The following is a 71816-nucleotide window of genomic DNA, read 5'->3' on the forward strand; positions in this document are numbered from 1 at the left end:
ATCTTCGTGATGTTCTCCAGTCCTATGCTCAGTTAGCTATGCATTTAGTCTCCAAAAGAATTTGGGAATTGTGACATTGACATTTATGATGGTTCAAAAACCAAAGGTTTATCTGCAAGGGCAGTCATCCTCCTTTTCTGTAGTATTTTCCTTTTGTCGAAGGTACATAGTAACCTTTTTCGACTTTGTTATCCCTAGCTTTTTTTTCTGGACTGTTTGTTTTAAAATTACAGTCAGCGGGATGCCCCAATTTTGCCTAAGTCTCCTTAATAGGTTTTGACTTAGCAGGCTCTTGCATTGCTTTCTTTTTCTTTGAGGACATTGACTGCCGGACTTAATGATGATGGGGAACCATCGGTGATTATGTTCAAAGGAACAACTTGGAATAATTAAGTTAACTGAGCAACTACCCTACCCCAGGTTATATTTTGAGGGTTCTTATTTTGTACATGAAGGAAAACTCCTACTTCTTAGGCTCAAAAGGGGTTGACAAGGGATTAACATCCTTATATCTCCACTGTTTGGGAATTGAAACAATGCCTGTACATCGTCAACACGGTCTGTTCGAACGCATGATGTATGAAATTATGGTATCGTTTTCGTCATTCTCCCTCAAAAGGTGTAAAACTTTCCACAAGAGTTGAATATCACAGATAAGAAAACCGAGTAGAAACACAGTTTTAAATATAGTGAGAACACCAGAAATGAATCAAGACAAACGTAAGCAATGCATTAATGATTTTTGAAAAGTACATAGCATATGTCATTAGGCTAATGTTTAAACAAACGGAAGGAAATTGCGAATGGAAACAAAACTAATGATCTAAGAAATCCTCCTTCTAGCCACCTTGATTTGTTCACTGCCCTTGGAGTCTTCCCCAGAGTTAGGGATTAGACTGTTGCGTCTGAGGTGCTTGGTTTGTATCGTCCACCTCTTGTACTCCGTATTGTAGGTCCAGGTAATCTTCGTCCTTAGGGACATTGTCAGCAGGAATGCGAACTGTGCGGGTTGTCCCTTTCGTTTGTAGAGTGGGGACAAATCCTTCTTGGGAGGTCTCTCCTTTCTTTTGGAACTGAATAGCTCTCCTGACAGATCGGGCCTGAGATTTATCCTTAGCTGGGCCAAAGCCTGAAACAAATCCTAGCAGCGGGTTTTCGTCGTTAGGGATCTCATCCTGAACTAGGGTATCCCCAGACTGAACCTCTTTTGCTTTTTCTTGTTTATCCAGGAGGGCCTTCATGAATTCTAGCATCTGAGCCATACCTCCTTTAACCTCCCCCATACTAACCTTAAGTTGATCCACGTCTCCACGAGGGGCGGCTTGATTCTGTTCCAGCTGATCCATTGATCTCTTTTGCTGAAACCTTGTTTGATAAGACGGTCGGGATGTTAGGTTATCCTTCCCAATGGTCCCTTGTTTTGGAGATAGAAGAGAAATCTTCTCTTAATGTCATGAAAATGATGTGTATGCCATGCATGACATGCATGATATTCTTTTTTCTTTTTTTTCCTCTTTTTTTTTTGAATAAAATATGATGCAAGAATGCCCATGATGTATGATGAATGGAAAAAGAAATAATAAAAAAAGATCAACACATATATATACATATAGCACATAATCACATAGGTTCATAGGTTCGACGTAGCGGCTCTTGGGAGCCAACCTTTTAATAGGGGGTGTTCTAGAAGGTCTCATGGGGTCGTTCGTAGCCTCCGAGACTTTTTGTCTCTTCGGATTTTGGAACAACTCATTTTATCCATGAGGTTCGAATTTTTGGGGTAGGTTCCCGGAGAGATCAGCTAAGTACCCAGTCCAGTCCTCCACAAAGTCAAGCTTCGTTTCGGACCTTTCCAAATACCTAACCCACTCCGAGTGGAGTTATCGATGAGACTCGTAGGCGATTCATACTCCCCTATTGATCTCAAAGTTAACTCCCACACTTAGGGTTTTAACACTACATAATATATCCAGCAGTATACAAAAATGTAATAGTTAATAAAAATATAAATATATTCACATAGACAGTTAAATATAAACATATTATAAATAATTAAATATTTTTAGACAAAAATAAATAAATAAACAATTTTTTTTAAAAAAAAAATAAGAAAATAAAAAAAAATAATTATAAACCCTGAAAAAGGCGCGTTAGCCAAACCCTAAAAAGCTGCCAAACCTAAACCCTGCCAAAACCTAAAACCTATAGGAGCATAGTAATTCACCGAAATAGTTATCCCCAGCAGAGTCGCCAGCTGTAGCAACCTGCCTAAAAATTTATAATTTAGAGAGTCGCCACCTATTCTACCAAGGCGAATAGGAAACCTTACGTAGTTGAGAGATCGGGGTAAGATACTATATTCAGGTCGAGGGAAGGTGTTAGGCACCCTCAACCCTTTCCTAAAGGCTAACATCTCAAAGATAAAGGTTTATGGCAAAACATAAAGAAAGGTAACAAACAGTTAATAGGGTTAAAGACAGGATTAAGATTTGGAGGAAGGGGACTCGCCTTGTTGCCAAGTGCCTACGTATCTCCTTATGGAGAATCAGAGTCAACGTAGTTCGGGGAAGGGTTGTACGCCCTTAAGGTTTGAAATTTGATTTGAAGGTTTTGAAGGCTTTGAATAGCCTATCGTAGTTTAAATGAGGATAAAAATCCGTGTTTTGAAATTGAAGTTTGAAAGATGTTTGAAAAGTGTTTTTTGAGGTTTGGGCGTACAACCCTGATTTGATTTAGCACTATTAACCGCAACGATCAATAGATTCAATCGCCATAGTTAACAGATTAATGATTTGCACCATTACCAATTCAAATCGATTGATTCGATTATCACTAATAATGAATTAATGTATTTTATTATTTTTGTGAATTTTATTTTGTATTGTTACCCCTCATAACCGATTGATTCGGTTACAAATAATAACAAATTAAATTTGAGAAAATAGGAAAGTTAATCATCACAACTAATAAAAACAGTTGCAACCATTTAACCAAATAGAAATTGTTTGTATTTTATTTTAATTAAATAAACATTTTAATTAAAATTATTATTGCCCATAGCGATTAATCGATTTAATCGGCACGAACAATAAATTGACATTTTTTTAATATAAATATCACATATTAATTTATTTATAAAAATAAATTATTATTATTAATAAATATATTAAAAGAATTTAATTAAAACAATTATATTAATTAAAATTAAATTAGTTAAATAGGTTTTGATTCAATGTGGTTACCACTAGGCCTTATGGCATAGGGACCAAATTCTGGACGTTGATCTTAGCTGAGTGGAGATTGGAGAGTTAGATCCTGAAGGACTATGGTAGTCAGTATGGCAGCAGGCGCATGGGATCCATGGTTGTAAAATTCAGAAAAATAAAAGTGTGAGGGGAGGCTCGAACCCACGACCTCTCCCTCACATATGCGCTTCATTACCAACCAACCAAACACACATTTCTGTTTCTGAAACGCCTGTATTAACAAATAAAAAAAAACTGGCAAAAGCAATATAATACGCGCGCCAATTTTCAAACTGGCGAACCAAGGAACGACAGCTCATCATCTTCCCCATAAATTTCACAAAAAACCTGCAACTATTTGCTACGATTTTTGCTATGGTTTCTTTCATAGCAGCCCAAACTTGGAAAATAGCGATTCGTGCATACACGCCCATAAACATGGCGCGACCCTCTCTTTCTCCTCGTCTTCATCACGCGAGTCTAACCATGTTGTTATTTTAGCCTAATTGAACCTCTAATAAAAACCCCTAATTCAAACCCTAGAACTAAAAAACGGCCTCTAATGGCGCAACGCGATTAAAGCACTCAAACTCCACACAATCGGTCCAGAAACAATCAACACATCAAAACAAACCAGAATATACAATCAAAGCATTATGAAAGTGTCTATAACATGCTAATCGATTCAAAGTTTGAAGTGACTTACTTTGACAAAATTGAGATAATTCTGGGGGTGCTGGTGAAGAGTGATTATCCACACAGGTTCAGAATCCTTCAGGGAAGCTTTTGTGATCTTTAGATTGCTTTGAAAACCCCTAATTCCTAGAAACCGATCTTGAGTTTTTTTGGAGAATTTGGAGTTCTTGAATATGGCTTTCTGCACCGAATTTCAAACCCTTATCCCTGTGCCCTGTCTTCAGTACTTATAGAGGGACAAAATTAGGTTATGAAACAGAGCCCAAGGTCCTTAAATCCAATCTTTCCAAGTCTGTGAAAATTGATTTTATTTTTGCATACAAACTTTCCATTTTGGCCAAAATTATGACTTATTCTTTTCTAATCTTGCTAGCACGAATTTCTGTTGAAAATATGCAATAAATACATATTGGAATAGGCCAATATGGATCTTCCCATATAATATTTGATTTTCTTGTAATTAAGTTATTTTTAAATCATTTTAAATGAAATAAAAATCATATAAAATCAAGAAAATAGCTAAAATTCGTGGCACATGATTTGGGTGATACTAGTGACTTGTGGACCAAGATTCCATCAAAATACTATAGGCCCATTTGCAAAATTTTCCAATTTGAACCCTCTTTATTTCACATTTTGCCTCCAAATATTGCTCAATTTTGATCAAGCGTATCTCACTCAATTTTTAAGCTATGAGGGAGTTCTAAGACTTTTTGGAAACCTCAAGAGGTCCTCTATAAGCCACTTTGGAATATATTTTTCGTTTGGAGCTTTTATCTTGATCATATCCTCTCTGACAAAAAATTGCTTTTGAAGGATGCCTGAAAATGACCTGTAATCTTTTGCACTGTATCTCCCAAATGAATCATTTCTAGCCCTGGCTTGTGAGAGACAAAGTTGTAGGGAATCCAATTTCCTTCAAAATAGGCTTTGAGTGTGAAAGTTATGCCCAGTCAAAGTTGGGTTGACTTTCTCCTAAGAAACCCTAATTTGAACCTTTGTGTATTTGTTCATCTCTGAGTTTCTATTAATGGAATCATGATCAATCTTTGATCAAATGATGGTTGTACTTCACATACTAGATGTTGACCAAAATTGGGAAGCTTTGACTATGCTCTGGTGATGGTTGACTTTTTAGGTCAAACCAGTTGACTGTGGATCATCTGGACTTTTGAATGAGTAATCTTTGGGACTGGATCTTGAATTTTGAATCATTGCAGGTGGAATATGTGAGGGCAAATTTTGGGGTATGACATTTACCACGTGATGTACCATAATTACTTGAACCTCTACTTTGATGTCTCCCTTTCAATTCGGTAACCAACACCTCGGAATGTAAAGAAGAGCCCTGTGACTTACACCTCAAGTCCTCGTTCAACATACTACTTTTATCCAAATCCATCGAGAAGATACCATTCAAAGCGGAGTTAGACAATGATGTCTTAAAAGTCTCCGAAGAATTAGGAAAAGTACCAATAAGCCACAAACCTTGAATTTTATCATCAAAAGTAAGATTCATTATCGAAAATTGATCTAGAATCCATTGGAAAGTGTTCTAGTGATTGGTCACTAGTGAACCATCTTTATACCTCAATGAAATCAATTGCTTAATCAAGAACGACTTATTGTTCCCCATCTTTATTGCATACAACTCCTTAAGTTTGTCATCCACCCATTAACAAATGTAACCACAAACTTGTCTATGCAACAAAGCCCATTCTTCATCACTATTTCCATCGGGGTTTTCACTAGAGAAAATTGGCAAGTGAAATCCTTCAACATAAAGCAATTATTCCATCTTCCCTTTCCAAACATTATAGTTGGATCCATTGAAACTCACCATCCTAGATGTGTTCGCCTCCATCGTCCAAACATTATAGTTGGATCCATTGAAACTCACCATCCTAGATGTGTTCATCTCCATCGTTACACAAATTAAACCACAAATCTAGGTACCACTTGTTGAGAAGAAATCCACAACGTAACAGAATAATTCAACAACACAATCTCTCCCAAATACCAAATGCAATGTGTCATACTCCAAAATTTGCCCTCTTATATTCAATCAAAGGTTCCTCTATATGGCTCAAGTTTCAAAGGCTTATTCAGGTCACTCTCTCATATATCAAAGTATCTACAGGTCAATTATCAAACTTCAATCCCAAGGCTTTCCCATTCAAAGGCTCAGATGATCAATAATCGACTATGTTGACCTAAAAGTAAACTATAGTCAAAGTACAGTCAAACTTCAAGATTTTTGGTCAACATCAAGTATGTGAGGTTATATCCATCATTTGATCAAAGTTTGATCATGATCTATCAATAGAAACTCATAAATGAACGAATGCAAAAAGGTTCAAATTAGGGTTTCTTTAGGAGAAAGTCAACTCAACTTTGACTGGCCATAACTTTCACATGGAACATCAAAAATTCCCCACTCAAAGCCCATTTGGAAGGAAATTGGATTCTCTACAACTTTGTCCCTCACAAGCCAAGGCCAGAAATGCTTCATTCAAGAGATATGGTGCAATACATTATAGGTCCTCCAAAAAGTCAATAAAATATAACTTTTGGGTCAAAGCTCATAACTTGAGCATAGAAGCTCCGATTGAGGTGAAACCAAAAGGAGGTTTTAAAGGACTCATCAAGCTTTCCAAAAAGGCCTAGAATGCATCCATATTATTAAAATTGAGAGAGATACAAAGCTTAGAAGTTGGTCGATTTTGGAGAAATACATAAAACCCTAACTAAATGATTTTTGTTTTCTTGACCAATGGGCCTTACTTTTGGATTCTTAACATGACTTTGGGTTTCATATGGACTCCTAGACTAATTATTTAATTTTTATAATATTTATATTATTTATTTGAATATTTATTCATTTAAATACTTATAAAATATATAAAATATGGAATAATTTTATTCTAGTCAAGAATCTATTTTTAATCAAGTTTAAGTCATTCAAGTATCAAATATATTGTTGGAAAATAGGATTGATGAGAAGAGATTAGATTTAAGCTTTTTTTAGAAAGAATTAAAATCAAATTCTCAATCAAATATTTCTCAAGCCAATCTTGGATTTTTCTTCACACTTGCAACCCTAAATTACCTCATATATATATATATATATATATATATATATATATATATATATATATATATTTACCTCATATATATATATATATATATATATATATATATATATATAGAAGATTGGCAGACGAAAAATGGGCTTGGTTGGTGCAGTCAAGAGCTAGGGTTTAAGGAGAGAAAATTCAAAAGAAAAGAGAAAAAATTGTATTCTCCATTGCAGCCAATTTCAAGGGTTCCAACGCATCTCATTCTCCTCATAAGGTACTAAGGAGTAAGTATTAATTTTGAGAAGTGGTTAAAACCGTTCCAAACACATTCCTTTCGTTCTCCATGTGCATATATCTTTAATGTTCGTTTTTGATAATTAATCCTGTTTTGAGCCAAGCTAACGATTCCTTTGAGTTCCTGGCAAGCAATAAGACAGGTTTGAACAATTATTAAAGGGCCTGGACGTGAACATCTCAAAACACCATTGTTGAGGTGCAAGCATGGAGAGGGTTCGGATTCTTTGCTCCAAGCCGTTTCAGACTGAAATCTCGATACCATTAGACTCACCATGCTAAGATTAGAAGGTCTGGGTGATCTCTTTGTTATAATAACCGTGTTTTGTTTTAGTTTAATTATGTGTTTATGTTATTGGAACATATTGAAACCGTGACTTTAAGGTTGATTTTATGCTTGATATAAATTTCTATTTGCTTCAAATTTATGATGGTTGTGTTCATGGCATTTAGCTCTACGATTTTGGTTTAAACTTCGTTTGATTTCATGGAGAATTGAGAGAGTTATGGACATGTGAAGATAAGGGGTGAAGCCGCGATTCATGGCTGGGAGAGTGTAATTCGCGAACAGCCATGCAATGCCATGAAGAAGACAACTGCGTGTCATTCCGAGATTGGCTGTTCAGAATCCTTTCCTCTCTCCTCACGCGTGGAAGGATCTCGTTGGAGAGTCAAAGGTCCAAAGACTCTCTCTCCATTCCGATTGGTCACGCATGACAGGACTTGGGCCCCACGTTGGAATTCGTTTGACTACTCATTTAATTTATTTGTTTCTTTTACATTTTGTTCAAAACGCTACCTTGACAACTTGCATGCATAGCCTGATTGGTGAAAGAGATGTTCGTTGTCACTCTACAAAGACCTGGGTTCGAATCCTGGGTCTCTAATATTAATTTTGGCTATTAGTTCTTCCATGTTCCAGCGCACGCACGAAAGGGGGGAGCGCATCGTACACCTCCACCCAGCAACCATAGGATTATATCAGCATTCTGATCAAACGTCCCAGGATTGCACCTCCACCATAGGCCAGCAACAGGCGCACCACACTGAAAAGCACCCAGGTTTCTTTTATATAATTTTTATAATATTTATATGATTGTTATTTATTTATAAAAATTGCAATTTGTTTTAATTAATATATAAATTAGGATTTACAATGCAATTAGGATTTACAATGTGATCAGGATTAGGACTATAATGATTCCCGACTATTTGTTGTTTTCCTCGATTTTTCAAGTTAATTTATTTAATCAATTTCAATTATTAAAAATCACATAAACCCTAGAAAGGTTTATCCGTCCATTAGGGTTTGTCCAATCCCATTAGTTTTTTATAGCAAAATAATAAGATTCAATTTATTATTCGCTTCGATTAAATCAATTGATCGTGGTGGGTAATAATCAAATAATTACTTAATTCTTAAATACAAATTAAAATAACAATTTATTCTGCTAAATGGTTCTAACCAAAGCTATTGGTTACGATGATTAGCATTTTCCCTTTATCAAAATTCGTTATTATTTGTAATCGAATCTATCGATTATGAGGAGTAACGATAATTAAAATACGCACATTTGCTATTCGTAATAATCGAATCTATCGATTATAGTGGTTAGCAATCCTCCATTTAATCCGTTAGCCATGGTAATCAAACCTATTGATTATCGCAACTAATGGTAACAAATTAAAACCCGGGTTGTACGCCCAAATCCTAAAACACCTCCCAAACCTTTTCAAACTACTAATACCAAACTACGGATTTTCATCCTTTCCAATCAGGCAACGCAAAATGCCTTTCAAAGCACAAAACAACTTCAAACACCTCTATATCAAATTCTAATCCTAAGGGCGTACAACCCTTCCCCGAACTACGTAGACTCTGATCCTCCATAAGGAGGTACGTAGGCACTTGGCAACAAGGCGAGTCCCCTCCCCCATAAATCTCATTTTGTCCCGATTTTATTTCCTTAATCATAAATCTTTGACTTTGATAATTTTGCCATTTACCCTATAACTTTCTGTCACCTTTCTTTATATTAACCCTATAATGCAAGCCTTAGGAAAGGGTTGAGGGTGCCTAACACCTTCCCTCGACCTGAATATAGTATCTTACCCTGATCTCTTAGCTGCGCGAGGTTTCCTATTCGCCTTCAGAATAGGTGGCGACTCTAAAACCTTTAATTTTAGGGCAGGTTGCTACACAATGACAATCAACAAAATACACCAAATAACAACACAATTTTAGCATGTAAAAACCTTCATTAACAAGGAGTAAAAAACCACAGGACTCGTAGGCCACTTAATATCTCCATTATAATTGACAATGCTTACAATCAAGGTTCTCTCTAACGCTAATTAGAGGCATGCATAAACATCATCAAAACATACAATCAATCTTGGAATACAACAAGAAACAAGAGATACAATCAACCAAAACAACCATAAAAATAACACCTTTGTAAACCCACTCGACAAGCAGGTCTAGAAAACTCAAAATCAAATTTCCATCATTCAAACTGCACCTCTATGAGTGATGAACACTGTCACCAAAAATCAAGACGCTCTGATGGTTGGATTATGAGAAAACTCTGATCTCGTGGGATTGGTTTGTGTTGAATTGGGGCTGCGGGAATTTCAATCTTCTCACTTCTTTTCTTTGTTGTTGCTCACACAAATAATTAATGACCTAATTATCTTTGTTGGATTATAACAAAGGCTTACACATACATGGGCTACTAACTCACATTCATTTGGGCCACTCCAAATAGAAGGGATAACCCAACAGTTCGGGGGGCGTAAAAAGTGTTAATAAGCTAAATGTTCAGGATCCAAGAGAATTTGACACCATATTTCCCCCCAAATCCCTAAGGCAACATGGGTATCGGTTGGTTATGTCTCTTATATATCCACCAGTTCCTCCATTTCTAGTTGATGTGAGACTTAACCACTCACACTTGAATCCCAACAATCTCCTCACAACTGTGAGTCGCCTACATCACTAGCCTTGATCCATACTAGGATTCCACTTCCACTCCCCAATGAGTTTATCATGCCTCTAATACCACTTGTTGGGGAGTTCGAGGAGCATCAAAAGTGTTAATTGGCCAAACCTTTAGTATTTTTACCAGGTAACTTTTGTTGTGTTGCTTCTCCAATTCTATTCCTTAATATCTCGCCTTTTCTTGCCACAAAACCATATAAACCAATATACAAATTTTAAAACATAAATTTTATCTCCATATTTCAAAAAATGTAAGGCAATAGAGGTACGAGTCACCTCTCTTATATATCAAACACTTCCTCTATTTCTAGTTGATGTGAAACTTAACCACTCACATTTTCCCTATGCATATGAGTTTTATTATTTTAAAGTCTTTATGTTTAGTTATTCCTTTCTTTGTAGGAAACCTAAAAGCTCATGATAAGATCACCTAAATGGATGATCAAAATAGTTGGATCCTTAAGTGGGATCCTTGTTGCCCATAGAGGCGATCATTTTGTTGGATCCTCAAGTAGGACCCCTGTCGTCCATAAAAGCGATCATTTCTTCGGATCCTCAAGATAGGTTCTTACCATATTTGGAGGCAACCATAATGTCATATTTTAAAAACAACTCTCTTCACGAGCTATCAAATTAGGGAAAATGGACGAGGACGACAAACGCTCTTAAGCATATGTTGCAGAGTTAAAACTACACAGATAATTACAAAATGAGCTAACAATTGGAGCAGATAACATAAAAGGCACCCTTAAAGGGTGCCATTATTCATTACAATTACAAAATCCCCATTGAGGGGAATAATAATACAATAAAAAATTCAAAACCTTGGACTAAGGTCACCTTCTCAAAATGATGGACGAAGGTGCTTCGAGGTCTCTTGAGCGACTAGTTTAGACGCTCCATCTATTCAAAACCTTGAGTTGTGAGACGTTTTCCTCCAGAATATCCAAGGTGCTTTGAGCCCTCTTGAGTGACTGGTTTATACGCTCCACCTATTCAAACTAAGTGAAAGCCTCAGTGGCTGTTTCCTGGGTAAGGGCCTTCAAAGTGTCCCATTTCTCTCTCAACAACTTTATTATTGTCCCACATTCGCGAATACTCTTATTCACGTGGATAACCTTGGAGTGTAGCCCTTTAAGGGTGCATGATCACTCTTCCCTTTATGCCTTCCCCATTAAGAGACACCTTAAAATTTTAGTCTTTGGAAAATTGGATTGTTGGGCGGAAGAAATGTCAAGGAGTGACTAGTAATCACCAAAAAAATCTCATGGAAGTAGAAGTAGCAATCGGAAAACTCCACCATATTTAAAGGATGGTTATTCCATAAAGAGGGCTCAAGATGGACAACTTCACCTCCTTCCTTCTCCTCGCCTGGTCCCGCCTCGTGGCTTTTCGATGACTCAGAAGGACCCATTTCCTTCGAAGAACCTTGGGAGGGTGGGACTCAGTAACTCATGAAGTCTTACATTGCCTCACCTCCCGGTCGCCAACCATGTCTTGGGTAAGGCAAAGAAGAAGCCTCGCCCGCTGTTGAGCAATATGCATTTTCACCAGGCATTCCATCCTCTTGTCAAGAGGGATTGCCACCATCTTCGATACAGATAAAAATATCGTTAAAATGCAGCAATAAACAATATTGAGTCACAAAGTGTTCTTTCATACCTAAATACGCCTCCACTCCATCGTTGTCTTCATGATCCCGATCAATAAGGGTATTGGATTATAGATAGCGGAAACATCTCAAATCTAAATCACTTCACGATCAAGAGGGAGAAAGAACACTCGAGTCCATAATTCGTGGATACGAAGACCAAGATAACGGGAAAATGGGTTCAACCATCGCCCCCGCAATGATTGGAGAAGTACTATCTTGTCCTCGTACTCGCACGAACGTGTCTTTCCAATCTACGTAAGTGTTTGCAAAGGATTTTAACAAACATCCACCAGGAAAAGAGCATAATATATCCCAACCATTAGTGGGGAGGATTTTTGTCCTAGATTAATAAAGAAACACTCTGACAATAAGAGTATGCAAGGACTACAATAGATTATCTGAAAATCCCTGAGTATGACCCATACGTTTGGGGTAATTTGAGAAGGGGCAACGTTAATGGTAGTAAAAAAATTCGTTTTAAAATAAGTGAATAAAATTAAAACTCTCAACTCATGAATAATAGGAAGGAGGACGTAAAAACATGGAGGGGATGACTCGCCAGAAGTATCCACATTAGCCATCTTCTCCTTTGAGTGTCTATGGATGAGAGCTTTGATGAGAAATTTGGCGGGGAGACCAGTTGCTAGGCGTACAAAACCGGCTACCTGTCTCTCGGATATGCTTCTAACTGATCAGATAATTCCATAATTAATTGGCTAGGCTTTAAAATATTTTAGGTGATTTTATAAAATCAAAAGAGACTTTTCAAGAGGTTTATGTGTGTGTATAACTTGTCATAGTATACTTAAGAGTTAGTCTTATACCTTTAAAAACACCAATCACTTGACACAAACTGGCGAACTTTCAGACTTTCTCTCTTTCACAACTCTAAAGCTTCTGGTTTCTTGCCACAATATCTTTAACTTTAGCACTTAACTAGAATATTAAATCTTCTTTTGATAAGGCTTGGGATAACTCTTCATGATAACATCCATTATTAAATAAACCGCTTAATTAGAGATTTTTCAGTGACGTCACCGAACATTGCTTGACATAACGTGTTGTTTCCAAAGATATGCACAAATAACTTGATCTTTAAGCATAACAATCTTGATCCCCACAACTTTATATTCAACCGCATCCATTTGATCACTGCAACAAATGATCTCAAGACTTCATCTTGATTAACATATGTTGATGAACATATTTTGATCTTCTAGCACAATCACTTGGTAAACATATCAAGCACCACCACTTAATAAACACATCAAGCACTACCACTTGATCAACACACTAAGCACCATCACTTGATCAATATATCAAACACCATCACTTGATCAACACATCAAGCACTATCATTTGATCAATATATCAAGCACAATCACTCGATAAATATATATCATGCATCGTCACCTAATTAATACATACCAAACACCATCACTTGATCAATATATATCTAGCACCATCACTTGATCAACATATCAAATGATATCATCTCGAACAATAGGACAAATAAAGATTTCTCCTAAGCGTTGTCAACATCAAAATCAAATTAACATGTTTATATGTAATCACATAAATCCACATATAATACTTCGTAATAGACCTGATAGTAAAAGATATACATGCAAACACTCTCTGACAATCAAATCAATAATAAACATAAGTGTGAGATTTATGATATTGTAATAATATATAGTTGAATACAATAATATATTTTTAAATTTTATAGCCAAATTCTAGAGTTTAGAGACTTTTAATTTATTATTTTTAAAACAACAGTCTCAAAGAATAAATATCAATAAATACTGTAGGCTATCGCATAGTACCTATAAATCATATTTATATACTAATCACCAGTGTTTTAAAAATCGGACCGGACTGGCCGGTCGGACCGGTCGAACCGGGAACCGGCCAGGTAACCGGTCTGATTCAATAGTCGGATCGGGTATGTCATCAAATCGGTGGGAACCGGTGAAAACCGAGAAAACCGGGAAAACCGGAAAACCGACGGTTTAATTGTTTTTTTTTTTTAACATTTCTTTTAAACTTTTTTTAAAATATATTTAGTAGTGTATTACTTAAATAGCATTCTCACATAGTTTTTTTCGTTAGTGACAAATTAAAAACTTTATTGTCTATTTGTTATCTTTGCTAATAAATTTTCTTAAATAGCATAAACATATTTAATTTTATTTGATTTTCTTTTTAGGAGGATCCTATTTTGAATTAAATTTGGTACACATTGGAGTTATTTTGTTATAAATTATTCAATTAGATTATGTTGTAATTAGACTTTGTTTAGATTATGTTGTAATTAGACTTTGTTTGCAATTAGACTTTGTAGTTTTTTACTATTTTGTTATGTGTGATACCTTTGTTTAAAATTTGAATTTAAGTTATGAAATTGTGAATTTATGATATGATATTTTTAAAAAATTTAAAAGCTAGTTATATTTTTTTAGAGACTGAATCATCCGGTTCGACCGGTTTTATACCTATATAATGACAGGTCTATTCAACCGAATTATCCGGTTTAATCCGGTTTGGTCGTGCGATTCGACCAGTGACCCAGTGGTTCGACCGATAAACCAGTAACCCAGTACCCTCACCGGTTTGATGAGCGGTCCGGTCTTTAAAACACTGCTAATCACCTTGTTATAAAATGAGTTAGTGAAGATTGACCTTATCCCTTGTATGAGATTGCATCCCATAGTATAATAGATCATTTTGAAATACTTATAACCTATTTGACTAAATTTATAGCCTTAATCAAATATCCTTTTCAAAATGACGCGCGAACCCGTCACGTGACCCGGCCCCACTACAACAAAAAACAGAGCGAAAAACATATACTGTTGTACTATGTCCCACCAATGGAAGTAACACCACGCGTACAAAACAAGCGTGAACATGCTTTCAAAATCCAACAAAGGAAAAAAAACCAAAAAACCGACGGTTGAAAAACGGTTCGACCGGATAAAAACCACAATAATAATACAACTAATCTCAATGAATCATCCTAATAATGCAAGAGAGAGATAAACACAACACAACACCATTATCCAAATACATTCCCACACTTCTTCTTACGCTTTCTCTTTATTATCAATAATCAATAATTAATAATTTAGATTAACCTAACCCTCATTCTTTTTTACCTATTAATTTCATTTCATCCTTATCCTTAGATCTCGCACCAATTTCTTTTCACATTCTTTTCTTTTTCAGTTACCAAGTATAACATTTAATATTTCAATTTTCAATTTTTCATTTTTCAATTAAGCGTTATTATCGTTACTGGTTAGATTAGGGTTTCAGATTTTTTGTTTACCCTAATTTTCAATGGAACCTCGCGTTGGGAATAAGTTTCGTCTTGGTAGGAAGATCGGTAGCGGCTCCTTTGGAGAGATCTACTTAGGTTATTTGATTAATTCTTCTTATACTGATTTTTTTGTTCAGATATTTCATAATTTGGTTGTGTTTTTGATTAATTTGTTTGTTTTGTAGGTACTAATATTCAAACTAATGAAGAAGTTGCAATTAAGCTTGTAAGTTTTGTTTATCTATTGTTTTTGTACTTGGAAAATTTTCGGCTTTGGTTGCGTGATAGTGTTAGTTAATCTTAATCTGAAATGAGTTTAAGGAGAGATGATTGTGTGTGAAATTAGTTCCTGCTGTTAATTTTATGCTAGGGTTTATGATATGAATTTTGGTTTCAGGTTTTTGATGTAGGATTATTAACATTGGTGTGATAATTTTGGTACCGTTAAGTCAGCTCAGCTGTTAGTTGTGCAGGGATATCAGGGGCGCGGATTCGAAACCGTGACATCCCACTTGTTTATATTTTAAAGGCTGAATTCCGGCAACTAGGCTACTTGACCCAAAAAAAAGATGTCAATTATCTTTACTGAGCTTATTTCTGCTTCCTATTTCTTTAGAGCGTGCTAGGATGATTTTTTAAGATGATAAACATTTTGATTGTTTAGAAACCATACTTTGTGATCGAAAGCTTCGTAAGTAGGAAGAAATTTTTTAGATGCAATGACAGAATAGGGTTGTGTTAGAGGGAATTGTTGACTAGTTCTAAATTGTCATTCTGTACCTTACCGCCAATGCAGTTAACTGGGCAAAGGATAGGTTGTTACTATAGTGTGTATGGATGGACCAAGTGCAATGATAAAAAGTTGAGCTGCTACGCTGTCTCATGGATATAGACCTAAGATAAGCTGGGGTTCTTATATTTTCTTGGTAAAGAAGTTTGCGTGAAAGATTAGTGGAGGGGATAAGCGTGAAACCTACCTTGTTTATTCAATTGAGTCCATTCAACTCACTCCTTAGAAAAACATTGGCATGTAACAATTCAAGATTGTGACAGATATCTTTGGTTGGGAGTTTAACTCGAAAAAATGAAATACTATTATGACTTAACATTATGAGTATTGGTTTTTTTTATCTCTTTAAGGTCCGTGGAGCTTATTTTTCATTTTTTCTGTTCCTTGCTGTGCTTTTTAAATAGGAAAATGTCAAGACTAAGCATCCTCAATTGCTGTATGAGTCCAAGTTGTACAGAATTCTCCAGGGAGGAAGTAATGACGATCTTCATATTCATTGTTTTATCTTTCTTTTTTCTTTTGTGCTTTGTGCGAGCAGCGTAGGGACATCCCTTCCCAAATATCATTTATAATTTTGTCAGTTATAACTCAAGTTTGATTTTGACAGCTGGAATTCCAAATGTTAGATGGTTTGGAGTGGAGGGAGATTACAATGTCTTAGTGATGGATCTGCTTGGACCTAGTCTTGAAGATCTTTTTAACTTTTGTAATAGAAAGTTATCATTAAAAACAGTTCTCATGCTTGCTGATCAAATGGTAGGCACTGGTTGACTTTGCAAACTATCTATTTTTCTGCTGCCATTTCTTTTAGTAATTTTTAAGAACTTCCCTATTTTTTCTCCAGATTAACCGGGTTGAGTTTATTCATACTAAATCATTTCTACACCGAGATATCAAACCGGATAATTTTCTAATGGGGTTAGGAAGGCGTGCGAACCAGGTGGTTAATCTTGTAAAAATGCGTATTTTGGATGTATTGTATGGTATTTTTAGTTTTCTACATTTGAGAGTTTAATGCCTATCGATGTGCATTTTAGGTTTATGCTATTGATTTTGGTCTGGCTAAGAAATACAGAGATAGTTCCACCCATCAACACATTCCTTACAGGTACAACAATTCCATTGGTGTGCTTTAAATGCGGTATTTATCTTTGTTGTTCCTATTGTGAAGTCTTGATAGCATAGCTAAAGCATCCCAGTCTAGTAGGCACCACATTTATCCAATGGCAGTTGTAACTCATGTATCGCATAGCTGTTAAATCATTTTGCATATATTATCTTTGGTATTCATTTTACACTGATACCGTTGTTTTTATAAGATATAATTTATTAGCTGATGGATTGGCGCCTTGATGGGGGGAAGTGTAATATATGCAATATATGCATACTGTTTTAACACTTCCTCTTACTTTAGTTTCTGATTTCAAGATTCTACTAGGGTCAGGCTATGAATCTTGTCGGCAATATTATCAATATTTCAGTCATTTATTCTGAGAGTGTAGACCTGGCTGCTACTATTTGAAAATAATTTTTTGGGTTGATTTGTCTAATCTGTTCAATCATCAACACTGCAGGGAAAATAAAAATTTGACTGGAACTGCAAGATATGCTAGCATGAATACTCACCTTGGCATTGGTATGTGTTATGACCCTTCATTCAACTTGTATTCTGAATGATTAAATTTTGCTATCTAATATTGCTTCTATTTCTCTGGTGATTGATGTGTAGAACAAAGTCGAAGAGATGATTTAGAGTCTCTTGGTTTTGTTTTGATGTACTTCCTGAGAGGGAGGTGAGTATTACTTTCTACCTATACTTTGGTGTCTGCCAGCACTTAGTACTTTATCTTATTTATGTTTTCTTTGTTTATAGTCTTCCTTGGCAGGGACTTAAAGCAGGAAACAAGAAGCAAAAGTATGAGAAAATTAGTGAAAAAAAGGTTTCTACATCGATTGAAGTGAGTTAATTAAATTGTTATTCAGTCTTTATTAGTGCTTATATTATCTACTCCTTAATGACCTATACTAAGAATTTACTGCTTATTCCAGGCCTTGTGTCGGGGTTATCCAACAGAATTTGCATCATACTTCCATTACTGTCGCTCATTAAGGTTTGATGATAAGCCAGATTACGCTTATCTCAAAAGGATATTCCGTGACCTGTTTATTCAGGAAGGTTTGAAATTATTATTATATAGAAAGGATAACTTTTTCCTCATTTCTTAAGTTTATAATTTATACTCTCTTAAACATTGCATTTGAGTCTACGTAGAATCTTTGTTTAAGTTTGCCTATATTATTAAATTGACATTTCAACAGGATTCCAGTTTGATTATGTGTTTGACTGGACTATCCTGAAGTATCAGCAATCACAGCTTGCCACACCTCCAGCACGGGCCGTCGTAAGTGTTATTCTTTTCCTACCCCAGTTGTGATTATCATTTCTTCTGAAATAGATGTAACTTGGGCACACTTTTGTTTAGATTCCTGGTACTGGAACCAGTTCTGCAATGCCTCCTGTTACCAATACAGGTACTTTATTTAAGATCTCCCATAAGTGTGACATGCCTTCAATATTTTTATTTTTATAGCACCTATAATAGAAAAGGTGGTGGAAAATAGGCTTAGATAGTTTGGGCATGTTAAGAGAAGACCTCTCGATTCTGTTATAAGGAGAGTAGATCAGATGAAGATTTGTTAAACAATTAGAGGTAGAGGAAGACTTGGAAAAACTTTAAGAGAAACTATCAAGAAAGATTTTGAGATTGAAGGATTGGATATAAAATGTGGTCTTGGATAGAACATTATGGCGTAATTTGATCCACCTCACTTAGTGGGATAAGACTTTGTATTTTTTATTGTTGTTTAGTGAAGTAAATTTTGAATTTTGAAATGGAACCTAATAAGAGTCTGTTTAGGAGTTGGTTTTTGGAGGGTTTTAGAGGGGAAGACTATGAAAGGTTGCGTCTATATCTTGAAATGTGTTTGATATTTTTATAACGTCTAAAAAACAATATACTACATTAGCATATAAAATCATATTGTTTTTTAAACATTTTAAAAATATCAAACATATTTCAAGATATAGACGCAACTCTCCAAAGCCTTCCCTTCTAAAACCCTCCAAAAATCAACTCCCAAACAAACCCTTAGTTGGTCAAGTGTAGTTCTAGCAAAGGCAAGATCTTGTACCTAATAAGTTTGTTTGAGTCTCTTTTGGGGTGAGATAAATGTGAGCCCTGTATGTGCTCTTTGACCCCGGTGGCTTTTCATGCACTGAACTAGGTCCTCATCTCCTTGCCCTAAAATTAAGGCCCAAAAAATTCTGAAAATATGATTTCCTTTATATTTATTCATACATTTTAGCATGCCTTTGTGGCTTACTGTCTGATGCAATCAATCTTTGCTTTCTGATATTGTATTTATTTAGATATTATTCCTTTTTATTTTTTATTCATTCTGCAGAAACTATTGTCTTTATAGCTTTATCCTGTTGTTTTCTTAAATATTTTTCAACTACCCATTGAAGTAGGTTTTGCAATGACATGTCCCTTGAACTTCTTCTTCTTCACAAGTTTATATGATATCTTAGTTTTTTAGCTTAGACATTTTTAATGTTCTCTCTCTTACAGGAGCAGAAGAAGGGCAACCTCCTGGCTTTGTATCAGTGGATTCCTCGAGGCGTAGAATGTCAGGACCCATTTTGAATACTGTAAGTTTCTCATAACAGAAATTCATTCACCGTAATTCTACTGGTATTGAGGATGTTTTGCAGAGCTTTTTAGACTTTATTTGAGAGTAAAGAGGAAAAAGGAGGGAAGAGGATTTTCTCATCGTTGCAAGAAATTTTTTAATGAGGGAGAGAAGAATACTTATGATTAATAATTTTATTTGTTGAGTATTACAAAGAGAGGAAAGTGATCTGGAGAATTTGCCAAAGCTTTCTAAAACCTTCCAACTTTCATTTTTTTAGTTACAGCCCTTTCACTTCCATTGTCCCTTTCCTTTTCTCCAAGCCCTCCCTGCCTCCCTTTTCTGGAAAGCCCCCCTCCCCTCCAAACAAAGCGTTAAGAGTGCATATTCTGTATGCAGTTCCCTTTTCACTCAGTTATTGGTTATGGATCTGTAAGATGATTCTAAATTTAATTCTATGCCATATTTCATGTGCAACAGCATTAGCTTTGTTTTTGCAAATTCAGTAACTGCCTCATATGTGATCATGCAGTTATCGAGTGCCAATGTCTTGGGTCAGTCAAGTGGATCATCCAGGCGAGTTGCTGTTTCTAATAGTCGTGATGCATTTGTTGGTGCTGAATCAGATGTCCGTACACGCACTGCTGAGGCTAGCCCTGGAGCAGCACACAGAATTTTGGCTGGGCAAAGAAGTTCACCAATTGGGTCTTCTGATCCTCAGAGAGTAACACGGGCTGGGAGAAATGCTTCTCAAGCCAATAATTATGAAAGTGCCCTTAGGGGCATGGACGGTTTGCAGTTAGAAAATGAGGAGAGGACTCATTATTAATATCTCACCTTCTCATCTTGTGAGTTGATAGCCACCACAAAAGCAAAAGCTGCTTTATGTTGTGAAGTTGAGCTGTGAAAAAGTTTGGATCTAAACTTGAAAATCCAAGTTTGTGTTGCTAACTCATCTGCTCAATCGAGGGATTGTGCTTTTCTGTAAAGTTCAGATTTAATTGGCACTTCACTTCTGGCCGGAACACCTAAAATTATAACATCTTTTCCTGTGAGTTGTATTGGTATACTAGATGTTTACGGGTCACGTGGACCACAAAGGTCAAAATTATCAAATGTAATTAGCCATTGACATTGTATTCTTGTTGGATAAGATTCCTTGAGTCTCCACTATGCAAGTACCTGGAAATTATTCCGGTATTTGAAACTCGGAATGTTTTACCTTGTCTGGTTTGTATCAAGCTGAAATCATATTATCTCATCAGCTTTCCTGTTGCCATTTTCATAGTAAACCTGTATGTCAAATGATTTTACTCTGCAAAAAGGTTGTCATCAAACTATATTTACAGCTGTGTTAATCTTGAATGGAAACTTATTTCACTAAGTTGGATTCTGAATTCTATTATTGACTGGGTGACAACCAAAATAAGTATTGAAATTGTTAAAAAATTGTACTATATAGTTTACATTTTAGGTGAGAATTTTGTGTTTATTATTATTATTAATTAAAAATCGACGTGCCCTAATTCTCTGCCATAATATGAGAATGAATAGTTAATCCAATGAAAAAATTGTAATATTTGGGAATGAAAAATTAATACTAGTACAAAGAAAAAATTGACCTATAGGACTATAAAACGAAATTTAGATGTTGTCCTAAGATTTGTCTCTAGCATGTCTGTCCTATACCTCGACTGAGTTGTACTAGAATTTAGCCAAAAATGGCTTGTCTCTGAACTTTGGGATTTAATAAAATAAGGCTTATTGTTATTGGTCATCTTGAATGTGATTTTTTGTCAAAAATTTAGATGGAAATAATATTCAATGCAATTGTAATTTTTTTTTATCTTTTATTGTTTTAGGTTATGTTTGGGAGTTTGGAGGGGAGGGGAGGGGAAGGCTTTCAAAAACAAAATTTTAAAAAAAATAGGAAAATATTTGACATTTTCTGAAAAAATGAATTTGTTTAGAATGATAAAAGAGTTATTATCATTACTAAATTTTTGATTTTCAAAATAGGATAACAACCTAAAAGATATTTGAAAAATTTATGTAAGCCCTTCAAAACCCTCCTTCAATACAATTTTTGAGTTCTCCATTTTATGGGGTTTTTGGTGTTATGAATAAACTCAAACTCTCCAAAACCCTCCTACCCAAAATCTTTTTATCCTTTTCACTCAATTCCTTCTATTTTCCAAAGCCCTTCCCTCCCTTCCCCTCCAAACTCCCAAACATAGCCTTACTGGCCAAGAGTAAAACCCTGAGGCGTAAAAAAACATATGGAGATATTGCAATATCCTTTTTTTGAAGTTCCCTTGTCCTTAGCCTTTATCTAGTATTATATTCTTCTAAAGTTAGGTGGCAATGGTGCTTTGGTTGTATGTTGTTTTGCATCTTCTTTTTGGATATGTTCTGTTTTGTTAGGTTTCTGTCATTAGATAACTTGTGTAATTTTCTGGAGAACTAACCGTTTATATATATAGTACAATCAAGAACAACATATTGGTTTATCAAAAAAAAAAAAAAAACAACATATTGGTGGAATAATGTTAATAGCCAAAACAACTTCATTGAATGTGTCCCACTCAAAGGAAAAAACATTATTGATTTGATATAATACACTTGCAAGACAGGTTAGGTTCATATCCAGACAAACATACAGAAAGATGTTGGTTGTTGATTGATTATGAAAAGAAACAAATTTATACAAGAAAAATAACAATATCCAAACATATCCATTTAATTTGAGACCATCATCTACTAAAATACTTTTAACACATAAAAAACAAAAGTGTCGCTAATAATCATGTCAACATCACTAAATCCAGCTAAATCATGCTGTTTACTACAAAATTCCAGACACCATGTCAAAAAATCAATTCTACCGTGAAGAATGACTAAAATGTAAGGTACTTTATATTTACGGGGTGAATGCGCTAAATCGAGTTAAAATTTTGAAGTCTGATTGATTTGTTAAGCTATTTAAAATTTATTCTGTTTAAATATCTGTAAAAAAAAATAATTTAATTAATATTTAAATAGAATTACAAACAAAAAGATCAATGAGATTAAAATTTTATTTCTATTTATTTATCTAAATTTATTTAGTAAAATAAGTTTTTTAAAATTATTTGTTTAAGAGAATTTATGAGAACAACTTACAAAATTGTTTATACGGTATTTTTAACCTATTTTCAAGTCTTTTAAGATGATTATATTTTATTTTATTTATTTTAATTTAAAATATAACGTATAGTAATTTATATTTATTTAAATAGATTGATTTGATTGAATTAAAAAATATATTTTTTAATAATAATAAAATAATTTATATTTATTTAAATAGATTGATATGATTGAATTTAAAAATCTTTTTTTATGCCTTGCGATTTTGTTTTTTAAAATTAAACAAGCATATAAAAAAAGATTAAGACATTTTGTATTTGAAAAAAATTAACGTAGTTGATTGATTTAAAATGTCTTCTTTTTATGCCTTGTGATTTCAATTTTTTAAATGAAACAAGTTTATAAAAAAGACTAGATATTTTTTGTTTAAAAAACACTGACTTGATTGGTCTAACAGATTTCTACTCCGAATTAGATAATGAAAACTTGTATTAGGTTTATGAAATAGATCCATAGTAGTCATAATTTTCCGTAGTTACACGTTCAAAAATATTTTTAATAGTTAGATTAAGATTAAACATTCTAAATTTAAATATATTTTTAATAGTTAGATTAAGATTAAACATTCTAAATTTAAATATAATTTATAATTTTTATTAAATTAAAAAACATTTAACCATTCACACATTCGAAAAAATTTATTCTCAATACCCCACTCTTCATTCTTCTACTCTTCATTCTTCTTGAGTCCCTTCTGTATTCTATACTTGAAAATCAAGCAATGGCCTATCATGTAAGATATTCTTACCAAAATTTTGTTTTCCAAGTTTAATAACAATTATAGTGGCTCATGGAGTGCTTACAAGCAAAATTCTATATCTTTTACAGCTTAATGATCATTCATTCTCTTTTAGTTTATTATTCTTGCAAGTAACATCCTCGATCGATCTTATCATTATCTAATTTGACAACAAAGACGCCAATGGCTAAAAGTGTCATCAAAGAATGTCTACAAAAACATTAATTCAGATAAAAAGGCAACATTAGACAGTGACTCAGTGCATTGAAAAGTTCGAACATCGTTGTCAACAAGATTGTTCCATAAATTATCGTACAAATCTACAGCTAGTCACTAGGTTGCAGAAAGTTTCTTTTGGCTCAAGAAGAAGATGCTGTAACAGAGACATAACAGAGACCTATTGATTTTTCTGTTGTGACTGAAATGTTTTCCTGTCATATGATTTAAGTACAGAATTCAACTAATTTTAATGCTAAAAATTCTTACATCTGAAAGCAGTCTAGAATAAGATTTACACCCACAATTTCATTTAATGAACTAGTTGCTTAATAAATCATGATATCAAATCTCATTAATCACTTGTAGAAAAAGAAATACTCCTTTGCTTAATGTTAAGAAATGTGGTTCATCTCTACAAAACCCTTTTTTTTAGGGCGATGATTGTCCCATTCATATGCAAATATTTATGCCATGTATTGTTCGAGTCAGACTCTTAACACTCTCTCTCACGCTCAGGATTGAACATCAGGAGCATAGTGAGTGGTCCGATTGTGAAAACCTATGGTTCATGCCATATATTGTCCAAAAGTAGGATGTGATGTGAGACTCTTAACACTTAAGCACCTAAGAATCCTAAAAAAGTTCATCTCTACAAAACCGTTTTTTTTAGGGCCATGATTGTCCCGTCCCATTCATATGCACATATTTAGGCCATGTATTATCCGAGTGAGACTCTTAACACACTCTCTCACGTTCAAGATTGAACATCAGAAGCACAGAAATAAATAGTGAGTGGGTCCGATTGTGAAAACCTATGGTTCATGTCATATATTGTCCAGAAGTAGGATGCACTCATGCACCTAAGAATCCTAAAAAAGTTCATCATCAACATGCACGAATGTTAAAAAGGACTAGTAAACCTTTCCATTTCATAACAAAACAAACAAAGATTATTACTTTATACACTCTTTACAAAAACAAACTACATATTGAAGAAGACATGAATCACAATTTCTCTTCCATATTACAATCCAACTCAATGATCCTTATAGTAAACACTTCTAGCTAGTTTACATTGCAGCAATAAACATAAACACATACCAATAAAAAAACAAAGCAAACAAATAATTATTCATGCATATAATTCCAGACACCCTAATTGAAATTCCCATTCAGATAGTAACTCATCACCTAAATTAGGTTTAATTCCAATTCACAAATTTTAAATTCAATTAAGCATCATCATAATTTACACTACCAACCATGAACAACTCTGTTGCACCTATCTTTAATCCATTTAAAACTCTTCCTAATCGAACCTTTGAGTTTACCTTCAACCGAATAAACTTTATAACTAGCAACTCTTTTTTTCCTCTGCATCTCAGGATCACTGAAGCTCCAACTCTTCGAAGCCGAACCGTTCGTCGATTTTCCTTTCTTGAACTTAACATCGTTGTTGTTACCCGTTTGTGATTGTGCTGGATGAACAGAGGAAGCATAAGAGGCACTGTAACAACGCAGATCTTGCATACCGTAAACATTACTGGCTGTAGCTCCGTTTGAAGGTGCTGCTGCCGCTGAGTAGGGTTCAATTTGCATCCTTCCATCACCGTACGATTTGGATCTGAAATCTTCCATGGTGAAACTGAAACCCTAATTTGAGATTGTTGGATTCTAAGGTTTTTGATGAATTTGTGAAATGGTTTAGTTTGACAGTGAGAGTCTCTCTGGCTGTTTACAGGGGCGCTGACTACTATGCTTTTTCCGTCGGTGCTAATTTCATTATATGTAATCTTTCATTCCATTATTGAATACTACCTATTTTTTGAGATATCTTTATCTTAAGTTAATTCTATACTTTTGATAAAAAATAATAATTCTTTTTTTAAAGTTTTATATGAGTTAATTGTTTTTTAATTAAATTAAGGAAAATTACAAAAGAATCTAAAAATATATAACTTAATAATTAAATATTAAGTTCTAATATATGTATGTTAAGTTTTTAAAATTTATTCTAAACATTACATTTTGTCTAAAATTGTTTATTTAATTAGAAGAATAATATTAATAAATAAAAAAAAATACTTTTTGCTAAAGTTTTTCAAAATAGTGAATTTTTTTAAGTGTTAGAAAGAGAGTATTAATAAAAGAGTGATGATAACTCAAATTTGATTTATAATAAAGATCTAAGGTATTTATCAAACTTTTCTTTCTTTTATTTTGTTAAGTAAGTGATTTAGAGGAACTATTTGGATAAGTTATTTGGATAAGTAAGTGATTTAGAGAAACTATTTGGAAATCCTTATAGACGGTGACCGCTTCCATGATGCTTCCATGATTAAAAAATACTGTTGATTATCTATTTTTAAGAGAGTCGTGATACAACTCATTCTCATATGAATACTGAGAAATAACGGCACTATACATGTCTTTGTCATGGGCGAGCCTCCACGTTCTGTGAGGATGTCGCCTGAGCGATATCATGCTAGACGAGGACTTTGGAGTCGTCCCCATTCAAAACTCTCACAAATATAATACTATAGTGATATAGTGATGTTTAAAATATAGAAAATGCTTATTGTTAGAAAAATGTGAAAATAAGAAAGGCAAGAATAATCTCAATCATTAATTATCACCACCCTCCATGATCCCAATTAAATAGGAAATTAAATTTAAAATAAATTAAAAATTCTACTCTAAAATAATGACAATAAAGAGTAACTAAATAATATCTCCAATGCTTAGGCTTATGAAACGTTCTCTTCATCTCACAACCATTTATTCGATCACAATTTGAAAATATATTTTCAAACTTGTATTTATGTCTTGAAAACATATTTATGCAAATATCTTACCTCAATCTTTTTTTTCAAAATTAACTATAATTATTTAATAATTAAAAATTATATAATTTTTTTAATAAGTCAGTCCAAAGATCGCTTGTATGACCCAATCCAACCTATGAAAAAGAACAACAATAAAAAAATATGACCCGATCCAACCTATGAAAAACAACAACAATAAAAAAAGATCGGATCATGTTTTTTAAAGTTTTTTTTCCAGCTTAATCCGTGCTACAATAGAGGACTTGTGGGCCGGTCCAATAGATCGGGCACACTTTGACTGCTCTATTTAATATTGAATTCATTGATTTTGCCACCCTATATCCCACACTTCCTCGTTTGGTTGTAAGAGGGATCACGCAGTATCACTTTTTATCAGTTGTTATTGTAACTATGTGAGGGATTTATTTTTAATATTTTGTTCTAAAACTAAGACGTTTCAAGACTCAATGTTATTTTAAAAATATAAATAACAAGATAATTAACGAAGGAAGAAAATATATTTCACATGTTAAGAAACACCATCCGTGGAATTTCATAACTAGGAAGGAATAAATATTGTAGACACCATATACAACTATTCTTCTAAATTCTAATTGATATCTAACAAAAACTAGCTAGCTCTATTGTTCCTTGGCAGTTATCAATGTCAGTGCATTGCTTCAAAATTTACATTTTGACATAACTGCCAGAGATGTTGAATTAGTAATCAAGATGTAGTGTGCACGTATAATGATGTAATGCTAGCTTTGGTCAAGTTTGCTTTTTCTATTCATCAAGTCATGGTAGTAGAGTAATACACACATAGGTTGACCAAGGATACAGAATGTGAACCAAAAAAACATATTTCCAACCTGGCACCAAGAAAAAATAGCAACTTCAAGATAATGAACAGTAATATACATAACGATATACCAATATGCGTAAATTGCACACTTACCATTGAGTTGCTGAATTTATTTTGCAGGTAGTTAGTTATTAAGACCAAAGGAACCTAGGAAGAAAAAAAAGACATCCATTATCATGTCAAGTGAACCAATATTAATTATATGGATGGTATTTATGATTAACTATCCCAAAGATGGGAGGAATTCTCTACTCTACACAACATTTTCTTTCATTCAGCCATTGAAGAACAGAAACAGAAATAACATTTTTTTCTTTTTCTGGGCTGGCCCGGGAAGAGGGTGGCAATTTGACTTCTAGGAAACTTTGAATTAATTTGACACAGAAAACTCAAGTTCAACAATTGCTAGTGAGCAAACAGAAGAACAATAGAGTAATTTGTATTTTTACCTGAAACATAATTCCACTAAAAGCCCACAGCTTGAATATGTGGCAAGGAACCGCAATGCACAGCTGCACTCAGACAGAAAAAAAAATATTGAGAAGTTGTGTAACTCTAGTTGTCATTGGCAATCAAATTTAAGTTATTCATATTTACATGCATACTTTTTATTAGGAGGAACAAATTATTGATTCACAGAAAACAACATAACTACAACATGCTCGTAAAATGATTCACGGCTAAAGACAGGCACCATGAGTGTGTCTAGGGGGATTTTGGTAACTGTGTCATCTACACATATGAAGCTTGGTAACTTATTCATGGAATAGAACTGATGTCTGAAATTCATGTATACTATAACAAATCAGTCATAACTCACAATTTTGTATCTAATTTTCATCCTCATAACTCACATTCACATAACTGCAAAAGGAAAGGGGGGAAAGATACTCAAGTGGTATAAGTGCAGTGCTAGTAAGCAAATAAACTGCCAAGAAGAACAGCCATTACGGTATAAGAAGAAAAAGGGAATAGTGAAGGGTGTATATACAGAAAGAGATGAACAACACACCTCATGAAACAATGCAGAAACCATGAAGGCAATTAAAACAGCAGCACCCTGTACCATGAGATGATAAGAAAATTAATATAAAAATATTACAGCTCAAAAAAATAACATCAATTGTTAAAAAATGAGGAGCCCAAATATCAACCAATGATAAACAATTATCATAGTAAGAAATGTTTGATAACAAAGAACAAGGAAGAAAAAAAATAAAAACAAGAGATGTGTCAGGATAGAAGAGAGCGAGAATTTAGTTAGCGACAGCTAGAGTTGTTAATTGATTAGTTAGTGGCAATTAGAATACAAATTAAGTAGGACCCAAGGGGAGAGCAATAGAAATTAGATTTGTAAACATTTAGTTAATAGAGTAGTGGCTCAGTTGTATTTTGAGGAGAGAACTCCCCTATTCTTTCAATACTTGCTTTCCTATTTTTTCAATTCATTTTCTTTGGTTCCAACAAAAATGGGTTGAATATGTTTCTGTTCATATAAAAATGAAAAATTAGATATTGATCCCTTTTTAAATAATATCATATTCGTCCTTAGTTATAAAGTTCCAAAGTCAGTCTTCTGAAATGACAACAGAAAACTGCAACTTTGTTATTGTTTATCAATTGAATGCTTTCTACACATAGCTCTTAAAGTGCGTCAAACATATATTAGCATACAACATGAATGTATCTGTATGTGTGTAATTAAAACTTATGCAACATCAATTCTTTGAGAATGTTTATTAGGACAAAAGTAAGATGTTCATTTCAATTTGACAACAATAATTGAGATGGTAAAAACAGACTGACAATATCCAAAATAGAAATTTTTTATCCGCACAAGTGTTTAGATCAAATAAGTTCTGGATTTGTTCAGTAACACAAGAAGATGCTTTATTACCTTGGGTATACCACTCCTTAAACATGGAAAATATAGGTGCCGAATCATCCATTTGTGAACAGGCTGCAACATGAAAGAAATCGTTCAGATGTACACTAATGATTTAGAACTCCACTTAAAAGTAATAAAAACCACTGATGCGTTATGACATGCCATTTTAGAATCATTTATTGAGTATCAAATAGGAAGCTATATAAGTAACAGATGGAAACAAGCTGTAACCACTCTTTCTTCTTTCTGTTAACATAGTCTCATAGACATCTTCAATGGAATTGCCGAGACTAGCAAATTATTTAGGGATAATAAAAAGAGAGGTTTATGCAACTTGATCATTAAAATGAGGTTTCAGAAAGACATACCATATTCCACATCCTCCAATACTGATGGAAGCAGCGGCACAAATACATCCAAAAAAAGGCAAATAAGTCACAAATAATCTTCATAAAAGAATGAAAATTTTGTAAATAAACAACAATGTATTAGGGTAAAGAGCCTACCTCTTCAAGAGTTCTGGCATTCCACCAATCCTTGTAAAATTCACGATCGCCAAATCGAAGAAGCTCTGCCAGTATATTCAACCTACATTCAAACCAGGCCCAAGGATAAACTGATTCAGATGCTAATCAAATCTGAAAATACATATTGAATTGTAATTCCGGATTCCAATATCCACAACTAAGACATTCAGATCAGCATTTTTGTTTGTAGACATAGACAATTTTTTGAAAAGAATTATTTATTATTAAAGAAATGAAAAAGGAGTATAAATGAAGAGAAATAAGATATTCTCACACGACACAGTTAAAATGTATAAAATCCACCAATACAATAAAGCTCTTAGATCCCTTTGTGCATCTGAGACAGAGTCTCACTTATATTTACCATGAGTGGCGCGCCAAATACAACAACTATTAAACCTTATTCTTCTATGAAGATTAGGCTATATGGACTAAACAATTCCGTAACTCTCTGAGTGGTGCACCGAAGAGAGGCTATAAAAACAATTTTACAGACTAAGAAGCAATACTTCGGACAACAACTGTCTCCATATGCACAGTTTTAAATCAGGTAAGATGTTCCCACTAATGATGTACTTTGAGGGTTTATACTAAGATGGATATGAATATGATATTGGGGATCGCTTGAAAGATTAACCAATTACATACAGATATATGACATTAACAGCGTCAGAAAATTGGCAGGGTACAAAAGTCAAAACATTAAATGCAAGTAACTATAACTTCTTCTTTTTTTCAACTTATAGCAAGTGAAGACAATTTCATACCAATAGTTTATAGGAAAAACACAAATCACACATGCTTAACTGAATAAGAGATGGAATACCAAAGGTGGAAAAAGCAGTAGAACATGCAGAGCCACACATATAGATTTGGAATAGACAGCTTCAGAACTCTTTCGATGGCATAAAGAAGGTTTCCTTTAAAGGGATGCTGGGAGTTTTGTACAATCGGATTGATATACTGCCAAATTATAGGATCAAAATACCGTCAGAATACCTGGGAAATTGGTTAAGGTAAAATACAACAACGTAAAGCAAAAAGGAACAACAGAAAGGTAGAAATTTACACAACATATTAACATGGATTGCTTACTTGTTCAATTATAAATCCCATAACTCCAGTAAATATTATCAGCTTGATAAATTGACGTAACACCCAACCCTTTCGAATAAAAGGGGTGCGAGGATATCTTGGCTAAAACAATAGTTCACAGTATACACAATAAATGAGAACAAGTTACGTATGAGAAAGACAGAAAAATTTTGCTTCTAGAAATAAAAAGTGCAGTGCATTTGTGTGGGAAAATGCCAAAAATAAAAAGTACAACCTAGGATATAATACTGAAATAAAAGATGACAAAGCCAATGCAGTATTCTCAAAATCAAATGCGGAAGAAATGTATGCTACATCTATATTTATATTTTCATGCTAGTTAGTATGTAATAATCAATCCCCTAAAAGAACTTCAGCCCCTAAATACATAATAACGAGAAGCAAGGACCAGGATAAAGCACAACCAGATCAAAATGTGATGGTGAGATAAAGGTTAGATATAGCAGAATGTGATCCAGTAACTTGTAAAATGCAAGGGAATGTTAGGAAGTTTGTACAGATAGAAAATACAAGGGAATCTATAGAAAGAATTTTGGGAGTTCTGCTATAGAGTTTGTATTTGATTCTGCAAAATGTTAGGTCACAAAGGCATGCCAGAAGAAAATAAGCATCGAGTGTGATATGGATGAGGTCAAATGACCAACATTTAAAAAGAAAAGGGAACGACGGGTAGTAATTGATTGGACACACTTCCTACTAATCAAGTGATCACATGGCAAACTCAAACATTCTGACTAGTTAAGCTTGTTAGAAGAGAACTCAATCTGTAGCCGCATACCAATTATCTATGCATGTATGTTCTGACTATACTCTACTCAAAACCTTAAACATATTCCATACTGAAGATATATCCACAAGTCCATATGGTTGTGCTTATAAGCAATCTAATGAAATAAGTGCATGCAAATATCACTAAGTAAATTTTGTGAAACTAAATGAGGAAATAATGACAAGTCATAAGAAATTGCATCCTAAATTCAAAATAAATAACTCGACTATGCTGCTACCTGGTAACATAATGTAGGAGCAACCATAAAATAAGTCAGGCTTTTGAAGCTCACATCGTATGGATAGTCTATATTCAGAGTACTAGGAAGTGCTTCTCCCTATAACACAAGAAACAAGATTGAATGGGGTGAAAACAGAGAGCGTATGTATAGCAGATTCAAACATCTGAAGAGACTAACATTCAGAAAAAAGTAAGCGATGAAGGGGATAGCATTATGGAAGTGATTCTAATAAAAAGGAAAATTGTGCTTTTAGCATCTTATGATGTGTTAAAAGAACACGAAATCCCAAAGCTTAAGCTTGCTTAGTAAATCAAGATGTTCCTGTTTTAAAACTGATCACCACATAGATTGAGCAACATACCCGCATCATGAAATATTTATTCTAAAGCTGAAATGATATTCTCCAATAGTAATCTACCAACCTAAAAGTGAAACACAAATATTACCTTTTCAATTGAATTGGCAAGTGCTCTCAAATCATAGTTCGTATGTGCATAAGAAACTAGTTTTAACCATACAATGCAAGAAAGTAACATCAATGTGACGCCTGACACAAAAGCTGAATCAGACCTGCGGAGAAACACAAACATCTTTGCTTTAGCCTTATCTATTGAAATGACCAAGAATGAACAAATATATAATTAGTTATCCCTCGAGTAGTCATCTTTACTTTATACCTCATAAAGCAACTCACATGTTCACAAACAGGCTACATGTATCGTATTAGGAAAATAAGGAAGTCGTACTCTTGTTTTCAGTTTTTTTTCTTTTCCAATTTTCCTTGTCTACTTGTCCATTTCAACTTTCCAATATAAATTTGCAAGACATTCATTTCCGACATTATAAGAATTTTAGAGTTAAATATTGAACCATGGTTCATCCCATGAAAGGGCTTCATTTCTCTCAAATAATAATTAAAAATAATGCTTTTAAACTTCTGATAGACCGAATCGGTATTGAGAGGAGAAGCAACAAGAATAAATGGAAAAGGAGAGACTTGTATTAGGAATTATTCCCGGGATCAATGTGATCAAAGGGAAAGAATGCTGTACATCTAGGGCTGCTTTGTGAGTGCTCAAACATTCCCAAAACTCACTGACTTCTATCACATCCTTCCTATTTCCCAATTCTTCCTATTCGTCAGAGTATCAAATTGATACAGAACTATGGACTAAGGGTTCTATTAAATATCAATTCCTTTCCTTTATACTGCTTTAAATTCCTACTCCATTAGCAAACTATCAAAATGGACTGATAATTTAATCAAAAAATGTTAATGAGAATGGCAACGAGTCTAGATTGAAGCTCCAAAATCTATTCTGAAGAATACACCAAAGTACAAAACTGACCTGAGGATTACTAAAACTGGATAGAGAATTGCAGTTGCTGAAATGATTATATGAAGTAGAACAGCAATCTGCAAAAATTGTAGTGAAGATTCACATGCATTAAATATTTATTATATGGTTTGAAATAAAGTACCACGGCACAATCTACAATATTTCAAAATTGTTTTAGCTAAACAGCAAGCATGGATCTCATGTGATTCCTCAAAGCCCTCAAAATATAATAAAAGTACAGTAGGGTTGATATCTTACTGGTTCATAAATACATTTTTGCTGTGCCAACTTCTCCACTATAAAGGCCGCCAAAGGAAATATTGCAAGACTAAGACTGCAAAACAAGCATAAACCATTTACTGAGTTAGTTACCGTAAAAATTAAGTGTAAAATAACACGATCCTCAAAATAAAGAAAGAAATTAAGAGAATTTACTATGTGCTCATTACCAACACATGAAGAGGGGCCAATCTCTCAAAGATTTTGAACTAAACCAAAATCCAGTCTTAATCAACCAACCATACTGCAGAACAAATATAAAAAATATATATATAAAAAAGGACAGAAAATGAAGTGTCAAACTTATACACCATAACAAAACCACCATCATATTTAAGAGGGAAGAGAAAAACCTTCATTATATTCTCAATGATAAGTCTGCTGTTCACTGCAACAAGGACTACTATACAGAGGTTGAAGAGGCCAGCGTGACTCTGCAACTGATTGAAAAATTAGTAAAGAAATACAATTACCTCTCAGCACGCTGTTCATTAATAACAACAACACTGAAACCGCAGTAGTAGCGGCCTAAAAAAATCTGCCATTCTATTAAATTCAAAACATTAATTGATAGCTTTTTAAGAGTCTTGCAGTTAAACTCTTACACTATTAACAGTTTGAAAAAAAATCTTACTTAACAATTAAACTATAAATTAATCTAACAATTAACATTACCGATGAACTTTAATTATATAAGTCACTAAGCAAATAAATTCTTATCTTACTATTTATTATTTATTAATATTTTTTCTAATTCTTTTAATTTTTTAAAATTATATAATTTAAATCATTAATTATAATCTCATGCCAAATTCTAAATAATTCAAAAAGAAAAACAAAATCTATCAACCACCACTAAAATAGTAACGTAACGTATTTCTAAACTAATCATTTAAATGAGTAAATATTACAATTAACAATACGAACTTAAATTAACGGCGAGAACCTGACGGAAAATGTTATCGGAGCTGAGAGGACTCTCCTTGATCCTCCGATGAGCGGGAACAGAAGGACGGTACGTGAATTGGATTGCAGAAATATCATTGACTCGGTTTTGATCAGGATTACCGTCAATGTTTTGATCGCCGCTGACAGAGTCGTCGGAACTAGAAGAATCCTTGACTAACTCCTCACCGGAACTCTCGCCTTCAACCGTAGAAGACGAATCGAACAAGCCGTTGACGGAGGTGGCGCTCGGTCTGCGGCGCAAGAGAATCGAGCCATTCCGAAGAAGTTGAGGCTCGTCAGAAATCGCCATCGGAGAAGAAAAAGAAGAAAACGAAACGACGTTTACTTTACTCAGTCTACTTCAGAAACGATCGGTTACGGTTATATATTATATTTATTGTATATTTTATTATAGAAACATATAACAATTTATATTTTATTAATTAAATAATATTGAATGAGAGAGGAAAATATTATATATGTTCGTGCAGAAGAAAGATTGAGAGAGAAAATAGGAATCTGATTTTATTTGATTCGATTCGAAAAAGATTGGGCTCTGTTTGGGAGAGATATTTTAGCGGTTAATTTTGTTGGAATGAAAATTATAAGAATAATCACTTTTAATGTTGCGCACATGCGAAGCCAAGAAGGTAGGTGTGTGAGAGATGCAGGAAGGTGAAGTGAATCGCACAGTCTTTACTTGAACTTCAAGTTGACACGTTAATCGTAAACGCAGTTATTTTGTTTGTTCTTAATCGTTAATCGTTGAGTTTATGGACACGCCTGTCTTCTCTTACGCTGACTAATGTCGGTTTATCTTGTTTTTACTTCTTCCATTTTCCTTCTTCCATGTTAGATTACGTTTTGTTTTAATCAGAGATTAAGTTAATCCAATCATGTTAAGATTGAAAATATATTATAAATAGTAATAAGGTAAGATTAATCATGTGCATATTAAATTTTAATTATAGTTATCAGGTTATCAATTTTTCTTCTTTCTATTGTAGTATTCAGAAGAAATTTCAGTGTAAGATTCTAAAATCTTTTTTTAATTTTGTTCGGTGCATATAGGGCCCGTTTATTTTGGTTTTTCTTTAAAATAATTTTTATAGTGTTATTAAATTTTGTGAAAAAATTTTTTACAAAGAAATTTTTTATAAAAACTTCAAATGAAAAATTTGTTTGAATAATTATTCTTAAAATGTGATTTAAGATATTTCATCTATTTATAGGGGAAAAATTTAGATATCAAATTTTTAAAAAATCACATAATTTTGAAGCTATTTCAAATAGATTTTCGTGAAAATCATTTTTGAAATACAACTTTTTGAAAACATTATGATTTTGACTAAGTTTTGGTCTTCAATTATTTATGTTTATGTTATAAGATATCAAAATTAATGTTTCATTTTAAAAAAAAACGAATATAAAAAAACTTGTAATATTTTGAAAAACGGTTTTAGAAAATCTATTTTCAAAAATACAAAGAAAAAATCCAATTTTTTAAAGCTGAAACAAACTCACCCATATACATGTGAAATTAATGATTATGTTTATTTAAATATATAAATAAAAATAAATTTTTTGTTTAAATTAATGCTAAATTTTTAAATTGAATTTATTAATGATAATTGGTAACTTATGATATAAAAAGTAAAATGAATTAATATTTTTATTTAGAAAAACATAAATAATAATGTATTTGTTGTCAAAATTAATACTGAATAATTGAATTGAAATTTTAACAATAAATTTGTGATAAAAAAGTAGAAGTTTGTTTATAAGGAAAAACATAAATAAAATGATGTTTGTTGTCCAAATCAATATTAAATATTCAAAATAAATTTATTAATGATTGAAGGTTGTTTAAATTTTAAAATAAAAGATCGTTCTTAAAAGAGTTTTTTACTAGACACTCCGAGTCCGAGCTGTACCTTCTTCCACTATAATTTTTTAAATATCTCAAATATACTCTATATATAATTACATTTCAAAAAATTTACAGTTTTAAAAAAAAAATTACTCTGAAATTCTTCAAATTTAACAAAATATGATAAAAGTAAATAAAATATGGTAAAAAAATTTTTTAACCAATTTCAGACAGGAAAATATGCATGTCATTGGAAGTTGCAAAGGGTGCAGTTTCTGTGATCGAGGATTACAATCTTATTACCAAGGTTCCCTATATTGAAGACCATGATGGTTCTGATGTAAGGTGCTTGTCTGATGGGTAAACAGTTTGGGGTTGTATCGTTAAAGATAGAAAGGGTGATACATCATGCGTGCTTGCAAGAAGACAGCTATGTCAATGGATCCTTATGTTGCAGAAACATTGGGGGTCAAATGGTGCTTGGAGATAGCCAAAGAACTCAATTGGGACAACATTCAGATAAGGATTGATGCTCTAACGGTAGCGGATTGCATTCAAGGTCACTATGTGTTGGCGGCAATTGTCCCATTGTTGGAGATTGTTTAAGTCTTATGTCTAGTTTAAATTCTGTTGTTGTTCGTTTTATTAGTCGTGATGTAAACCTAGAGGCTCGTGAACTTGTTGGCATTGCCTATTCAGGAGGCTCTATGACTTAGTTTGGTGGTTCCCCTATTAGCCATCACCATGTTTCTCCGTTTTTCACTTAATGAACTGCTTTTACCATATATATATATATATATATATATATATATATATATATATATATATATATATATATATATATAATAGGAAAAATACCTATTTTGGCCCCTTAAATATACCCTCTGGTTCACTTTGGTCCTTTAATTTACTAAAAGTGACCATGTTAGTCCTTTCGTTGATGAACCGTTAGTAAAATTCCAAAAACAGGTTTCAGGTGGCAGTTGACTTGCTGAGGTGGATATGTGAAGTCCAAATGGAAAATGAAATGAACAGATGAGACAATCTTAGGCACAACGAAACGAAGAAAACTACATTTTCTAAAGTCTCATACACGAACACGAAGAGACGGTTGTTGAAGCGAAAGCAAAGGCGATTTCGAAGAAAGGTGCTTGCGAAGGCCTTAACCTGCGGTTGTATGGACGGCTGAAGACCAAGTTTAGATTCCAGGTAAGTATTATATACATGTTTTCGTAATTAGATTACGGCTTTGTGTAGATTTAGGTCTTTGGTACATTTAGGGCTTTGTGTAGATTTAGGGTTTTGGTATATTTAGAGCTTTGAATGTTTGTTTGGTATTGTGTTAGGTGACGATTACTACTTGCATAGAGTTAATGGACGAATTTCTAAAGCTCACAATTAACCATAATGGGGCATTCATTGATCCTGAACTTAGAGTGTATGAAGGAGGCTTGGTAGCTCAATTGACTGTAGATGTTGATAAATGGAGTTATTTTGAGTTAGTTGGTGTATTAAAAAAGTTAGGTTATCGTGACAATGTTGAGGAAATGTATTACAATGACCCACAACTTGGGATGAATGCCCTAGTTGATGACAAAGGTGCTCTAAAAATTGCAGACTTCTACAAGATACGCCAAAGTGTTGATATCTACATTAAACACAATTTGTAGATGTTGATAAATGAAGTTATTTTGAGTTAGTTGGTGTATTAAAAAAGTTAGGTTATCGTGACAATGTAGAGGAAATGTATTACAACGACCCACAACTTGGGATGAATGCCCTAGTTGATGACAAAGGTGCTCTAAAAATTGCAGACTTCTACAAGATACGCCAAAGTGTTGATATCTACATTAAACACAATTTGTCTCGACCTTATTATTTTGATGGTCCTGTGGATAATGTTGATGAGGCGCCTGATAAGATTGTAGATGAGGTAGAAGAGTTGCTTAACAAGCTGCATGATGACACTTGGATAAGTTGAATAGTGCTAATGTTAGGGATGGAGGTGACAATGTTGCAGTAAATGATGGTAATGTTGGGATGGAAGGTGACAATGCTGGATTGAATAGTGTGAATGTTGTTTTCGAAGAAAGTGATGCTGGATTGAATGATGCTAATGTTGGTGTGGAAGGTGACAATGTTGGATTGAAGGATGCTAATATTTAGGTGGAAGGTGACAATGCTGGATTGAATGATGCTAATGTTGAAATGATGCTAATGTTGGAGTCATAGGTGACAATGCTGGTATGAAATCAAACAATGTTGAAGTGGAATAAACAAATGTTGGAGTGGAAGCAGACAATATTGGTGAGGTAGTTTGAACTTCCTCACACGGAGACACTAAAGATAGATTTTACTCGGTCAAGTCATGTTATCAAGCGATAAAAAACTAAAATCTTATGGACAAATTCGTCATAAATACCCAACTAATGAAAAGAGGAGTCCTTTGCCCTTTGATGTGCCTTAGGTGTACACAACCACGCCCACACTTTCAAATGATTATTTTTATTTTAATCTTATCTTATAAAGGATTACTTACTATTACTACTACGGAGCTTTAATTGCTTGCCCGTTGCGTCAAGTATTGTGTTATTTTTCCTTGAGATAATTTCTTTATATCACATGAGTAAAATGTCGGATGAAAGAAGTTTCTTATACGAAGTACACATCTCAACCCAAACACCTTTGGAATGAAAGATTTATAATCAACAAATAAAAAGTTCATTCAGCTACATTCCACTCTATTTTATAGGTTTAAAAATATCCAAATAAAGTCCAAATGATTTCCACTTGAAAATATTCAATTTAAAATAAGATTATAAATTCTACCAAATTATCACACCATTCTGTGTCAATACTTTAATTTAAAGCAAGAGAATAAAATGGTTTAGATAAAAGCGTATAAATCTCAACTTGAGTTTACATACTTCAATTAAACCACATCAATGTATTTAAAGCTTAAGTGATGTTAAAACGTACACACTAGAAAATTTGCCTTCTAGAAATATGCAAGAGTGTCCAACACTAATAGAATTACACAAAGTACTTACCCGACCATGCAACTTAAATTACCAAGACTATCAAACAAATAAAGTTCAAAAGCAGAAATAAAACCAAAAAGTCAGGGTGGGAGGGTAAACATCACCATAACAATTACCACCAAAGGTACTAATTTGCGTCTAATATGGCGGGCAAAATCTCATCAGAGGAGCTCAGCGACATTGGATGGCAGCTCCTCAACTAACACATTGTAAAACTTCTGGATATCTTGCAGCATTGATTCGTCTTCCTTATTGACAAAGTTAATGGCAACACCTTTTCTACCAAACCTTCCACTACGACCAATACGATGGAGATAGTTCTCAGGCTGTGTAGGGAGATCAAAATTGATAACCAGAGACACTTGTTGGACATCAATACCACGGGCCAAGAGATCGGTGGTTATCAAAACACGAGAAGACCCGGAACGGAATTCACGCATAATGATGTCCCTGGTATTCTGATCCATGTCTCCGTGAGTAGCAGAGACTGTATGGTCTCGGCTTCGCATCTTGTCAGTTAACCAATCAACTTTCCTTCTGGTGTTAACAAAGATGACACTCTGAGTGATTGCTAATGTCTCGTAAAGATCACAGAGTGTGTCCAGCTTCCATTCCTCTTTCTCAACATTGACATAAAACTGCTTAATACCCTCCAAGGTGAGCTCGTCACGCTTCACAAGAATCCTCACAGGTTTGTTCATAAACTTCCTTGTGATTTCAAGTGCCTCAGGAGGCATTGTAGCAGAGAAAACTCCTACTTGAATCTTACCTGGGAGCAGCTGAAATATATCGTAGATCTGATAACAATAAAACCAAGGAGGTTAGAGTAGTTGTACATAGGCCAAACCCTATAAGAAAACGGAACAGACTAAATTAAACAAAACGATGTAATAAAATAGTACCTGATCTTTGAAACCTCTAGAGAGCATTTCATCAGCCTCATCCAACACAAACATCTTGATGTAATCCGGGTGAAGAGACTGTCTGCGCAGCATATCAAACACTCGACCAGGAGTACCAACCACAACATGGACACCACTTGATAGAATGCGTTGATCTTCACGAACACTTGTACCTCCCACACAAGCATGCACCTTAACACCTAGATAGTCTCCAAGAGCCCGCATAACCTTCTCAATCTGCTGAGCAAGCTCACGAGTTGGGGCCAAAACCAAGGCCTGGCACTGGGTCACACTGTAGTCAAGTTGCTGTAGAACACCGGAGCAGAAAGTTGCCGTCTTTCCAGTTCCAGACTGAGCCTGTTGAATAACGTCATGTCCCTTGCAGAAGGGAACAATTCCCCTTTGCTGAATGGCAGATGGCTTTTCAAAACCTACAGCAGAAGTTGTACTAGTTAAAAAATTTCAATCCACCATATAGAAATACAGTAGCAAAGACCACAGAATGAAAGTAGTAGCAAAGACAATAGTATTAACACAGGATGATATGATAAACAATAAAGTGGTGTCGAATAGCAGCTAAAGCGGTATATCAGTGCATAATTTGAACAGATAGCTATTACTATGTGGTGTGGTGTTTAGTACAGAGTATGGTTATCGGCTGTAGTGATAACATTGTAGCATGATTGAATTTGTGGAAACCGCTATTTTAAGTGATCCCAAATTGACAACACGCATTATACAACATCTGTAGTGCTAGGCTGCCGCTATACATTTGGAATTATTAAGAGTTCCAAGGTAGAACAATAAATCCCAACCAACAGCAATAGTAGGGATTAATAATATTACTGGCATTAAAAATAGGGCAAAAAACAGAAGAAAAATATACTAAAAAGAACATTAAGCTTACCATAAGCGTAAATGCCCCTGAGGAGATTCTCTTGCAAGCCCATAGCATCAAAACTATCACAAACCTCGTCAGAAATAGTGTAGAACTCATTTCCATCACCAGCCATTCTGAAAGAAAAAAAACATAAAAAACAAAGCATACACTTATTAATACATTGCGATGAAAGCAAACCCGCATATATTCTAAGGCTATGTTTGGAGGGGATGGAAAGGGAGGGTTTCGAAAAAAATATTTTTTTAAAAAATATAGGGAAATCTTTAACATTTTTTAAAAGAATAATTTTGTTTGGAATGATAAAAAAGTTTAGTGGGTAGCGTGAGCATGGTAGGATTGATAACTATGCAAAACCCTTCCAATACAATTTTTTAGTTCCCCAAATTAGGGAAATTTTGGTTTTTGAATAAAAGCAAATAAATTAGGGAAATTTTGGTTTTTGAATAAAAACAAATCTCCCAAAATCCTCCAAACCCCTCCTCTAATACAACTTTTTCGTTCCCAAAATTAGAACATTTTTGGGTCTGGAATAAAAACAAATCTACCAAAACCCTCTCCACCTAAATCCCTCGATTCTTTTCACTCAATTCTTTCCTTTTTACAAAGCTCTTTCTTTTTTCCCAAAAGCCTCTCCTCCCTTCCCCTCCAAACTCCCAAACAAAACCCAAGAGAATACAATCATGGACAACAATCTCAGCAATAACGGCAGCATTTGTAAAAAAAATCCAAACAAACATATAATCCTCACATTAAGACCAACTAACTACCAAGTATGAAAAAAAAAGTTTCTTACAAGTCATTCATTCTGGCATCAAACTTCCCAGCATCAAATTGTGACCCCTCAGGTGCAAGTCCAGCCATAGCTACAAGACAAACAGCAACAAATACAGTTTATCAACAAATCCAGCACAAACAAAACTAACCTAACCTACAACTTAATACAGTTTATCAAAAATAGCAAAATGAGATTTCTAACCCTAAAAATCCTTCAAACCAAACAAAAAAGTGAAATAAGCTATTCTATGGTTGCTGGTAAAAGGGAAAAATGAAAGAGGATTGAGAGAAAAGAGAGAGTACCTTGATGATTTGGAGGTGAAGAAAATTGTGACGGCGTTAGTTGAACGGAGTTAGGGTTTCCCAAAAACTCCCCGGATCTACGCGGCGGAGTTGAGTGAGAGTTTAAAAAGATAGAAAATTGAAAAGCAGGGTAAGGTAAGTAAGGGTTCCAAGATGATGCAATTTTCGGTGATTACTAATTTACCCTTCTTTACACTACACTCAGTCAACGCTAATTGGTCAAACAAACTCCTCGAATCACTTTATAGATTCTGTGCCTTTTCACTTCCCGGCTTTGGATCAAAGAGATTTTTACTCGTGTCTGTCTTTCTCACTCTCCAATGATATCAATACTATCAATAACAATCAAATTTTGTTTTTTATTTTATTTTAAAATTGTTCTCTTAAAAAATATATATCATTAACTTAGCAATGTTAATAGAGATTAAACTTGTTAAATTAATGAAGGATTTGGATTATGATTCAACTGTTTTAAATTCTTGTTTCCGTTTTAAATTGTAATGGTGTATGTTATTTCAACATAATATATTGGTTTTAAATTAAATCTCATTTTGTATTCTAAGAAAATAAATCTCATTTTATAATATCAATAAACTTTTAATATTGAGACTCATTTCTCTTTTAATATTTTAAAAATTAAAGTTACTTTTAATTTAGAGTAATGAATAAAAAGAAAATTTTACTTTAAAAATATTTATGATAAACATATCTTAATTCAAACAATTTATATTGTTAAATTTATAAAATAATTAAAATATTACAAACATATAATATACTTATTAATAGTAGTAATTTTAATAATAGAGATGAAATATGGTGGTTGTCGATATAACATGTCGGAGTGATGATAAATGGTGGCTAGAGGAGTAATTAGGAGTGGTGATGGCCATTAGGGTTAGAGTAATGCTTTAAAGTGATCAGAGTGGTGGTCAATAGTAGTGATTAAGAGATAAATTAGTGGTCAAAATGGATAATAATAATAATTGTAGTGGTGGTTGATGATGATTATAGTGGTAGTTAATGATAGTGCGATCGGTGATTTTTAAGGGGTGGTCAGATTGGTGCTTGAAGCAATGGTCTACGCCAACTAGTGATGGTGTCTTAGTTTTCAAACCAAAGTAGGAATTTTAAAATCTATATTCTAAGTTTTCAATTTTTGTGAAAATTGTTCTTAGAATATCAACTAAACCCCATTTTTGTCAAACAAGTTTTAGTTTTTAAATTGACTTTTGTCATACCCCAAAATTTGCCCTCATGTTTCTAATCCTGATTGGCTTTTGTTTCACATTCATTTGCATATTCCACTAAGTCATAACATTCATAATCATTCATTTCATTGAGCTTCTAAGGCATGAGATCAAGAGATTCTTGTAATTTCGGCTTTCCCTGTTGCAAAGGTAATTCATTTGGTTACTACACTCAAGTTGGGGCAAGAATTTGAACTCACATTGTCGTACCCCAAAGTTTGTCACTCTTCATATGTTTTAGTTTCTAATCTATTTCGAATAATTGAGATAGCACAATTGGTAAGAGAGCATGTGGAAAGAATACAAACACAAGGTCCTGAGTTCAAACCCCACCTCCTTCTCAATTACTTGTTATTGCTTTTGTTTGGTATATATTAATTTTTAATTTTAGTATAGATTAATCTTATTATCTTTCTAAAAAAAAAATAAAAAAAAAAATTTATTAAAAAGTTTAGGTGTCACGTTATTTAAATATTAGAGTTTTTTATTACTATTATTTAGTTTTTTTATTTTTTGTTAGTCCTCATTCATAGGAACAATAACGGATTCAAATCCGAGACAGCATATTTGATATCAAATCTCCAAAACCTTTACAAAAATCTTTCCAAATCTTCATTCCGAATTTGAGCCCAAATCACATTTAATCTTTGATTCCATAAAGATTTATACAAGTTTTGTTGACCTAAATTGGATCTACTATAAGTATACAAGTGAATGGGATCAAAAGAGGAGGTTTTTTTTTTGCCGCTGAGAACCATAGCCGAGCCTAGAGAACTGAAAAAATTTGAAAACTGAATGCAATATTGGAGGGCGATTCAAGGTGTTTTAAGGATCCAAACGCGACTCTGGAACTTCTACGAAGCTATTTCATTCATTCGCAGATCCTGAGGCTTCAAGAATCACGCCCCAGGGCCACGGTTTGCCCTTAAATATTTCAGATTCATTCCCGGTTCTTCGCGCATGATTAATCGGTTTTGGTTATATATTTTGGTTCATGGTAATGTGTGGAACGTGGCTGATGCGTTTGATTTGATTTTTGGTGCCAATATGATAAACCACCATTGTTAGGTTGCTTATAGCTTAAAAAGGGGATCGTTGATATAGACAAAATTGACCAACAAGATTACTACTAATGAATTCGGCGTGGGGAGAGGAGTTTATCCATGGCCTCGAAATTTATTTTTGTTACGCATATGGGACTTCACGTTTATTTGCAGCGGACAGTTTGTAAGGGTCTGCTTATGTTTTTCCAGAAAGTCACGAAGAAGAAGAACAGCAACAGGGCTGGATTTGTTCTTTAATTTTGTAACGTGATCTTAAAGGTTATGTAATATATGCTTCGATCCAATAACAGCATGTGAAGCTGGTTGCGTTGGAAAAGGGGGGAGTCTCACTACCTAACATCCCTGGGTGTTGCAATTTTATTTAAATTCGCTTTGCTAAAACTTGCTCACGGATCCGGTGCCTACAACCAACGCACGTCTACGATACTCCCTCCTCTCTGGCCATCGGATGCGTGCTTCAGCATGATCCAACGCCTTCAAAGATGCAGTCCTACCATACACTCTCAAACGCCGCTGCATGGGATCTCGCCCCAGGTTTCCTCTTATTTTTTATTTTATTTTATCCACATATTATTTACATAATTATTTAAATATAGATGTGTTAATATGTATATAACTTATTTTCTTTTTAAATTAAATTAGGATTTAGGATTATAATTTATTCCCTCGATTATTCGATTATGTCGATTATTCGACTTAATTGATTTAATTAGTTTTAATTAATATTAAATCATAAAAGAACCCTACAAAGGTTATCATATATTAGAGTTTGCCCCATCCCATTAGCCTAGGTATTTAGACAAACAATTTAGAATTTTATTCGCTTCGATTAAATAAATTGATCGCGGTGGATAATAATCAATTAATTGTTTAATTAATTAAAATAATATAATTCAAATAAACTCATTTTGCTAAATGGTTTTAACCAAAGCTATTGGTTACGATGATTAGCATTTTCCCTTTACCAAATTTGTTATTATTTGTAATCGAAACTATCGATTATGAGGAGTAACGATAATTAAAATACGCATATTTGCTATTCGTGATAATCGAATCTATCGATTATAGTGGTTAGCAATCCTCCCTTTAATCTGTTAGTCATGGTAATCAAACCTATTGATTATTGCAACTAACGGTAACAAATTAAAATCAGGGTTGTACGCCCAAATCTAAAAAACATTCAAAACACTTCAAATCAAACTACGGATCTTCATCCTTATTCAAAACTACGACAGGCCATTCAAAAAGCCTTCAGACAACTTTCAACCATATCAAATTCAATTCTAAGGCGTACAACCCTGTGCCCGAACTATGTTGACTCTGATTCTCCTTAAGGAGATACGTAGGCACTTGGATAACCAAGGCGAGTCCCCTTCCTTCAAATTCTAATCATTCAATATAATTTAATTCTGTCTGTTACCCTTCTTTATAAACCTTGCCATGAAACCCTTATCTTTGAAATATTAGCCTTTAGGAAAGGGTTGAGGGTGCCTAACACCTTCCCTCGACCTGAATATAGTATCTTACCCTGATCTCTATACTGCGTAGGGTTTCCTATTCGCCCTTCAGAATAGGTGGCGACTCTAAATCTATATTTTTTAGGGCAGGTTGCTACAACTTTCAAAACTAAAAATCTCACAATTATCTCGTATGAGCTCACAAATATTTTCTTTTTAAAAATGATCATTTCTATCTCTCATATAGTTAGAAACATGGTTTTTCTTATATACAAAAAAAAAGATTTTTTTAAGTCATCCACAAAAAACTTGATATTCATATAAATTTTAGTCATTGACTACTTATGAATCAGTAATTGTTCTATTCTAGAACCATACTTGGTGTGCATCGATGGTGAAAAATCTTGAATCTGTGGTGTTCATCTCCGATGCAGCGACGCGGGATAGACCTATAAGATTAACACTTCAACATTCAAGTCAGTTCAGAATTCAAGATGAGTGTAGTAAAAAATGAGATCAAAAAGTGTATATTGAATATCATGTGTCATGACTTTCTACGTTGGATCATTTTGAATGGATTTGTATTGGGATTGGCCTTCGTTTTTTGGGATTTTTGGTCGGCCCATAATCATTGCCCCCAAGGCTTGCCAGACGTAAATTAGTCGAGTAAGTCTTTGCAGTCGTGGTCGGCTTCTATCTATGGTGTTTGCTCTGAGAGAGACGTGGAAGAGGATCAGTTGCAAAAGTAGTGGGGAAAAGGTGCATTAAATTCTTTTTGATCATTGAAACATTTTTACGATTTTCCTCTACATGTGGCATGAGGTACTTAGCTTAGGGTATGACATTTCCTCTTAATATACTTGAGTTTTTTACATTCCTTGGGAGAAATCCATTCGTCATCTTGTAACTTCCCACTTAGCTAATGTGGTAAGTTAATTTCCTTTGAATATATATAAGGGTTTTCGAGTGTTGAAAGAACTTTAAGCTATCTTCGAGTATTAGTTTCTATTTGTGAGCGCATTTCCTCCTTCTTTAAGAGTACTCTCTAAAGTGGTTGACATTTCCTTAACAAGGCTTTCATTATCCCACTTGAATTCCGCTTTTCACGTCATGTTCTACTTTATGAGGTACTCTTTTCACCTTAAACTTTTCCACAACTTCCAAATTTCCTTTATCTTTCTCAATATGAGTGTTAGTCCCTTTAGTTTGTCTAGAAATTCTAGGAATGATGAATCTTCCTTAGTTAGGGTGGAAGTGTCCTCTACTCCTAATCCTTCCCATTTGATCACTAATATATCAGCCCGGGGTCATTACCTATAACTGATGATTTGATTCTGGTAGGCTCTTTGGAGGCCCTCCTAATGGAGGATAATTTTCCAACGATTCTTCTTTCAATGATTTCTTCTCTAATGACAATGTAGAAAGTAATCATGTAGTCGTTTTCATGCCCATTTCATCTCAAGTTGCATGAGCTTCAACTTCGCCTACTTTGTTGACTCTGGAAATGTAGGTTGTCATTCTAAAAAGGGAGGGTGCTAATTACTATGTTCCGGCTTAGTGTAAAAGCCTACAATCAAGATTCCAATGATGCCAACATCAAGGACCATATGGAGTGTAAGGCTCAATCGGACAGACTTTGTTGGCTTAAACCCTTCGAAACCTTAAAGGTCAATGAACTATCCCTAAAAGAGGTTACGTTAATGAAGTCATTCCATGTGAGTAGATACAGTTGGTGGATTCCAAGATAGTGGGGACCTTCTCTGTTTTAAGTACTCTCGTGACCTTAAGTGCGACTAACATCTCGACCGACCCATCCTTCTGATCGACTGGTCCATGCGATAGATCTAGAAAAAAGGATATGCATCACCTTTGATGGGTGTTTAGTCCCCTTTTATGAATGTCTATTTAGCAGGGTAAATATGTGGTTGATTCTTCTATCTGAATTTGAGGTGGAGGTGTTGAAGCACCTAGAGGATGCCCCTTCTCAACGTAAGTCGGGTTCCTTGACTTGTATTAAGAAGTTCCAACTTTGGACCGAGTATAGGTCTTGGAAACCTTCTCCTCGGTTGTTTTTCAATTTGTTATGAGTTATACACACTTCCCAAAATAATATTTGAGATCATAGGCTTATTGAGCTTCGTCAGCATATTCCCTTGTTCAACCTTCTCACTTAGGAGAAAGGCGGTTTTTAGGGAACTTCATGTTGGTGAGGCGCCACACTCAGAAGGCTCATTTTTCCTTATGCTCTAGTCCTGTCGAATCTTCTCGCTCTGGTAAGGGTAGGTTTTTAAAATATTGGGTTTTGTCTCATTTTTATCCTGAGCCTTATATGTATAACATCCAACTGGATTCCATTATTGCTAAAGAAGTTATAATGATGAGGGATCTAGAGTCTCGATACTAGGGACTCAACTATGAAGAAAGGTTTAGCTCTAGCAAAGTTTTGTCTTTCTATCAAAAGAAGAAATTTATTGACACCCGTGTCATTGTGAGTATGGTTGGTCACGCAAAAAGGGAAGAGATCTTTAGTGGGGATGAAGTCCTTGGTTTTTTTAAACATGTGTGCTTGTACTTACAAATAAAATGGACTTTTATAGAAGTATACACCATTTATACTTCTAAAAGTGTCAACCCTGGTCCCCCGACTTGGGCTGTTATTCCTCCTCCCAAGACTTTCACTGTGCCCTTTATTGCTGATGCTATTTCAGCTGCCTTTATAGTTGATAATCTTATTCTCTTAGCTCTTGCTATGATTGTGTAGGATCATCCTCGGGCCTCTACTATCCCAAAGAATAGAGATCTGGATCAGGACCAAAGTCCTCTTTTAAATGAAGATTTTCTGAAATGGGCTCGTCTTTCTAGGGGCACTGCTTTAAGATCAACCATTCCATCTTCTTAAATTGCCTACTATATTACTTGACTGGATCCCCCACGCTTCTGAGGAGGCCGCTGCTACCATGTCCGAGGAGGATCTGTTCTATCTCCAAAATCTTCCTGAGGCAGACAAGATGAAACTCTTATCTAAGACTACCTTCTACACTTTCTAGGAGGATTTTTTATTTTCACTTGTCGCTGTTAGTCAAGGCGATGTTTCGGCCATGGATAATCCTTCCAAGGAGAGAAATACTTGGAAGGGGAAGTGTGAATTTATGGAGCGAAAGTCTCAAACTTCTTATGTTTGGAGTCTTTTATCCAATAAAAATAACATTCTCGAGAAGCATCCAACTCATAAATTGCTAGCATCCATGGCTAATAGCTAAACATAACAAAAACAATTATTAACTTCAGTTACTTGCATACCTGATACATAAGATATTTCCAGTTTTCTAATTTATAACTTTATTTACTTGCATATGCTGTTATGGAAAGAATTTATTGTTCAATTTACCAATGGGTGAATTTAACTATTTGTATCTGATGATACAAATAGTCACCTAATGTTTAGCTAAAAACAATTTAATACTTGAAATAGTTAGATTACATTTAACCATAAGAGTTATTGATAATCCATTAATATGACGAGGAATGTTAGCAATACTCTTTTTTCAACACTCTCTTTATTGGTTGAAATACATGTAAATCATACTACTTTATATGGGATTTATTTCTAAAACAAGGGATCCACGTGTGTTTCTTATGATAAGAGAGTAACTATTGGAGTGAGTATTAAAAAGAGAGTGTTCTTAGTACTCCTCTACTTCATTATTGTCGTTCTAAATCTTTTTTAGTAAAATGAATATAAAAATGATTTTAGTTCATCATTTGCCTCCGAAACATATGAAATCATTGGTATAAAATTCTTAACTTCTCTTTTTTTACTAACTGTTATATTTTATTCTATTATTTTTTTCTTATTTTATTATAATTTAAAATAAAATTAAAATTTTTCCAAAAAAAGTAATTTTTTTTGGAAATAATAAGAAATTATATATAATTCCAAAAACAGTTATGTACAAAGCGACCCATAGGGTCCAACAAACAACTACTAAACAGTCCTAAAAAACCAACTCATAGAAGGAAAGGAGCAATCCTTCCTCTAAGGTTTGGTTTTCTCCACATCCTGTGTACTATGGTATCTATGATCTCACTATGTATACTTCTTTTCCTGTCCTTATGCCTATCATCATCATTATACATCATCTCATTTCTATATAGCCAACAAGTATACACTATTTCTGCAAAAACAGTCTTTAATAGCTTGGTTTTCCAACTCTTACTCTTACTCTTGTGAGTGATCCAATTCAGCTCTTGGTCTCATCTTTGAGGAGTATGATTCATCTGTATCCACATTAAAACTTCCTTCCATATATCATGCATTTCCCTGCATTCAAATAATAAGTGGTTCAAAGTTTCAATACCTGCACACATCATACATCTATCATTATCCAGGATACCAAACCGCATTAACCGATCTTTTGTTGCTAGCCGACCATGGCAAGCAAACCACGTGATGAAAATCGCTCTTGTCCGTGCTTCATTATCATACAATACCTTTCTCCAAGGCACCATTTGAGCATTTCTAAGGAAACCATGATAAAACTTTTTCTTGCAGAAAGTCCTTGCAATCAAAGTATCCTGCTAGATCTGCATGCCTTCAACCTCCTCTCTTTGCTTAAGAATAGTCTTCAGAATCCAAGAGCAACTGGATTTAATCTTCACAGTCATGGTCTGCTCATGTTTGATATAGTAACTGTGAAACCACCTCACCCACAAGCTATCATTTTTCCTACACAGGTCCCATAACAATTTGTTGACACAAGCCTTATTCCATTTTTCCAAGTCACACACATTCAGCCCACCTTGCTTCTTTGGCTCACAAATCTTGCTCCAAGCAAGAGGGGCCCTTCTGGATTTCTCTTCTTTTATTGTCCATAAGAAAATCCTGCACATATTTTACAGTCTCTTAGTGATCCCTTTAGGAAGAGGGATACACTGTAGCCAGTAATTAGCAGTGCTAAAGATCACACTGTTAATCAATTGAATCATGCCAGAATAACTTAGCAACTGTGCAGACTAGTGCCCAATTCTTTTGCCTATTTTCTCTACTAATTGGATACATTGATTGCCTGGCAACTTCTTACTCTCCAAGGGAACCCCAAGGTACTGTACAAGCAGTTTACCTATGCCAAAACATGTAATATCACTTATGATATTCTCTTGAGATTTATCCATACCTTCACGAAAAACCTTACATTTGGCAGGATTCACCACCAAACCAGTTGACTAAGAGAAGTCACAGAACCTCTTCATCATAAGCTGCACAGAATGTTCATCACCTCTAGAGAACAATAGTAAGTCATCAGCAAAACTCATATCAATAAGCCCTACTTTTTCACATTTGCTATGGAACTTAAAATTAGGGATCATTTTCAACTCAACAAGCTTCCTGTGCAAGTATTCCATTACCACCACAAATAGAAGAGTTGATATGGGATCACCTTACCTCAGTCATTTTGGTGACTTCATGCTATGAGATATACTCCCATTGATATTGAATTAATAGCTTACAGTTGTCACGGCTAACATAGTCCAGTCAATAAACCTCCTGGGAAACCCTACTTCGGCCATGATTTTTTTCAAAACCTACCAATCCACAGAATCATAAGCTTTTTGGATATCCATTTGAAGCATACACCTTGGCAAATCACCTTTCCTATTATACCCCTTAACCAACTCATAAGCCAAAAGAATATGGTCGTGAATATCCTGCCCCGGGACAAAGGCTGCCTGATTCTTACTAATAATACTTGGGAGGACTTCACTCATTCTCCTAGCCATCACCTAATTTTATAGACTGTAGTACAACAGGATATAGGTCTATACTCCTTGATACTCTTTGCAGCAGCATGCTTAGGGATCAGAGAAATCAAAGTATTATATTATTTTGACATTGGATGCAATAAACAATTAAAAAAAATCATTTTAAATATAGAATTAAAAAAAAATTAAATGAGAATATAAGATTTAAAATGATTAGTATTTCACAATATAAGAATTAAAATAAGGAATTCAAGTTAAAGTATGTGTTAGTATTTAATTTAGATGTTTAAACTTAAATATTAAATGCTTAAATTATTGATTTTAATCATTGTGATCAATACCTTAAATACAGGTACATGCACGTGTTTTTAACTAGTTTTTTTCTTTAAATTGGATCTCAAGTCATTATTTAGAGAGAAACATTACTACTACCGGCTTGGCTTAGTTTGGGAACTTATCTTCTCCTACTTCATGCATCGTGAACATTGATCAGAGGAAACATATGTGATTGTAACTCTTTCTCTACACAAACAGCTGAGTTTTTTCTAATTATAGACTAAATGACAAAAATCACTAAAAATTTATACACAGGTTTTGAGTTAGAATCCAAAACAAGATGCACAATTTAAAAATATCAACATTTTTAAAATGAGTTAGACCTTGTGAACTAGGATTTTTGAATTAAGATTAAGATGGGGTTGAAAAATGGCATTCTTTGATATTGCATTCAACACAAGATGAATAGCACCTGTATCAAAATATGAGATATGAATCAAAATGTAAGAGATTTTATTAGTTTATAAACATTTGGATGAGCTTTTTACAATTCAATAGATATTGACGCTAAATTTATGTAATTATATCATTCCAAGTAGCAATTATAATCCAACAAAAATTACTTATCTTTTTACCTCAACCCGTTTCCAATTGGCATGAATATCATTAGATATTTTGGGGATTTATCACTTCAAAAATATGATTAATCCTTCGCATGGGAATAGATCTACTATTTACATTTAGAAATATTTTTTTGAAAATACGAAAAAAAATATTGTTTATTATTTTTTTTTCCATTGCAAAATGATTTTATAATAAAGAGATATAGTGGATTTTAGAAAAACTATAGTTCAGATAGGAATGAAGAGAAAAAAAAATCAAAACATGATGATAGCTATGGTTACCCAAAAGTATTTATAGAACAATATTTATACAATACTCCTCATTAGATATTCAAATTCATATACAGTATATTACAATTAAGACATACTGTATTTGGTTCCCTCATAAAAAAAATTACCCTGGCCAGCCTTTGGATTAGATACACTTTAAATGTGCCCTGAGGAAATAACTACGTATCTACCGGCAATTTGTTGTAAATCCATGTAATCTTTGATATTCATTGAGTTAGAAGCCATTTTGTTGTTTTGGCTCTGGGCTCCAAGCTTCGAAATTCAGACTATATTGCGCATTGCAACATTTTCTAAACACATTGGCAACGAAATGTGCACATGTGGCTGCCAAATTGCGAGATAACATCCACAAGACATCCGTAACCTCCAACCGCAATAACCTGAAATAATCCGGAATAGACCAAATAAATAAGAGAAAGCAGACAGTAGGAGCCATGTAAAAAGCTTGAGCTGAATAGTTAGTAACCTAAATAAATGTTCTAACCCCATTTAATAGGAAATAATGTTGAAACAAAACATACCCCTGCTGGATGTAAAGAGATAGAAAAAGCTGATGGAGAAGCACATGGTATTTGTGAAACGATTTCACCGTTCATGTCAAAGCGATTAAGTATAGGATCCGCGCCAACTGTCAGAATCTGAAATGCAAAAATTAACAATAGGTAATAAGATATCTACAATAACAGTGACACCAATGCATATATTATAAGAACATCTAATGAGTAGAGATTAACAATTCTAACGACATAAAAGGATGATACTTGAAATTTTGAAGTATTTATAATGAGTAGATATTAACATGATACTTGAAATTTTGAAGTATTTATAATGAGTAGATATTAACAATTCTCACTCGAGAGGAGGAAAATGCACAAGCCAATTTGGACCAGAAAAACACAAAAGCCAATAATAAAAAAATCAAGGGTTCGGAAACATGAAGATACAGAATCATCATCCAAGAGAAACTTAATCTTTTTCTGGTACACCTATTCTTGCTTTTCGAAGTTAATATTAAGTTTTGACAACGTTATCATACATGTCAGTATCGGATCCATAAATTTTTAGTCGGAACTGGGAACAATTCTCATTAATTTGTAATATTTTAACAATCTTTCACTATTTTAAAAAATATCACTTCATACGAGTAACTAGTAGTCTTGTTCATATGAAAGATTATAATTAGAATTGGCGCAATTAGTATTTCCGCATATGTACAAAAATAAAGTCAAATATAATCAATCTTGGAGAACACAAACTCATTCAAAGCGTAGGTGAAAATATTCTAAAATTCAAAGAACTAGTAGCGCCGCCGCCTATATAGATATTATTACACCACTCATGAACCTGGAAAAAGAAGAGATAAAAGGAGAGGGGGAGCTCCCCAATAATGTACATAAAAGGCTTTATTTTAAGGTTAATGATAGTGCAGATGTTCGTAGATGATATTGATAATATTGTTATGCATATGATATTATATTAGTAACTTTTCTTTTATGTCTTTCTCGTGAGTCCTGAAGCTACGATGATCTAACATTATGACAATGTTGAAAACAACTGAGATAAGAGAGATAGCCAACTAACTTGATTATTGTCAAATAACATGTCTTGTACAGAAGCTTGAGTGGAAAATTTTAATGTGCACTCTGAGGCAGGAAGGTTCCAAAGTGATATATTACGTCCACTACCGCATGCCTGTAGAATGGTGAAAATGGTGCCATAACTAATCACAGAACTAACAAAACACCAGATTGGCACATGTAAACCCGAAATACCAGGGGAGCAATAAGTATATTGCAAAATCATAGATATAGATATTCCCTTACCAACCAGCTTTCACTTGCATCTAAAGCAACAGAGCCAACCCATGACATGGGTCCTTTTAACTTCAAATGTTTTGCTGGATCAATCACTTGGATACACTTTCCAGTTTTGCAATCTAGAAAGTAAGACACAATAATATAAGTAATAAATAAAGATTAACGAGAGTGTTTAAGAAACCTGTTTATTTACACCAAAAAACAGTATAAGTAATATAGTTTGTTATGCTTTAATAAGTGCTGTAAAAAATATATATGTAAGAAAATTAATACCCCAAATTCGTGTTGTCCCGTCCTCTGAACCTGTAATGATCTGAATATCGTTCAAAAAAGGAACCAAGTTAAAATCTCGGGCAACACATTTTGTGTGAGAAGACAATAAGTAAGATTACTATAAGAAAACTTCATCCTATGCATCTCTAGCACCATAAGAACAGTGGAATTAAAATTCTATTACTTGGGTAAAGTTTTAACCCTTTTTTGTTGAATAACTATTTCGGTAACAAGTACAAGAGGTCTTTGGCGGCTTTAAGTTCAACAGTATATATTTTCCCCCTTTTTCTTTTATCCCCCTCGATAACCTTGTATAAGGTAACCTTTTTTAATGCCCTGTTTAGATCTCTTATAGGTTAAAAAAGAATTTACATATAACTCTAAAACTAATAAAGAAAACAACACATATAGAGCATTATTATTTTGAAAAATAATTATAAATTTCACTTTAAATAATTGAACTCCATGTTATATCTACATTCTCCTTATTTTTTTAATACTGTTATTATCTAATAGGACCACTTCTTTTCCTCTTATATCCATTATTTTCATCTCAATTGCACACAAAATGGTCTGTGTGACATTCTATTGCTTATGTCTACAAACAAAACACGTGTGGAGAAATTTAAACAACATATAAAAATCAAAAGCAAACATTCCTGTAGTAGCTTATATACAAAAAGTGTGAAGTATTAAATTTGTCACTGAAGTTAGATATCTAAAGATGTTTCCATTAGTCTTGTTGTTTTAGTTCTGCGTTTTTTGTTTAATGCGTTATTATAATTTTTTATTTGGTATAGCTGTAAAAGCTAGTAAAGCAGGTTGCTTTCTTCCCCTCTGGCTTAACAATTTTCAATAACCATCAAGTCAAAAAAGGACAGAGTTTATAAGGTTAAGGACCAAAACCTGATTGGATGAGTTGCGAGCAACAATACAATGCAAGTAATCAGAGTGACCCTTGAATACTGTTTTTAATTTACCAGTTTCCTAGAAACATTAAACTCGTTAGACCAGCGCATGAACAGAGATGCAACTATAAATCAAGTTATCCCAAGAAACTTAATACACTTAAATTAAGTTCACCCTAGCTAAACACATACCACATCCCAACAATACGCACAAGAATCACCAGACGCAGCAAAAACAGATCCTGCCTACAGTTAAGTAAAAACAATAAAGATACTACCTCAATCACAAAATAACAAGAAAGATAAATATTGTGACAAAGAAAAAAGTAAAACCTGAGTATTAACAGCAATAGCATTATTCTCAGGGAGAGGTGAAAGTGAACCCCAAGGACCTCTGAAAGACGACAGTAAGCGGGCATATCAAGGTTAATCAGAAAACCACAAATAGGGGAACAATGGAACTGATAGTCTGATACTATATAATAAGTTAGAAACTTTCTGCACATGCTCAGATAGTTTGAATAATCCCTTTCTCCAACAGGTCTCTAGTTAGGCAAATAGCAAAAGAAATCTGACATTGTAAAATCATACAAGATAAACAATAGTTTCAACTATCCAAGTTTATTAGCATAAATCACTTTGAATTATTTTGTTAGGAGCAATCAATAATAATACCAGATGAAGAACCCGGATGTAGAAGAATATACTCAAATAGTATACAGGAAAAGAGAACAAATAACTCAGAAGTCAAGAAGGAAACACCATCCCCTACTTCAGTTAATTATAAATAATAACTAGCCAATGAAGCGGAAGAATACATTCATTCTCTAAACACTCACTTGTGTTGAGGATTTACCACATCAAGGACGGGCTTGATATTATTTCCTGAAACATTAAGGGATAGCATATCTAAGACCTTGAACAATTTATCAACCAAAAAGTAAAAACAAGAAAGTATATGTTGACATAGAAGACATAAGTGAATATGGACATTGCAACTCGTCCTTAATCAAATCAAATACACATTCAATCAGGGAGTGTATGGGAGAGGATAAAGAATATCATGGAAGGCCTTAGAAAACCAGAGAAATTTAGTTGAAGCTTAGTACTTATATTGGGAATAAGTCAAAAGTCTTGCTGCATCATATTAACTATGTTGATGTCAACTTATAAAGAAAATGAATATGAGATGGAACTCAACAGTAATATGATAGGATTCTTATTGAGTTATCCTTTTACAAATCTTATAGTGTATGGTGTGTTATTGGTTTGTGCTATGTACTAATTGTAGTAACAAGTACTTGACCTAAAATGTTGGTATAAGTAGGAGTAATAGGTCAGTGTTTTATATCATACTACCAATATCAATGCTTTTTCATGATAGCACTCGAGTTGTATTTCTCTCTTCTACCTTTTCCATCTTTACTCTATAATTTCAAAGAAACAATACTCAATTCTTATTGACCCATTGCAATTTGATATTGAATAATTAAAATTGCAATTACTAGATTTAGTCATACTAAGGAAAAGAATAAATCCAAGTGTCATTCTCATTTCAAAAAAGAAACACTTGAAAGTTAAAATAAAATATTGATTTGAACTCCATGAGCTAAGATTCATAGGTGTGGCATCACAAACATATACAGTCTTCATGAAATAGCCAGGGTAAGAAAATAATAGATGCATGTAACTTCAGACATCAAAGAAATAAAAGAGATTAAAATGAATGAGCTAATTTTAATTTCTATCACAACTGTAACATACTACGACCTTCTGAAGTAATATCATATTTAGAGCTTGTAAGTTCCTTCCATCTCCATCCTCGAACCCGGCCATCATCACCACAACTGTGAGGTAAAGCTACTGTCAGAAGAGGGGCCAAATGGTAAACTTAACATAATACTAAACACACAAACAACTCCTCCAAAATCATAATACTAAACACACATCATTGGAAAACGTGACTCGGTAAACAAAAAAAAGCTTCAAAAGTAGTAGACTCAAATTTCGAATAGCAGAATCATAATACAAAATAATGGCAAAGTTGAAAAAGATAGGTATCAAGGTTTTAAAAACGGTCCGTTACCGCTAAAACGACCGCGACAAAACACAATATCAAAAGGTGTCGATACAGATACCATACCGTTATTCATCGTTTTTATGATGAAAAAGAAGAAAAAAAAAGAAATTATGGTTAATATCAAACCACGACAACCGCAATCAGTATGACAACAATCAAAATCGCGAAAGCCTTTACCGGACCATTATTTAAAACCTTGATAGGTATTATAGTCTAGAACTAGCATAATAAGAATGCAGTACTAGTTCGAACCTCATCAAAATTGCATTATCATCATCACCATAGAACTTGACATCATATGCAGATCCCCCATGCGCTTGAAAAAAGCAATCTGGCTCAGCCAATAAACTACATTGCAAGTAAAAACACAGTTAAACCCTAATAATAATAACACTACTAACAATCTGAAGCAATAAAATCAATTGTCAATCCTAAACTCAAACATACCTATCCGTATCAGCATTGATTAAACCAAATGGCTGCAAGTCAAACACAAAATCAACGAAATGAGAATTTCTAGTTTCATCTAATAAACAAAAGAAATAGTGAAATGCAATGGAAGCGGTGTTTAGCGTAAAGGATACGAACATTTTTGAGCTTGGAAGCAGAGATGGTGGAAGCGATGGAGTAAGAGGCGATGGAACCGTCGCTGGAGGCGACGATGAGAGAGTTGAGATTAGGGGTTTGAGATTGAGAGGGGGACCAAGCAGTTCTGAAAACGGTTTGGGTTTGAATTTCTCTTTCCTTTAATACGGTTTCTCTGTACAAGTCTTCGTTCCAGTTCGTGGCGTCACCCAACATTGTAACCCTCGCTCTCACTTCGCTTTTCTTTCTTCAACCTATCTGCGTTTTGTCACACAATGACACAAGCTATGCGGGAAACAAAATTGTACACAAATATTTTCATCAATCTAATTCAACTCAAATGGTTAATTAAATATATGTAGATTAAACAATTGATTAACGAGTACAAATCTTTATTATAATTAATATTAATATTTAATTATAAATTATTTTTAAAGTAAAAAGTAAAATAAACAAATTTTTAGGTAAATATTTGGATACCCTAAAACTTAATTGAATATCGGTATCTTTATTCAATTAAATATTGACATTTATTTTTTATAATTATTTTATTTTGAAATAAATTTAAATTTTAAATTAATTTGTACAAAAGTATCTCGTATTCGATTATTTATCACCGCTATCTAAGAATTTATTTATTTTTATATATCATTTTGAAAATTTTGTAACACAAATTTAAATAAATTATAAAAAATAACATAAACTAATTTTATTTTTTCTTCAAAACAATTTCATAAAACTTATACTTGAAATGAACTCAAATAAACAAATTCTTCTTAGTATCACTAAAATTTAGTACTCTTTGAGAATTCTAGAGTTAACATTAAAAAAATAATTATCAATCGAATGGTAAGTTAAAGTTTTAAAATATATATATATATATATATATATATATTATTTTATTTTAAATTTTATAAATAATTATAATTTTTGCTAGTTTTTTAATGAATTAGATTATATATTCTCATTTTTTTCATTTTTATTTAATAAATTGTCTTTGTTAAGAATAATTATATAATATATAAAATATTTAGTATTAAGTGATTACACAGGAGTATTTTTAAAATAAAAAAATAAATTAAATATTACATAAATTTATAATACAACTCTAAAAATGTTGAATGGATTAAAATAAAATTGTAAACATTAAAAGCAAAAATATTGCATTGTTGTGGCAATTTTAAAAATTGGTGGAAATAATTATGGAATAAAAAAAGAAATAATAAAATATTTGATTTAGATTATTGCAAAAAAATTATAAAAATCGAGTCACCATAAAAAGAGTGAGGGTGTAATATATATTTTAAAAAATCAATAATAATACACACGAATATATGCTTGTAAGAAAATCGCTCTAGAATATGACACCCATATATAACGTGTGTGCATGACCTAAGGATGTCAACGGGGCAGATATTGTTCGGAGGATGCTTCTCCACTCTCCGCCCCGCTCCCAAATTTAGTCCCCATCCCCATCCCCAATCTCCGCCACGGGGGAATATTTCCCTCCATCCCCATCCCCACAGATCCCCACGGATATTCACGGAGATCGAATCTTAAGAAAATTTCTATACTTTTTGATCAAAACTATGACACTAGTATTTTGTTTTTTTTCTGTATTTTTTAAAACGCATATATTTGCATCTTTATTTTCTAAAAAAAAATCAAAATTCATCTTGCATCAATAATAAATAAAAAAGCAAAAGAACTTGATGTTGCTAATATTTTTTATGTAAAAATAAATAAATAGTAACATAACTTCTTGCTACCGTGCTTCCACTAATTTACTACCACAATACTGATGTCGTCCAACGCAAGTGGTTAATTATGTGTGACAAATCTATAACTTCTAATTACTCTTCATTTTCTAATACATTGTAAAATTATATAATTATATAATATATATAAAATATATAAATTAACATATATCTTCGGAGTCGGGGAATCCACGGGGACGGAGGATACTTTCCCAATCCCCGCCCCAAACTGTTATCGGGGGAACTTTTCCCTCCATCCCCATCCCCACGGGAAAAAAAATCCCCAACTTCGGATCTCCGCACAGATATTCCCCACAGAAATCCCCATTAACAGATGCAATTGACATCCCTAGCATGACCTATAACTACATTTGTATGAGGTCTTCGTCACGATTCTCTAAAAAATATGTAGTCAACAACTTCTCTTTAAAAATGTAGTGGTTACCACTTCTTAGGAGTTCCCTAAATTTAGTTTCATAAGTATTTATAAATATCTGAACTCTGAGGTTGAAGGGATAACTCGGAATATATACGAAATATTCTAATAATACAGAGTTTCTCACCTCACATAAATTTACTCTCTCCATAACCAAAAACAGCATCGAACAATGTTTCTCACTAACATGAGCAAGCCTTAGAAAACCCTTAAAGCTTCCAAAATTAATGTTTTTCACTAACATGTGCCCTAAGGGCACATGTTAAAAACTTATTAATAGAAAGTTTGTCTTGAAACAAAGCAATGAAAACATTAATTATGAATTTTTAATAAAAATATTACACAATTTTCAATAAAAAATTTCTATATTTAACTCTTAACATGTGCCCTTATGGCACATGTTAGCATTACCATATATATATATATATATATATATATATATATATATATATATATATATATATATATATATATATATATATATATATATATATATATATATATATAGGGCATATCATATGAGAATGACATATTTATATGAGAATGTGAGAATGGATCTGAACCCTTGGATTTTAAAATAAATGGTGGAAATTATGAGTGAATCTTTTTTTTCTCTCTCCTGTATCTTGAAATAAATAAAGTAGGAGAGAGAAAAAAAAGATTTATCCATAATCTCCACCATTTATTTTAAAATCCAATGGTTCAGATTCATTCTCATATTCTCATATAAATATGTCATTCTCATATGATATGCCCTATATATATATATATATATATATATATATATATATATATATATATATATATATATATATATATATATATATATATATATATATATTTTTTATATATATATATATATATATATATATATATATATATATATATATATATATATATTTTTTGCTATGATCAACTATATACTTTTTGACAAGTGCAGAAAGGTTGTTAGAAAGTAAGACCATCTCCAATGGTAGTTCCTTCTAATAAGTTCTCCACCTAGACATGCCACATCATAGTACCATTGCATTGCAATGCAACTATGAAAAAATTGTGGTACCCAATCAAATTAGTTTATAAGGTAAAGTTGTGGGCCCAATAATAACTTTTTAGAATTATACAATTAAAATAAAAATTATAAAAATTATTTTAAGATGATGTGGCTAGTGGGACCCATAAAGAACCCAAAAATGGGTTGCACCATTGGAAATGCTCTAAGTAGAGTTAATGCAATTAACTAATCAAGGTAGCCAACTAGTATATATGCAAATCATAGCTCTCTTAATTGCAACACAATGAATATATAATAAATGCAAAATAAAAATCTTAGTTTCTCTCTTCTATGATATTCATTCTCATCTCTCTCCGTGCATAGATTCTTTGAATCATTTTCTTATAAATAATATTTTCTTCAAAACCAATCAAATTAAAAACATTTATAGAGAGTTCTATTGGTTCTTCTTTTTCCTCCTCCTCTTCTACCCTAACCGTCACTTTTCTTCTTTTTACTTCCTCTCTCTTAGAGAGGGGTGATTTAGGATCAATTTTGATCCAAAATCACCCCTCCAAATCGTTTTTGTTTATCTATTACTTAAATAAGTGATTTTCACACCTTTTCTTTTTGTCTTTTTTGTGTTTTCGTGGGTCATCGTTTGTTTTGATTTCCCATATTTTTGTGGTGTATTTTGATTTCTCGTCTTTGTGCGGATATTTTGTTTTTCCGTTTTTGTGCGGTGTTCATTTCTTTCAGGTTGAAAGATTAGTTTCGATCTAGTGCAGATTCAATCAATGACTTTGGTGCCGTCAACGCTACAGATCCGGAAGCATGAATATTTCGGACATCTCAATACAGTCAATACATTAATATTTGTAGGCATATGCAATTTTCCGTTTTATGCTATTAACATGGATGTTGTGGATTTGTTCGCATATTCATCCTTTTTGTTTTTGGCGATTTTGAATTTGTATTGCAACGATGTACTCTATCAATTTGAATGAATGAGTATCATTTATTTTCTGTCAAAAAAAAAAAACATTTATAACCAACAATAGAATGGAATGGATTTCATCGTATTTTATTTCATTCCATGCGTTATTTGTAAATCCAAATAATAAAATTTCATTAATTATCATACAATTCCATTCGATTTTATCACATACTACCGATTCGTTTAATCCAGTATTTTTTTGTCTTAATGTCGGATCATTCTCAAACTTGTTAGTTTATTATTCAACTTAACAAATCAAAAATCTGTCACAAATTTAACCATTATAATTTAAAAATAAAAGGAAAATATTGTGAAATCGTTTTAACATAAAACTGTTTATTTTGTGAATTATTTTTATATAAAACCAATTCAAACCTAAACCTCCTCACCAAGTAAAAATAGAAAGAATAAAATCATATCCACATAAAATAAATACTTCAAAACTTATCTAATCCTAGAGAAAAAACATATATTTCTATCTTTAGAATTTTATTTATTTCATATATGATTCTATTTTGTTTGAAAAAGAACACCACACCTACAAATTCTCTTACAAACAACAGTAACATAACAAGGTAAACACACTCCTAATCATTCACTTATTTCATATTTTACAAATCCATACACATTACTAAGAATTAATCACTCTACAGCTCTTCCTAATCTCTCCATCAGACCCTGTCTTTGGATTTATATTCCCCATCTTGATCATAGATTTCACAAAATCTCCAAAGAAAAGTGCACTATTATCATTATAGCTTTGAACTAAAGGTTTAGCAGTTGAATTGGCCTCATCACTTGAAAACAGAATCTGATCAGAACTAAGAAGTCCCTTTCCATTGAGCAAGTTCTTATAGTAATGATTGTCAAATGTATCAGATGAGTTTCTATCAAGAACAGCAGTTGTGTTTCCATCTCCAGTCTGAGGACATAGATTTTGTAGGTCAGAAAGCATGGATGTGTCTAATGTACTGTCTGGTGAACCTGTTCCAGAAAAATTGAATAATCTGTTGCTAAATAGTGTACACCTTGCTCTCCCAATTGTATGAGCACCTTCAAAAATATATAAATATAATTTTAGTTTCTCACAGTTAAACCGTGACTAAATAGACTCATAGTATATTTGTCACTGTTAAACCAGGATAAATAAGGCCTCTATTTGTAATGTCAGGTTGAATCGTGAGTAATCTGTATATGGTTTTTAAAAATTTAAGACGGTTATGAAAGATGAAGTTGAGTATTTAATTACCGGATAGAGAAACAACATCGGTGAGATTGAGTCCTACATTAGTAAACTTTGAAATAAGAGTAGCTAGTGGATCAAATGGAGTAGGAAGACCCAGATTTGCCAAAGATCCATTTGAGACTGTTCCATCCCTTCTTCCTAACAGAACATTCCATGAAGGACCACCACTCTGCCAAACATTATACATATAAGGGTCATGTTTAGGTTATATTCATTTTTATGAAGTACTATAATATAGAAAGGTCATGTAGTTTTTCCATATTAGTTCCCATGCATTTAAAAAAAAATAGTATTCAAACTGAGAACCGATTAATTCGAGGGACTAATCTCATCGTCCATTAGCATAAAAACAGATTGAAACCAAAGCAAAAGAAAAGCTTTGTATTAATTAAGGGTGACAAACAAACATGTCTGTTCTATTTAGATCTGCACCGGAAGGCCCAAAAAAAAAGGGTGATATGGTCAAAGTAGAGGGTGCGGGTTGGAAAATTTGCACCAGCTCGCAAAAAAAAAGAAAAGTGGATTATAGGAAAAAATAAGTAAGAATTAATAAAATAAAAATGAAGAGAATAATTACAAGGAGAACAGAGTCTCTAGCAGCTATGGCAACTATATCAGCACAAGAGACAACACCGCTACAGGCACTCTCCACTGAAGTTTTGATTGTATCAATAACATCAAATCCTCTAACAGAGTTCACATTAGGAAATGCAAACTTTTCAGTATCAGCACCACCGTCTAGTAATATTGATCCATCACAACCCTGATAAACACAAAAAATTGAAAATTTAAGCAATCAAAGCAAGTATATAATATATATGCAAAACCATGCATGCATATGTATATAGATTAACTAGTTACTTACATTGACAAAGCAATCATGAAAGTGAAGACGAAGCAAAGAAGCACCCATTCTCATCTCATTCATAAGAGCTTTTATAACCTCTTTTCTTACTATTTTGGTAAGGTTAGGACATGATGAACTGTAAAAATTTGTTGTTAGCTGAGACCTTACTGTCAAATGTAACACAAACATATTGATTAGCAAGAAGTAATAACAAGCCAGTTTACTCGATCTATTCATTGTTAATTACTTAATTAATAGCCTAAGATGAAATTTCTAGGATAAAGATTATGCTAGAGGGTAGGCCACGATGAATGTGGAAACTTGATCAAGGTTAATTTATAGACAAGAGTTTGATACTATATTAGAAAGTGTTACATGTATATATTCCTATAAATAACCACTTGGTTTTATTTGCTTCGTCTTAGTGCTCATCGTGTTTGACTGAATTTGACAATATCTTAATTAAATGATAATCGTGGGTATCCTTAAAGAAATTAATTTTTTAATGTATACTAGCCTACAGCTTACACTAATGGAAAATTCTTAAGTTAAATATTCTCTCTATTCCGGCGTGGAACATGAGATCGGTGAAGTAAATGGAATGAGTTTTTCCAATGCAGTGGTATGAGCCTCTGATGCGGTTGAACTGGGTTGTACTAATAAAGTTAACACTCCAACGTCCAAGTAAGTGAAGCCAAAGAGATGTAACTTTGTAAGAGTAAATGAATGAATACTTGTTATGATGCGTGGCTGAGCCTATATGTACAATGAGAGGTTAGAACTTCTCCGGTTTGGCATGGCATGGGGGTGGGGGATGCCATTTGATTAGATCTGACGGCCGATCTATGACCAGCAAGTAAGATAAATCTAGTGCGCGGCCTTCTGAAGAGGGTTTACCTGTTCGTATTTTGTCTAGAGGGTTTCTTGGACCACTCGAATTAGGCCAGCCTTATTGGGGTCAACCCATAACAGTTGCCCCTAAATCCTTAATTTCATTCATGAAGCTAGGATTGTGAAGGAATATTAAGGCCGACTCTTTTGACTGTCCTCATGGGTTGTTCGACAGCTGTTGATCAGATCTTCACTTTGTGGTTTGAGGTAATCTACCATGGAGCTAAGATTGCAAAAGCAATTTGCAAGAATGTATGCCTACAACATCATCCGACAACTGAAAAACTATGTTTTAGCAACAAGCTCGGATTGAGAGGTACGAGATTTGTAAGGCGATTCTTAAGTGTAAGTTAGACGAAGGGAAGCCGGTCGCCACTTATGTCTATGAAATGTTTGAATATTTTGAGGCGATAGAGAGGTTAGGCGTTCCCTACAGCCAAAAGTTGGCTACTGAAATTATACTCCACTCCCTTCATGGAGGGTTCAACCAATTTAGGTTGAACTTCAACATGAACAGGGTATCAAAAACCCTCGCTGAGTTATACGGGATGCTCATGACTGCCGGGCAAAACATCCCTGTTGCACATAAAAAGATATTCTTATGGTGCGCAAAGGGAAAGGGTTTAAAAAGGACGGGGCTGGCAAGAAGAAGAAAGATAAAGGCATGCAAGTTGCCTTTAGAAATGCTAATGCGCCAAAGGTGGCGTCCGAAGCCAAATGCTTCTACTGTGATGAGATAGGTCACAGGAAGCGTAATTGTCCCAAGTATCTGAAGGACAAGAAGTCTGGAGATTCTACTTCAGGTATATTTGTCATTGATATCAACTTAGCAAATTCTGCTTCTTGGGTATCTGATATTGGTTGCGTTTCTCCCATTGTTTCGAATGTGCAAAGACTAAGGAGGAGTAGAACCTTGGCTAAAGGAGAGGTAAAACTGCACGTTGGAAATAGTGCAAGAGTTGCAGCTCTCACAGTTGGGAATTATAGTTTGCCTTTTCCCTCTGGATTAATATTAGATCTTAATAATTGTTATAATGTTCCTGCTATTACCAAAAACATTATTTCCATTACTATATTAGATAATGAAAGTTTTTCATTTATAATTGAGAAAGGTTTTGTCTCCATTTACTTGAATTCAATGTTTTATGCAGTTGCTAAAAAGTCCAATGATTTATGTTATCTAGACTTAGATTAAGATATCCTTAACATAGACAACAAAAAATCATAGATCGAGCGATAATAATCATACCTATCTATGGCATTGTCGCTTGGGCCATATCAACGCGAAACACGTTCAAACGTTACACAAAGAGGGACTTCTAACATCTTTTAACTTTTTTCCATTTGATGTGTGTGAATTGTGTTTGATGGTGAAGAGGACAAAGTCTCCTTTTATTGGAAAGGGTGAAAGAGCCAGTGATCTTTTCGGGCCTCATCCATACTAATGTATGTGGACCAATGAACACAAAAGCTAGGGGAGGGTTTGGATACTTCATTACCTTTATTAACGATTTAAGTAGATATGGATATGTCTATTTAATGAAGCATAAATCAGAATCCTTTGAAAAGTTCAAAGAGTTTCAGAATGAAGTACAAAATCAACTTGGCAAAACGATTAAAGCACAACGATTCAATCGTGGTGGTAAATATTTGAGTCAAGAGTTTGGTGATCACTTGAACAATTATGGAATTTATTTGCAACTAACTCTATCGGGTACATTGTAATTGAATGGTGTATCCTAAAGGCGGAATCGAATCCTACTTGATATGGTTCGATCAATGATGAATTTTACTGAGCTTCTGATATCCTTTCGGAGATATGCTCTTGAAACTACTGCTTTCACGCTTAATAGAACTCCATCAAAGGCAATAGAAAAGACACCATATGAGATATGAAGTGGAAATTTCCCAGTTTATATTTCCTACAAATTTGGGGTTGCAAGGCCTATGTAAAACGTTTACTCTCGGATAAACTCGCTTCTAAATCTGATAAGTATTTTTTTGTGGGTTATCCAAAAGACACAAAGGGCTATTATGTCTATAACCGCACCGAGGGCAACATGTTTGTTGCTCGTTGTGGTTCCTTTTTGGAAAGGTATTTCATTTCCAAATAGTCAAGTGGGAGTAATATCTTTTTCCAAGAAGTTCGAGAAGAGAAACAAATAGACGTAGTTAAGTCCATGTCAGAGGCAGTTGCACAAGTGCTAGATGTTAGGGCCGAAGTAGTGCATCCAATACATGAATCTTCTCCCATGTCTAACCATGAATTGGAGGAAATTATTTTAGTGAACGAGCCTTCTATTGTCCCACTCGAATCTAATTCTCAATATATATGTTGAGAAGAAAAAATCTCCTATTGCTGCCCCCATAGGTCTAGTAGACCAAGAAATGCCCCTAATATTATTTAGTTTTATGAGGTCACACAAATAGTAACATAAAAATTAAATTAGGAGATTATGGATTGGAAGAGAAATGATAGTAATAGGCATGATTAAGCCTCACAATGTATAACATTATGAGATTAATCAATTCTCCTTCATTTAAATCTATATAAGATAGAGATTACATAGGAAAGAAGAGATGTGATTGTGCTTTCTTACTCCCATCTTTAGCTTCTCTCTAGCCATAAAAGTAAAGAGAGATCGTTCACTCCTTATGTACTAGTATATGTGGGGATCCGGTTGTTGCTTGTGGACCAACACTAGAGGAACGACGCTTGACGTTCTCGAAGAGCTCATTGAAAGCTATCACCTTCGTTTATTCACACACCAAAGATATATAAATTTATACTTAGCATGATTAATATTGATATATGCATGATGATCTAGGAATTAGATTCATAAAATTCTGCTATAAGCATCTAAAATCCAACAGATATGACACACCATCTAGGTGGGGTTCAACTCACCTGTATGTGGATTAAAAGAGGGTGTTTTCGAGTGTCATCTCTCAACAAATGTAATGTTGACTTCAGCTCGTGGTCTATATATAACATATTCATTCTTCTAAAAAATAGACTATTTATAAGACCGTTTGATTGAATGTTATTAACAGTTGAGATATGGTGTAAATTTTTTAGACTTACACCTGGTGACAATGGATCCTGCCTCTATATAAATATATATATGGATATGATTAAATGCCACAAAGGTGTCAAAGTACTTATTATTTTTAACCATTAGATTGAAAAGAATAAATGATCAAGATGTAGAGTAAATTATAATAACTTACTCTTAGAGTAAATATATTCTTCCTATCTATAATATTTTTAACTGTTTTCAGTTGAAAAAAAAGAAGATCACGTGATGAGATATTAAATCTCAACCGTTTATTTTAATCAAATGATTGTTATCTCTTCCTATCACTCACATATAAAATTATCCTATACACTCCTTGTAATAGATGCCCTCATGCATGTCTGCATCTTCATTTATTTAGCATAGGATTAATAACTATATGTCCTAGCCCAATCAAAGTGATGCAATTTGATCCATTCCCCAATGCCAATACATCACAATGCATCGTGGGAGTGCATTATGCTTGAAATTTGTCTCTATTATCAAAATTCAATTAAGCTTTTTTCATGTTGAACATTCCTTCTCTGTATGGCTGATCCACTTACAGAATATCACTTTTCTACGACAACCTTTTCCAGCAAATGAAGACAGGTAGGAAATCCATTAGAATCGATATATAACTTATTTGTGCTTAACCTTCTCTTATGCTCTGTCAGAAAGCATTACTAGCAAATAGTAATTAACAAATTGTATCAGTGTACATATCCAATCCAAAGTGGTAAAGAGTACAGACGAAGTTTATATGTACATATATTTTATTATAAATTATAACCGACCCTGCTTTCTACTTTCTCATCACCCAAGAGCTTAAATAAGAAGTTCATTATATATGCTCAAACTTTGACAGGTTATGCAATACAATATTGCAGCCGCCAGCAGCCCAACACTAACTAGTTTACTTTAGATTGTTAAAAAAACTGAAAAAACCGAACTGAATTGCACAAAAACAATGACCGACAGTTTGTGAACTAGATCAATTTGATTTAGTTTAATTAATGAAAGGAGTTACTTTTGCCACGTCTGAAAATCTTCTGGATGCATTATAATCATTCAGCAGTAGTTTGTTCATGTGAAATGTTAAAAGGTGTGTAAAAATTACGTCTCAAGCAACCAGTTATCTAGTCCGACTATTAATTTTAACATTTTTCTTTACATGATCAGTTTGGTATATCCACACACTTCAGAGTTCCGACCTTATATCACAATTATTTTTATCATTTTCAAGTTGGATCCTCCAACACTTTCAATGTATCTCCACTAGTCATTTGTTGATGAGTACACTAAGAATCGATCACGTGATTGTGCATTTGTTCCGCTCAGAGGAAATTATTCTATCGAGTCCTTTAGAGTGTATCTTGACTGCACATCAATAGATCATATACGCTTTCGACCGTACGACGATCACTGTCAGACTCGTCCTTTATATGGCATAACCTTTCTACTCTAAATGGTTGACTTGTCGGTCTTGTATGATGCATCCACATCTGCCTGAGCGATTCATGCGCCAAATCATATTTTTCCAAGAGTTTCATTCGTGTGTGCTCCTTTTGTACTATGGTCCATAGAGATGTAGATGTCATGTATGGTGATTCCTTAATCATCTGGTACCGTCTGGAGCAAGAGGTATCATAGCTTCTAACGAATGGGAGTTGTGTATACGGCTAGGTCTAGTGGTATTTTAGAGTGTCACATCTTTTATGACACCAGATGCAGAGGGAGAGCCACATAAGCCAACTCATCAAGAGATATTAGAGGAGCCAACTAGAGCAGATCATGTTATTAACGTGTTACCTGCATGTCGTCGTATTATGTATCTTGCTGAACAAATATAGACAAAGGAAACTTTTCGAAAGGAACTTCCGCGAGGGTCATCGTAGATGTCATTTTATCTGAGGCACAAACGACATCGAAGTGCAGGAGGTGGTGAAGGAAGAGGGGAGTCTGATATATCCAGTACGATAGTATTTGTATTTATAGACTATTAATTTTAACATTTTTCTTTACATGATCAGTTTGGTATATCCACACATTTCCGAGTTCCGACCTTATATCACAAATATTTTTATCATTTTCAAGCTGGATCCTCCAACACTTTCAACGCATCTCGGCTAATGTCATTTGTTGTGACTACACTAAGAATCAATCACATGCTTGTGCATTTGTTCTGCTCAGAGGAAATCATTCTATCGAGCCCTTTAGAGTGTATCTTGACTGCACATCAATAGACCATATACGCTTTCGACCGTACGACGATCACCGTCAGACACGTCCTTTATATGGCATAACCTTTCTACTCTAGATGGTTGACTTGTCGGTCTTGTATGATGCATCCACATCTGCCTGAGCGATTCATGCGCCAAATCATATTTTTCCAAGAGTTTCATTCGTGTGTGCTCCTTTTGTACTATGGTCCGTAGAGATGTAGATGTCATGTATGGTGATTCCTTAATTATTTGGTACCGTCTGGAGCAAGAGGTATCATAGCTTCTAACGAATAGAGTTGTGTATACGGCTAGGTCTAGTGGTATTTTAGAGTGTCACATCTTTTATGACACCGAATGCAGAGGGAGAGCCACATAAGTCAGCTCATCAAGAGATATTAGAGGAACCAATTAGGGCAGATCATGTTATTAACGTATTACATGCATGTCGTCGTATTATGTATCTTGCTGAACAAATATA

The 71816-nt window shown here is 33.7% G+C and overlaps 6 protein-coding genes across 8 annotated transcripts; 1 reads left to right on the plus strand and 5 right to left on the minus strand.

The window, feature by feature from the left end:
- The first annotated feature begins 15010 nt into the window (after positions 1 to 15010).
- On the plus strand, positions 15011 to 21102 carry LOC131629463 (casein kinase 1-like protein 1). The gene is made up of 14 exons (XM_058900253.1): positions 15011 to 15391; positions 15481 to 15521; positions 16490 to 16559; positions 16693 to 16841; positions 16930 to 17025; positions 17123 to 17193; positions 17660 to 17721; positions 17815 to 17878; positions 17959 to 18043; positions 18135 to 18261; positions 18405 to 18487; positions 18569 to 18617; positions 19718 to 19797; positions 20311 to 21102. Exons 1-14 carry the CDS (start codon positions 15316 to 15318, stop codon positions 20605 to 20607), a joined length of 1350 nt encoding a protein of 449 aa, XP_058756236.1. The 5' UTR covers positions 15011 to 15315; the 3' UTR covers positions 20608 to 21102.
- Positions 21103 to 24849: 3747 nt separating this feature from the next.
- Positions 24850 to 25725, minus strand: LOC131629485 (uncharacterized). Its single transcript, XM_058900272.1, has one exon. It carries the CDS (start codon positions 25558 to 25560, stop codon positions 25177 to 25179), a length of 384 nt encoding a protein of 127 aa, XP_058756255.1. The 5' UTR covers positions 25561 to 25725; the 3' UTR covers positions 24850 to 25176.
- A 1521-nt stretch (positions 25726 to 27246) lies between these two features.
- Positions 27247 to 35460, minus strand: LOC131629490 (diacylglycerol O-acyltransferase 1A-like). 2 transcript variants are annotated; one of them, XM_058900276.1, is made up of 16 exons: positions 34719 to 35460; positions 34126 to 34212; positions 33943 to 34016; positions 33752 to 33827; positions 33503 to 33570; positions 32600 to 32723; positions 32151 to 32249; positions 31123 to 31224; positions 30854 to 30990; positions 30007 to 30088; positions 29869 to 29889; positions 29510 to 29572; positions 28625 to 28672; positions 28062 to 28124; positions 27706 to 27759; positions 27247 to 27619 (listed from the first exon to the last, which is right to left on the minus strand). In XM_058900276.1, the coding sequence occupies exons 1-16, from the start codon at positions 35028 to 35030 to the stop codon at positions 27509 to 27511; spliced, it is 1521 nt and encodes a 506-aa protein (XP_058756259.1). In that variant the 5' UTR covers positions 35031 to 35460; the 3' UTR covers positions 27247 to 27508. The 2 variants fall into 2 exon arrangements, with proteins under 2 accessions (XP_058756259.1, XP_058756264.1); XM_058900281.1 differs by having other exon boundaries at positions 34126 to 34206; positions 34719 to 35458.
- Positions 35461 to 39517: 4057 nt separating this feature from the next.
- Positions 39518 to 42690, minus strand: LOC131629506 (eukaryotic initiation factor 4A-15-like). Its single transcript, XM_058900292.1, has 5 exons — positions 42512 to 42690; positions 42228 to 42297; positions 41441 to 41547; positions 40534 to 40964; positions 39518 to 40428 (listed from the first exon to the last, which is right to left on the minus strand). The coding sequence occupies exons 2-5, from the start codon at positions 42293 to 42295 to the stop codon at positions 39793 to 39795; spliced, it is 1242 nt and encodes a 413-aa protein (XP_058756275.1). The 5' UTR covers positions 42296 to 42297; positions 42512 to 42690; the 3' UTR covers positions 39518 to 39792.
- A 10539-nt stretch (positions 42691 to 53229) lies between these two features.
- On the minus strand, positions 53230 to 59218 carry LOC131629515 (THO complex subunit 6-like). 2 transcript variants are annotated; one of them, XM_058900304.1, is made up of 13 exons: positions 58896 to 59218; positions 58755 to 58786; positions 58560 to 58655; positions 57998 to 58074; positions 57067 to 57112; positions 56561 to 56621; positions 56420 to 56473; positions 56226 to 56306; positions 55320 to 55359; positions 55053 to 55165; positions 54811 to 54921; positions 53751 to 53867; positions 53230 to 53609 (listed from the first exon to the last, which is right to left on the minus strand). In XM_058900304.1, exons 1-13 carry the CDS (start codon positions 59106 to 59108, stop codon positions 53520 to 53522), a joined length of 1131 nt encoding a protein of 376 aa, XP_058756287.1. In that variant the 5' UTR covers positions 59109 to 59218; the 3' UTR covers positions 53230 to 53519. The 2 variants fall into 2 exon arrangements, with proteins under 2 accessions (XP_058756287.1, XP_058756284.1); XM_058900301.1 differs by having other exon boundaries at positions 57992 to 58074.
- Positions 59219 to 63680: 4462 nt separating this feature from the next.
- LOC131601593 (peroxidase 59-like) lies at positions 63681 to 65531 on the minus strand. Its single transcript, XM_058873454.1, has 4 exons — positions 65185 to 65531; positions 64897 to 65082; positions 64323 to 64488; positions 63681 to 64126 (listed from the first exon to the last, which is right to left on the minus strand). Exons 1-4 carry the CDS (start codon positions 65401 to 65403, stop codon positions 63705 to 63707), a joined length of 993 nt encoding a protein of 330 aa, XP_058729437.1. The 5' UTR covers positions 65404 to 65531; the 3' UTR covers positions 63681 to 63704.
- Positions 65532 to 71816: the final 6285 nt, after the last annotated feature.

This window comes from Vicia villosa, linkage group LG1 (assembly GCF_029867415.1).
Source record: "Vicia villosa cultivar HV-30 ecotype Madison, WI linkage group LG1, Vvil1.0, whole genome shotgun sequence".
Taxonomy (NCBI): Eukaryota; Viridiplantae; Streptophyta; class Magnoliopsida; order Fabales; family Fabaceae; genus Vicia; species Vicia villosa.

What these genes read in the sequence shown, in the direction of transcription:
- LOC131629463 (XM_058900253.1), top strand. Translation starts at nt 15,316, where the DNA reads ATGGAACCTCGCGTTGGGAATAAGTTTCGTCTTGGTAGGAAGATCGGT. An exon ending in CTTTGGAGAGATCTACTTAG is followed by an intron (nt 15,392 to 15,480) that starts GTTATTTGATTA and finishes TTTGTTTTGTAG; the next exon opens with GTACTAATATTCAAACTAAT. An exon ending in TGACCTGTTTATTCAGGAAG is followed by an intron (nt 18,262 to 18,404) that starts GTTTGAAATTAT and finishes ACATTTCAACAG; the next exon opens with GATTCCAGTTTGATTATGTG.
- LOC131629485 (XM_058900272.1), bottom strand. Translation starts at nt 25,560, where the DNA reads ATGGAAGATTTCAGATCCAAATCGTACGGTGATGGAAGGATGCAAATT.
- LOC131629490 (XM_058900276.1), bottom strand. Translation starts at nt 35,030, where the DNA reads ATGGCGATTTCTGACGAGCCTCAACTTCTTCGGAATGGCTCGATTCTC. An exon ending in CTCCTACATTATGTTACCAG is followed by an intron (nt 31,225 to 32,150) that starts GTAGCAGCATAG and finishes CTATTGTTTTAG; the next exon opens with CCAAGATATCCTCGCACCCC. An exon ending in ATTGGAGGATGTGGAATATG is followed by an intron (nt 29,573 to 29,868) that starts GTATGTCTTTCT and finishes TTCATGTTGCAG; the next exon opens with CCTGTTCACAAATGGATGAT.
- LOC131629506 (XM_058900292.1), bottom strand. Translation starts at nt 42,295, where the DNA reads ATGGCTGGACTTGCACCTGAGGGGTCACAATTTGATGCTGGGAAGTTT. An exon ending in GATGCCAGAATGAATGACTT is followed by an intron (nt 41,548 to 42,227) that starts GTAAGAAACTTT and finishes TTTTTCTTTCAG; the next exon opens with AATGGCTGGTGATGGAAATG. An exon ending in CAGGGGCATTTACGCTTATG is followed by an intron (nt 40,965 to 41,440) that starts GTAAGCTTAATG and finishes CTTCTGCTGTAG; the next exon opens with GTTTTGAAAAGCCATCTGCC.
- LOC131629515 (XM_058900301.1), bottom strand. Translation starts at nt 59,108, where the DNA reads ATGTTGGGTGACGCCACGAACTGGAACGAAGACTTGTACAGAGAAACC. An exon ending in GATAATGCAATTTTGATGAG is followed by an intron (nt 58,075 to 58,559) that starts GTTCGAACTAGT and finishes TTTACCTCACAG; the next exon opens with TTGTGGTGATGATGGCCGGG. An exon ending in GTGCGTATTGTTGGGATGTG is followed by an intron (nt 56,307 to 56,419) that starts GTATGTGTTTAG and finishes TAATGTTTCTAG; the next exon opens with GAAACTGGTAAATTAAAAAC.
- LOC131601593 (XM_058873454.1), bottom strand. Translation starts at nt 65,403, where the DNA reads ATGAATAGATCGAGTAAACTGGCTTGTTATTACTTCTTGCTAATCAAT. An exon ending in TTCATGATTGCTTTGTCAAT is followed by an intron (nt 65,083 to 65,184) that starts GTAAGTAACTAG and finishes TGTGTTTATCAG; the next exon opens with GGTTGTGATGGATCAATATT. An exon ending in CTAGAGACTCTGTTCTCCTT is followed by an intron (nt 64,489 to 64,896) that starts GTAATTATTCTC and finishes AATGTTTGGCAG; the next exon opens with AGTGGTGGTCCTTCATGGAA.